Source organism: Scatophagus argus, chromosome 24 (assembly GCF_020382885.2).
Source record: "Scatophagus argus isolate fScaArg1 chromosome 24, fScaArg1.pri, whole genome shotgun sequence".
Classification (NCBI taxonomy): domain Eukaryota; kingdom Metazoa; phylum Chordata; class Actinopteri; family Scatophagidae; genus Scatophagus; species Scatophagus argus.
This window is the reverse complement of record NC_058516.1, coordinates 8,423,922-8,496,010: the sequence shown is the minus strand read 5'-3', so window position 1 is coordinate 8,496,010 and position 72,089 is coordinate 8,423,922. Positions and strand designations below refer to the sequence as shown.

At 40.2% G+C, this 72,089-nt stretch overlaps 1 protein-coding gene across 2 annotated transcripts; it reads left to right on the top strand.

The window, feature by feature from the left end:
* The first annotated feature begins 24,164 nt into the window (after positions 1-24,164).
* On the top strand, positions 24,165-39,890 carry slitrk6 (SLIT and NTRK-like family, member 6). 2 transcript variants are annotated; one of them, XM_046382701.1, is made up of 3 exons: positions 24,165-24,297; positions 24,420-24,727; positions 35,822-39,890. In XM_046382701.1, exon 3 carries the CDS (start codon positions 35,837-35,839, stop codon positions 38,369-38,371), a length of 2,535 nt encoding a protein of 844 aa, XP_046238657.1. In that variant the 5' UTR covers positions 24,165-24,297; positions 24,420-24,727; positions 35,822-35,836; the 3' UTR covers positions 38,372-39,890. The 2 variants fall into 2 exon arrangements, with proteins under 2 accessions (XP_046238657.1, XP_046238656.1); XM_046382700.1 differs by having other exon boundaries at positions 24,218-24,727.
* The last annotated feature ends 32,199 nt before the right edge of the window (positions 39,891-72,089 follow it).

The window sequence follows — 72,089 nt, the reverse complement described above, 5'->3', positions numbered from 1 at the left end:
TCTACAAGCAAATTCAAACAGAGAATCAAATATAATTTGATTTCATAATCTGTCTGGATAATAACTAATACTAATAACAGCCCCAATGATTTCACAGGAATTTGTTGAAGGTCATTGGAGTCTGGCAATTTAGCTGCTTTACTGTCCCATTTCCACCTGTGTCCCACCCCCAACAGTGACTCTGTAGGGAGGTCTCCAATTGGCTGCTATTTATGGAGCTCTATCACCGTAAATATATCTAATCAAATGGGTAAACAACAGCTTATTTATGGCACTTTTGTCAACTTGTCTTTCCAAGTTAAAATATTTTTGTTACAAGGTTGCTTTGGAGTGGAGGGATGTTTGATGGTGCCAACTTGGACAACTCAAGTTCCAGATCAATTCCAAATATGCCAAATGGCTCCTTTAAGTTGTTTATTTATTTATTTTAACCCAGTATTCCCAATTCTATAAATCTGAGATGCACTAAGCTGCTGGCACATGTTCAGGACAAGAGGATATGTATCAAAAGAAGAAAAGACAAAAACCATCAGATGTGAGTCTATTGTTGTTGTCCACTTTGCAAAGCTGTAAAAAAGATCAAGTTTGTATTCTAAAATTTCTATTTGTTGCAACATGAGTGTACTGGAGTGGCCAAATGAAAGTTAATTGCATCAATTTGCTCAACGAAATCTCATAGCAAATTACTTTTATTTCTTTTATGGCACCATTTTAAAAAGTTTGCAAGTTACAAATGCATCTGTTTGCATACAAATCGTGTGTAATGCAACGTTAACATCACGTCACTCGGCAGTAGAATGTGATCTCTTCATGACCTTCATTTGGGGCTCGTATCCCTCTTACATCCTAATCTGGTGACTATACAGAGCTCATTTATGTATAGAGCAATATCTTACCCATTTTATATTTTTATTCTTAAGCTGAGACCCAAGTTTTTAGAAAGTATTTTACATAAGAGCTGATGCACACATTCTGAATTACTTTTCACCACTGTTTTAAACAGTTAAACTCAATTGAGAAAATCCCAAAGAAACTCAGCATAAAGTCAACAACAGGGTAATAGGAAGACTGACCCTATTGTATTGAAATGACCCACACCAAATATATCTGAGCAGAACCTAATACTCTATTTTCACCAATGATGTCATACTGGCGTAAAAGCTCACCCCTGTTGTTAAAGTGAGCAGAGGCTTATGGGAAGAAGCAATGCTAGGCTTCCTTTTTTCTACTCTGTGACTATCACTGCAGTCCGAGTAACAACAGCTCTGTCAGAGGAACTGGATCAGAATGTTTCAGAACATTCGAAACCATTTACATATAAAGAGAAAGTGTGTGTTTCAGCATTAAAAACGTTTTGGTGACAAATGTTGAATATAAATAAAAGTGTTTGTTTACAGTGAAGCCTCCACAGGGTATCTTCTACAGTACTATCTCCTGTTGCCAATGTTTGAGTCTTCAGACGTTTTAATCATCCTTAATTAATCGGTTCTGTTGACAAGTTTTGTACATACCACCATCACACCGAGTCTAATTTATGATGATTTTATTTTGATAAGGTTTCCATCAACACATTAGAGTTGGATTCTGCATGTTTATGTTCTTGTTTATGTACACACATTCAGAAACTGATTGGTGAGACAATCAGAATGAAAAATCTACTACAGTCGGGCTTAGGGCTAAAATTAACAATTATTTCCGTAGTCAATTATTTTCTCAATTGGTTGGGCAAATGAGTGTCAGAGAGTAGTGAAAAAAAGTTAGTTCTAGTCAATTCTTTCAAATCTCTAGTTGACACATTCAGCTTGGTCTGCAGTTAGCAGTCAAAACCCAAAGATATTGAGTTTAATATTACAGTACACCAAGAGATGGAACCAGAGAATATCTGGCATTTCTGCCTGAGAAATTATTTAACCAATCAATGAATTATTGAAATCGTTGCCAACTTTATTTATTTATTTATTTATTTATTTTGCTCATCGACTAACCAGTTACACAACACATTTTCTCAAGCTCCAGAATAATCGCTTCATTTCAGTACAGTGAAAGTTTTGTCATTTCTTTCGTTGGTGCTGTCATTCACTTTGAGTGAATCCATTTCAACATATTGATCCAACACTGTATTTCACATTCACAGAAAATGGGTGATGTCTTCATCAACAAGAACTTTTGCTTGTGAAATACGGTTTTTCTTAAATTAATCCCACGGCAATGAAAAGGCTGAATTTCTTCCTTCCTTGGTATCCTCATGGAGAAAGAAACAAAGAAAGAAAGGTTGTGCACAGGAGCCATGCTGATACTTGCCTGAGGGAGGTTTGTCAAATAACATATTGCTTTTTTAAGAAATCATAAAGTCTTCACAAAAGTCTGTCTCACATTAGGAGGACATCTGCACACCTCCTTAGGGAAGTCCAGTGTTGTAGGGCTGTTGCTCCATCCCTTCCTGGTTTTACTGCCAACATCTGGGACCATTGTCCGGGGGATGTTTTGCCCTTTTAGAGACACTCATCAGGGTCATTGGAGTGTATCTGCTGGGTGTTACTCATCGGAGTTGCCTCTTTGTCAGAATTTGTATTCCATCTCATCAGCTTGTTTCTCTGAAGCTTACTCTTCTGTGCACATTCATCTAATTTGACTAAACTGACTAATATCTTGTCCAAGGGCGCTGGGTGTAAAGACTGACAAATGCATAATCATTTGTGGTATAGTGGTATAGACCAGGACGTTGCCAACCTTTTTATTAATAAAAGTACAAAAAAAAAAAAAAAAAAGAAAGATTCAATCTCAATTGATGAAACTGTTGTTGCTTCTCATTGGAGGGCTGATTCAAATTATGTGGGTAAAATATGATGGTTTCTCATTTTCAGGACAAATCAATGTATATAGAGTAATGCATGTCACACTCAGTTCATCAGGTTATCAACTGATCAGTTCCAGTGCAGTGTTTAATCTAAGCAGCATGTCTCAACATGCAGTGTTCATTCATTTTTCTTTTCTCAGCGTGCGCTTCGTTGTTCAAATACAGTTCAGGAAGTGAATGCAGCACTGTTGTTAGAGCCAATGATTAAAACATCTATATGTTCAGTACAAAAACTAGGTCTATAAAAGCTCTATGATCTATATAATTTTAATACTGTGTTCCTTACATTTATTATGTTATAGAGATCTTACAGGAAAGTTATTTGACAAATGATTGCTAAAATAACCACAGAAAATTATTTTAGCCTTACAAATAAAGGCGCTTCATCTCAATGAAGCAAAAAATGCTAAAAAATATTGCTCTCCAGACTCAAATGTTTCATTTATATTGCCACACTGTATTCCATCACAGTGTTTATTCTTTCTAAGGTGCTTCATACTCTGAATCTCTCTTAGCTACACATGATAATAACAATCATTTCTTTTACAATGTATTTTCACACAGCAAGTACTGCTGTATTTGTGATGAGGGCCGCTGCATTCCAGCTGTGGATAAACATTCAGCGCCTTCTGAGAGAGACGCACAGAAATGGGAGGACGTTAAAACCCAAGGAGGAGATATAAATAACCCTCTTCTTCAAAGGGAGAGTGATTACAATTTCTCTCTTTAAACCCTAACCCTTGGGGGTCTTAATCAAGAGGATGAAAAAACCTTACACCTACAGTGATGTATAGCTGCACTCCTCCGTGCAATCAATAGATTGAGATTCTACAGTTTTGTACTTCTGATTGTGAACAACAACAGTAAAAGGCCTGTCTTGACTTTTCCCAAAACAATAGATACTTTCCCCCCTTGATGCTGCTGCTCCATTTTTTTTATTTTTTATTTTTTCAGGGCAACCAAATTGGATGTTCCCCAAAGCTTCACTTTAATATGCTTTCATTCACTCACTCAAGGTAGGCTCTATGAAAAAAAAGTTTTCTAACAGGAGCAGAGGAGCAGTGACAAATACCAGCTTCTTCTCATTATAAACTAACACCCGTCCTGAGTCATCAAGTTGAAAAGCAGGGATTTTGAAGGCTGTGTAGTCATCAGTGCAGACAAACCAGAGCATCACTTAGACACAGTCAATGTCATGCAGGGAGCTCTTATAACACCATGTTTTCCAACCAACATCAAACTGCCAGCCGTTCCCACCATCAGCACTTCTCACACATTCGCCAGGTGGAAGCTGCCAATTTTAAACCCAGTGTATACTCTACGACAGGCTTTTTTACACGCTGATTTCAATGACAAAGTGTGGTGATACAGTGTGTAGGAGGACTACAAGAGTGGTTAGGCAGAAAATGGGACACCGGCATCAACACCAGAGAGATCAGGCTATTGTTTCTCCCTCTAAATATACAGAATTCAGCTTCCTGTGGCTGAACGCAGACACATAAAGAGAGAGAATGACATAGCCATCCCTTTGAGAGGCAGGTTTTCTTCCTGCTTGTGTCACAAGCTTTTAATGCCCTCTTGCTGTCAGTTGGTAAACTGCATTTTCAAATGGAAGCTACTTCTCAGACTTCAGGGCAGCAATTTAATGGTTATACTGTCACCTCAGAGTCTGGAGGTGCTGGTCATGATACAGTGGTCTCACAAATCCCCTCAACAGAATCAAATAACATGTTTTGCACATAGCATGAGGACAGCCTTTTTTGCTGCCACAAAGTAGTGCTTTAGCCTTTGAGTGACACTGTCAAGGATGCTGCAAAATATTGATTCATGAGATGTGAAATCTCAGTTTACCAACCCAGATACCTACTGATATTGAGTGCCCCATATTAATGGTCTTGCTACTCGTGCCTACCTGTAAAATTTTAAGCTCAGTGCTTGCTGGGAAAGGGTCCAGCTTGCTTGTTTTTTCCTAATAAACAACACTCTAAAGCACTTAAAGCAGCTGTAATCAATACTTTTATGGAACACATGACTTCTTATATGAAAGAGACCTCACTTGACTCTGCAGTTTCCCGTAGCTATGCTGTTTTGTTTCACTCAGGTGAAGCACATTGTAGGTTTTTAAAGTCAAACACATTCTTTCATCTTTTCAACCAGTTTGTCCAATGGTGTACGGGCGCCTCCGTGAAAAAAAAAAAAAAAAGAAAGAAAAGAAATCACACTCCTACAGCCTCAGGTGCACCTTTTACCAGTTAGCAGATGTTAGCATGCATAAATGCATAATTAAAATGGTGAACATACACCTGCAAAACATCAGCAAGCTAAGTGTCCTCATTGTGAGCATATACTGTATTAAATCCGCTGATGTTACGTTAAAGCAATGCTTTGTCTGCTGCCTCACAGTATAGCATGGCTGCAGACTTTAGTCTTTTTCCACACATTAACCGAACTGTGGTTTAGCCTTTGCTATGTTTGTCAAAGCCACTGTCTACAGTCATATGAGTAATAATCTCATACTCAGTTCCTCAAATCATATATTGTGTCCTGTAGACATCTTGTATCTGTGAAAAAATTAGGCTAATGAAAAAAGGCTTTTTGGTTTCCTCAAGGCCCACAACAAGTGACTCATAGCATCACATGGTCTGTTCTGATCTCGAAAGAACTGAGAGTTTGAATCACACGTTATCCCCTGCTGACCATGTACTTAGACCGTGAGATATAATTCGGAGCTATTCCAGAGGGTCAGCGTGGTGAGATAAATGTACACACACTTTAACTGTAGCTGATTTGTGTTTTGCTGGGCACGCTAGCCCTATGGTTGTTCTCTGACAATTAAGTAATGAGGAAAATATCAAAGATTGTCCAAGAAACAGACACTTTGACAGGCATGCTCTATGGTATTACAGACCTACAAATGGAGAAATAATGAGCTATAGAGGCCACTGCAGAACATACAGAAATATATAAGAGATGAAAGGAAGACTTCACTGATGGGTGCTGTACAGTTTGTTACCAAAGGTTTAAAAATAACTTGCTGCCTAAACATATGTTCCTTGAGGCCGAGGGATTTAATGACTCACCCAAGACGAGCAGCAACAGATAAGATATTTTTTTTCTCCTCTATCCAAAGCATAGGATCATTTACTCCACGCTGCAGTGCAGCGCAGATGATTTTTCAATTTCCATGTTCCTCCTGGGTTTCCTGAAACATATAGAGACTTCTTCCCAGAGTAATGGCTTTTTCTGACTGTCGAGGGAGCCTATGGATACAATTTACAACCTCTGCTATCTTCAGAATGCACTATGGAATACACAAGTGTCAATAGCTGTATCAAAATGGCCACAGCACAAAGATGATCACAACAAAGATGGCAGCCACACATATAATGCAGTGGAGGTCCAAAAGCTGAGAAATTCGGCTTATTCTCAGGATCAAAAGAAATATTTTTAGAGGAAATGTGTCTTCTAGATGCAGTAAATCCTGCTGTGTGTTGATCTTTTGGAGATTTCATTCAAAGTACAAAAAGTAACAGGAAAAAATTTCAAATCTCTTCAAACTGAGCCTTTATCCCACCACTTCGCACTTTGATCCTGCACAGTTGCTGGCTTCAATAATATTTTACTGTATAATTTCCTACATAAATGACCTGCGGGCCTCCAGGTGTCATTAGAAACATACTTTCGTGGTATGTATTTTATTGCCACTGTTAATTTTATGAGGGCCGTTAAGTTAAGTGGAGGTGTATGCTGCCAGCAATCACGCTGCTTGAATCAGCTTTATTAAGCCCCCCCCCCACACACACACACAACACCCCCCAACACCCTACCAAAAATAAAAGCAAAAAAGCAGAAAAAAATAGATGAAGTTTGGTTTGCTGTGCTCCCTGATGCTTGAGAACGGCACTTTTGCCTTAGGAGCCTTTTGGAATGATAAATCCTGGGGTACAATTGAAATGCAGTGATCATCACCTGTATCAAAGGGCCAGGGAGTGAGATTTATCCCACCCCATAACAGAAAATGACCATAACATATCACAGGTGGAGTTATCGATCAGTGCCAGTGACCCAAAAAGATACTAGAGCAGGTATTTGGGATGACTGTCCTGTACACCTCTGGCATGTTAAACTGCTCAGTACAGGAGGACACTGACATGACTTATCTGAACATTCCTCAAGCACCGCATCTATATGATAGTAAGATTTCAGGTCTATGTATCACCATATCTCCTTCAATACTGTCACAACTGGCCGCATTCAGTGGACGGTGAAAATGGAGGAATAACTGTAAGATTTCAGGGACAGAAGTTCCCAAAGTGTTGCCTGTGGGTCACCTAGGGACAACTTTAAAGTTCGAGAATACATCTCACCTTCAAAAATTATGGAACTCCAAAAAACAGACAATGCAGCATTTTGTTTTGACCAAGGACATGCAGAGATGTGCAAAAACACAATACACCCAGTACTGCCCCTGATGCTTTCAGTGTGAGTTAGCAGAAACAAAATATCAAAATATGAAAAGCAACTATTTGTATCAAATGAACAGGAAGATATTATTATTGGATACAATGATAGTGATTCACTCAAACTGTCTCTTTGCAATATTTACACAAATAATTGGATGAGTTCTTGCATTTTTTCCCTGTCACTCCCCTCTTTGTGATTCAAATAATCCAGTTAATAACTGCAATAACATACCAAGCTCAAACAAAATGAAACTATATTGCCGGCAAAGTAAATTCCTCATAAAAATGCTGAAATCTTTTGTTGGTGTTACTGTGCACAGCCCATAACAAGGTCATCTAATTTTAAAATGCTAAAAGTTTTTTTCAACATACAATAGTAACAACACATAAAGTGTCACTCATGGAGCCACAAAGCTTGAACAAATCTTTCAAATGTCATGCATTTCTTTAAAAATTCTTCTCCAATCTGTCATTTGGGTAGCATCAAAACCCAAAATCCTTGTCAAATTACAAAGAAATCATTTTTTTCTAATATTATCTAATAAAAACAACAGCAACTTAAATATTAATAATAATAATGTTTTATATAAATTTACTTATATGGCAAAAAATGACCATATAAGTAAGTCTTTATCCAACATTTTCCCCTGCTTGAAACGTCTCTCCAGGCAGACACCAGCAGTCTCCCTCCAAGCACTCTTCGAGTCACTTTCGATGAAGGTGACACGTAACATTTAACCCCTTCTTCTTGATTTAAGGATTAAACACGCAGATCCCTCGCCAAAGGCACTTTTCATGGAGTGACTTTGGCCGCCGTCTGCCCGGAGCACTTGCAAACCCATAGCACAAACCCACGCCCCTGGCATATGATCAATAAAGGCGGGGAGATGCATGTACACACACACACCCACAGGCTTGCACGCGCACACAAACTGGAGTTGTGCCTTCCATCACTGAAACTATTAACACCATGCCAAGATCGATCAGTCACCCTTGGCTCTCCTCCACATCACCCACCCACCCCTCCCACATTCATAGGTGAGTGCATGTGAGAAAGAATGGGATGCATTTGTGTTATGTGCACGTGTGTGATCATATGTGCACAACTGTACAGTTTTTGTGTTCTGCACAAGCCGAAGCCTCATTCCCCTCACTCACCTCGACAGCTGACATCATTTCCTATAAGTAGAAAACATTCACAGCTGAGTGACTGTGCCAAGCAGTTGATAAGATGCATGATAAAAATGTACAGGAATGGAGAAAAAAAAAGTCCCCATATCTTAATAGTTGGCCTTTGCAACACTCTCATGGCAAGAATTCAACTGCAGGTTCTCAGTGTAGCTCTCAGCAACCATGTCCTCCCCCAGCCGTGCCATTAATAATGGGAGGCAATCTGCCTCACTGAGATGTGGGAAATGTAGTCATCTGTAGCACAGTGGTGTGACCAGCTAAATGCTGCTAATTGATATGGACAGCAGGAGCTTCTCAGTGTGCGGGATTATAAGGTGGCGGGGTGGAGAGAGCCGCCTGACGTGTATCCAGGCTGTGAGGAGCAGGCTGAATGTGAGAGAATAAAAGGGAAGGAATTAATTTCTTTTTTCTTTCACTCTTGCCCATCTTTTTATCTCTCTGCGACATCTTGTAAATGCATCCAGAGTTAAGAGACACATCTGTATTCGACCAAGCCTATCTATTTTTACCCCCTGTGCGATGATTGATGTATCCTTTCAGCATGTACACCCCTGCTATCCACAGGGATGAATAAACCACAGATGAACAGCAATCTGCGGGGAGTAAACACACACACACATACACACACAGCACAGCACAAGCACCTACACACAAATGTCCACATACACAGACGTATGAATCCATGTGGATTAATGCACACATGCAATATAAAGACAGAGTTTTATACAAAACAGCACACAGGGATACAAAATACACTCTAGAACACACACACAAATAATGACCTAAAGCTTTGATTGTATACATTTTATCCCTTTCCATCATTCACTGTGTTGCATCTGTGATGCTCACTTGTTTGGCAGCAGTGTGTGTATACAAATACAAGACAGATGTATGACCGCCGAGATGCATGTCTCCTCAAAGAGTTGTCTGTTTGGCACCCTTGACAAGCTAATAGAGCCACTTTGTGAGTGATAGAGGGACATTCGTGGCCATTATGACCCAAGATGAGTTATGAAGTTTATATGCCCTCTCTGTTGTAGGGTAAAGACACAAACAGAAAAAATAAATGCACAGTGGCAAAAGACACAGGGTCACATGCTGGATGCAGCACGTACTGAGTGACATAAGGTCTCAATCTTTTTCAGTCCCAATGACAGACCCAATTGTGATCCCTTTTACTCACGGACAGGCAATTTATGGGATATTCACCTTGGGGGACTATTTATATACAAACAAGTGCCAGAGAATAGGCTGCTTACTCCAGGGGCATTGCAGTATGATTGACTCACTTGGGTGCTTTGCAGTGAGTGATTTGGAGAACCAACAGTGCCCTCTTGTGTCCAAAAATTAATCCCACAGCTGGCTGAATATTGCTTCAAAAAAAAAAAAAAGTATTTATTTGAGGTTTTACTCAAGAGAGGTGAGCAGATTAAGTGGACACTTAATTTTGAGTGAATCCATAAAGTCTTAGGTGATATTAGACAGAAGCAGTGAAATCCCCCTCCAAGTGGTCTGTTGACCCCAGGGAGACAATCTGCAAATCTGTCGCCACTGAACCAAACTCTGCAGATTACTCCTTCAGATTCACAGTATGTGTGACATTATTGCCCAGTTCAAGATGGATTAAAAGGCAAATTATGGAGTGAGGGCTTCTAGGGGACTGAGAAGTCGATGTATTTAATGTGAGTGTGTTTTGTCTTGCTGTCTAATGTCATGCTAGATTTTTTTTCTTTGTGCTTCTTTGCTTTAACATCCTTCCTTTTGACACCTTCTGTTAAGGCAGTTTGATGATATGCAATAGCATTTGTAAGACAATTTCACTCTCTTTAGCAGTTTGCTGGAAACAAGCGTTTGTCTTGAAGAAAAACACATTCAGGCACATCCTTGGAGTAATATCAAGTAAATACAGACAGATTCCACAGGAGGAGTTCTTTTAGAAGAAGTGCAATCATTTCAGCCCAGACTGAGATAAGATCAATTTGCCAGTTTGAAGGAAAATAACTCAATATTAGTTCAACACTTTCAGGTTATGTAAATATCCTAAGTGAAGATATTGAGATCGGAATAAAGAGCGCATCTCATTACCAGCCAGCTTACATGAGCTATGAATGAGTGTAACTTAGAGGATCCCATCCTTTTTTGACACCCCAATTTTAAGATTTGAAATTTTTGCCTCCAGACATATTTAAAATAAAGACATTTAAAGATTCTTTTGAAATGACAGGAAAGGATTTTAATGAAGAGTTATGAAAGAACATTCATCTGTGCTAATTTGTTGACAATGATGCTCATCTGAGCTCGCAGTGTCTAATAAGATGGTTGTGCTTGAACGTCATGCTGCAGCATCTAGAGTGGACCAGTACTTCGATATTATGCAAACAAGAGGGCTAAAAACAGGGCTTCACTCAAGTACATTTTAGGGACAAAACCATAATTAAAGTACTCGATGTCTCTCTTAGATCATTAATCAACCCCCTTTGCTCATTTCCTCTTGTTTGTCCCACATTTTATCCCACTCATAGATCACAAAACCTTATATCCCTAAATCTTACACCCTTAAACTTCTCACAACTACCATTTGTCGCTTAAATAATCCAATTTGTACACACAAAGGTTTTCTGTGAAATGACTGAATGAAGTCACAGACTTACCTCAGTATTACAAGAGATGTAACAAATTGTCATAGTAAGCAAACCAATCAGCATCAATGGTATTCGAAACTATGCGTGACACCTGCAGTATTAGTTCACATAGTATATTATATACATTATACCATATTATGGCAAGAATTTTTTTAATGTCTCATATATCTAATAATTCTGGCTGTTTATGTAAGAAATCATGCAAACTGGCACATCCTTGCCAATTACAACGCATTTGTCCCTCCAGCCCTCCATTACAACAATATCTCCAGTCAAACTGTGCCCAGCGCTACGGTTGACAGTCTAAGACTTCATTGCAGCATAATTAGCTTTGAGGTGGTGGCTGAAAGTAGACAGATAAACTAATACAAAAGATACACAACAGTTATAAAGAGCTCCTCTCTGACTGATGTGGGCCGTGGCGCCTGGGAAAGCTGGTGACTCCAACGCTCTCCTCAAACAGAGGATGTACATTATGACTTGCTTGCTGGGTAATTAGGTGGCAGATTTTTGTGTCTGAAGTCCCCGTGTGTTATTGTGATGAGAGTGTGGATGGCCTCGTCCTTGTGTGGATGTTTGCGCATGTGTTAAACTCCCTTGCTCATCTGTCAGTTTGCATGTACCAGCATGTGCATGTACTTTTTTTTGGCAAATCACCTTCATTATAAATAAGTCTCATTACCGTAATGAGACGATTTCATTATCACTTAAACGACCTTGTCCCTGGTGCTAAACAAGGCCGGCTGTTACAAACCCAGTGGGCTTCTTGAGTTGAATCGCAGCGGGGGGCCCAGGCAGGCTGGCGGGTCGGCAGGTGTTGCCGTCTGAAATTTGAATGAAGACGTCTCATTGAAGTATGTGACTGCATGTACACCTAAATATGTGCACGTTTGATTGTGAATGATAGTTAATGACATGACAGTTTAGCAGTCTGGAGTTGACTCAGACTCACTTGTTACTCTTGCAAACACCAGTCATTCATTTCAATGAGACTGGTACATTAGAACAGCAGAGGCTGGCATGCAGAAGCTAGTCAAAGAAAAAAATACAGAGCCTGGCCCAACTGTTAGGATGACAGAAAAGAAAAAATATCTGTCATCTGCGATCACACTGTGCTGGCCAAATAAACATGACCAAGCACCCGTTTCCGGTAGATCAGCCTGGTTTCAAACTCCCCCAGTCACTGTGTACATCTTCTCTTTGCTCAGTGATTCTCGTTGGCTGGGGTGTGAACCAATCAGAGCTTTGCATATCTGCCCATCTTTCCTACATATCTACATAGCTACATGGATTTTTTGATTTTGAATTCGCGTTCCAGTTCAGAAAAGCTGATGCAATGTAGTTTTGGAGTGAGGCCAACGGTTTAAAGGTGGTGTAGATCAGAGGGTGTGCTGATAGATGAATGTGTCCTCAGCCATTCACATCAGGGGTCTCATCATTTGGAAAACAGCTGAGCCAATAGCATGATGATTGAGAGCTCAGCTTGTCAAAAGAGTTTTCTTCAGGATATCACATTGCTTTCTGGATGGTGCAGAGAGAGACGTGATGTGAAAACACAGCAGCACAAATCTGCAGCCAGATGTTGTGGATTTTTATTTACTTTGTACACAGATGACAAATAATGTTTTAATTCTGCTGTATCTGACATCATAAATGGTTGCATTGTTGTACAGAATGTGACACGACAGCGTTTGCACTGTTGGGCATTTCAATTTGATACCCTATAGAGTAAATACTACTTTAGACACATTTACCATTAGTTATTTTTTAATTCTATTTGTTGCATATAAATGCTTTATTTACAATTTAAGCACTATTCTGTGATTGTTGTGCATTTGCTTCAAGTATTTAGTTGGCTTTTGTTGATAAAATCGATGAAGCAGACTGACATATTGGAGGCGTCAAATGTGACTCTGAGACTATTTTCAACTCAGATTTCCTTCACTTCACTTTGCACCATCTCATTTGAATGAACTTCCCACCTGTTTGCACTTCACCTCCCACATCCACACAGTTCACTCTGGGCTTGGCAGCAAAATGCCACACGGTGGGGATGAAGCGAATTTCAGCTGGAGCAATGCTTGTGCTTGCTGTTGAACAACCATAAAAATAGGGTCCATGATGCTTTCTTAATGAAATTACCAGTTTCATAAAGAAGATGTAACTTCTGGATATGGCTGACGAGTTTTTCAGAATTGGATTTTTCAGACATTTCAAAACCATGTGACTTTGAGTTTTTAAGAGAAAGTGGGAATTTTCCTGCTACACATTCTGAAAAAGAAAAAAAACTAATCTATTTATACAAACTGCATACAGAAAGTAGATAGATGTGCATCCTCACGCACACTTCCTTTTTCCTGAGCACTACCTGGCCACCACTAAGATCTCTCATCCTTGCTAAGCACTCAATCTGTTTGGTGAGTGACCTTTGGTTGTTGGAGGGCTTATCTCTTGTTTTTAAAGCACCCTGCACCCCTGAACTAATCCTTGGAGCCAAACACTGCTGCCCTAATCCCCACTCCCAGAAGTCCTCATTCACTATTTGCTTTCACTCTAATTGTCTTCAAGGCACTTCAAGGCTCTTGCATTCCCTGTGTGGGTCTTTTGTCTGTGAGTGAAGTTACTGATCTGTGGGTGTATGGATGCATCTCCAGCTCATTTGTGTACATCTGGGGCACTAAAAGCTTGATCTCAGTAAAACAGTGTGTTTGTGTGTGCGTTTGCCTTGTGCGTGCATGTGTGTGTGTCTGTGTACATGTCTTTATGAGTCTAACCGGCACGGTCTGGCAGGGACCAGTGACCACGCGGCCATCAGGGTGCATTTAGGAGGATTGCCTCTGTGTAGGAAGGGATCAGGACCAGAGTCAGAACCAAAGCTGCACAGGCAGAAGCCCAGAATCAGCATTCGGCAGGTTAGTGATGTGTGTGAGTGTGTGTGTGTGTGTGTGTGCGCCACCAGCCCCAAGGGTAACAGTTCCTGGTCACAGTATGTGGATGAAAGTAATTGCCAGTGGAGGGCAGCCTGCAGCTGACTCCCAGTGATGGTGTGTCAGTGTGTGCATGTGCATGAAATTCACAGCTGCTGCTTTTGTTGTCCAGTGAGCCAAAGTCCAAACACACTGTGCATTTTCCTTGGTAGACACATGCACAAATATGCAGTGGGCTATGAATAGTTTTTATTATGCCCGCCTGTGCACAGTTTCTCATTACTATTCAGGTAATAATGAATGTAGGTGCATGTCTTGAGTTATTTTAGTATTAAGATAGATTGCTTCCCTCCCATTGTTCACTCCAATATGTGGCTTCCTTGACAGCTGCTAGGTGACAGTTACACTGTTGTTCTCACCTCCAAAAGTCCTCTATTAATGATAGGTTTGCCATCACAGCACAGTAACGAGATGGAGACAGCAGATAGGGACGATGTGGGCAGGGTCAGAGTGGGTGTGGGCGACTGTCTCGCTGCGAGGCAGTTTTCATGGATGACTTCCTCTCGTTCGTGGATGACCTGGAGAGTAAACCCAACTGGAATCATTTTACACATTTTCTGACGCTCTCACCTAAATCTTTTGGAAATAAATTAATAGCACCCTGGTTTTGACTTAAGGCTGTTTAAATGCTGGTTTTCTGTACCCATGTTAAAGTTTGGCCACAATTTAGGCATAAAAAATATTCTGAAAGAGTATTTAGACCACCAGATAAGGACCATCAGGTATTTTCTTCTATGTCTCAGCAGACTTGCTGAGATTGAAAGAAAACTATCACAGATGTTATGTATGTTTATCACAGATAATGACACTACGACAGACCTCTTTAACCCTATTTTGATGTTCTTGTCTTCATGGGGCCACGTTTTCATGGTGGCACAACAACCAGCACAAGAAGCACTCTGATCCTTCTGGTATTTTCCTGACTTTGACATTGACTTTGCCCATCTGTATGCTGTTTATACCCAACATAGATCTTTTATTGAATCTGTCCTTACATTTTCATATCTGTCTGCTTTGTATTACAAATACCTTTTGTTTTCTGTCTTCTGTCTTTGTGACAGCACCCATCCCATATACATCCAGAGTTTGAGATGTTCAGGTTCCTTCCTTCAGGTTCTTTCTTTTAGAGCAAATAGGTGTTTTTTTTCCCCTGTATTTCTGTTTTACTGTTTAATGCATTTCTTGAGACAGTTTATTTTGCCTCCATTCTAGACTTTTACATTAACCAGATACTGATGAGATACTGTTCTCTTGTGTGGGGACAAGTTCAACATTAATGGTGTTTCACAGGCTTCAGAATGCCCCCTCAACAATTTTTAATGTCAATTGTCAATATTTGAAATCGCCAGCAGAGGGCAACCAACACTAACAATTGACACCACACGCTCCCCTCAAGATCTGCAATGGTTTGATGAAATCTCATACTGGGTTTGAGGCAAATAGTGAAAATGACATTTTTTTCCTCTAATCTCTGAGCAATTCTCAAGACAAAAAAGATTCCATTGTTAAATTGGGCGGGCGGCATGGTGGTGCAGTGGTTAGCACTGATAGGTTAAGTGGTTACTCTAAATTTCCCCTGGGTGTGAGTGTGAGAGTGTGTGGTTGTTTGTCTTTGTGTGTTGGCCCTGCGATTGACTGGCGACCAGTCCAGGGTGTACCCCGCCTGTCGCCCGTAGTCAGCTGTGATAGGCTTCGGCTCCCCCGCGACCCTGACGGAAAATGGATGGATGGATGGATGTTAAATTGGGCAAACATATTACATCTACCCCACTAGCTCACCCTCTGAGCCTGAAAAGTTTCAAGTGATAGCAGCTATGGATATCATGAGCACAAATTGTGAATGCACCTGCATGAAAAACCAAATACTATGTCTGTAAAGGTATATACATGTGTGTTTTAGAGATTAATGCAACTCACTTCTGTCCACTGCTGGGTCTACTGAACCAAAATGGCCACCAAATGCACAGTGACCCGTACAGTGTCCATGTGGCTGCAACAAAAATAAACTAGAATGGTGAACAGGAAAGACAGACAGAGCGAGAATGGGGAAAGACATGCAGAGTGACAGGCACAGCAAACGAAATAAAACAGAAATCAGGGAATAATAGACCAACAGACCATGTGGCAGAGGGCTCTCAGCCCTTGGCCCATGCGATCTTTCTCAAAGCTATTCCATCAGCCAAAAAAGCACGGTCACACACTGACACACCATCACACGGTCATCTCTCACCAGAATTCACGTCACCTGCACTCTAAGGTCAGGATGTGTTCATCGTTTGCTGTGTCACCTGGAAGTGGCTCATAGATCACAAGTAAATAAAAGAAGACAAAGAGTAACCCAACACAAAAGCAGAGGTCGCTTCAAGCCTGAACACAATGGTACTGGTTGCTTTGTTGAAAACACAAAAGCAGTGTTAGGTTTTAATTAAAAGTTGTCCCAAGTGAACAATAAGCAGGATATTGCCCAGGTCGTCATCTTTTGTAGCAGTTTGTGGAAAAGGGTGTGGAATGGGATATGGGGTCTAACATGAGGATGACCGGAGTGGTGTCAAATGAACATCTCTCAAGAGCAAACAGGTGTTCACAGGATGGAAAATCACAAGGACGCCATTATCTGGATAATTCATATAGCAATTATGACTCATGCTGCACAGGTAGTGGAGGCACAATGCTGAAGGGAAGGGCAGTGTATGACAAATGGGATTCCTAATAAGATTTTGGCTCAATAATCGATCAGTGGGGTTCAGGCAGCATGAGTAATGCATGTGCAATACAAGTTGGCTTGACTTCAGCTCAAGGGCAGAGGCTTTAATGCACAGTGTTATGCTGATGGTTTACCATCGCTGATGTAATTTAAAATGGTTGATGAGATCTAATGGTCAGCTGTCAAGGTATGTTGGCATTGATCAGAGATTCGAATTTAGCGAATTCTTATGGCATGAAGGTTCAAAGTGATATAAAGTCAGATTTTGAGCCAGTCTGGCTCTGCTTGTATGTGGGGAAATAATTTGTGCCCTGCTGCTTTAAATCAGAAGCTCTATTAAATGTTTCTGCAAATAGATTTTGATTTGCTGTCAGCAGATCCTGGAACAAGAACTTATGTCATGCTAAAGACCTTCAGAAAGTCAATTTCATATTGAAGACCTGCAGCAATGTTAGAGAAGCAAAATCTGTGTATAGGTAATATATTTTGGTATAAACTTCTTGATTAAATGTGTTAATTTAACATCTCAACTTTATCTTCAGCATTTTCTTATGTATTTGCATCAATGTTCATGTTTTGTGGTATTTCTAAGGTTTCCTAAGTGTTTAGAATACATATGTTGAACTGCATTGGTCATGTGCTCTTGCAAGATGCAGCACAGGTGTGCTCAATCATCTCCCATTATAAGGTGCTGGATTCCCACCTGGCAAATGTTTGCCTTGATGAATGTGTGTGGGACTGAGAGCTTGGCTATATGTTTGAAAGCTTGCAGAGGACTGAAGTGTGCAGAGCCTTTGGTGTTTTTGTTCATTTGGTTTTGAGTGTAGTGATTTTCTCAAAGTGGCTATGTTGTGTGAAACTAGAAAGGGAATTGGCCTCAGAGAGATATTTAAGACAAAAAGTGTGCTGCTGAAGAGAAGACTTGCAGCACTTTTCTTTAGCATACAGAACATATAGGCAATAATGCAACACTTGTGTTTTTTGACGTTTCATGTCAAATCTTTGTACTCTGCCATTGGCACCTGTTTTCTAACTCTGTCATGCACAAAAAGTGAAGTGAAGTGAAGTGTGTCACCCTGAGGGGAATGGGATCAAATCTGACACCTGCCATGTTCCCTGTCCTACAGTGCTTTCGCATCTGGCTGCCATGCATTCACCTTTGGCCTGTTGCCACAATAAGGCTATGAAAGTGGAATTAAAAACAATGCACCACTCATACTCAGAAAATAACATGACAGAATGAAAGAAAGAAACTGTCTGAAAGTCGCTGCTGAGCATGCTTGCAATTTCTGGAAGAATTTAAAGAAAGGTTGGAATTAGAACTATGAAGGTCCAGAGGAAACAATGACATTTAGCAGGAGAGGATGCAATGCTGGAAGAATGTGATAAAAGTATGACTGATGATGGTGAAATTAAAGCACTTTGCTCATTCATTTTGTGTTCAAAGAAGTTTATGTCCAATTGCTTTCAGTGTTGATTTATTGTAGATTTGCTATAATAGCTTTGGATATTACGAAACAAACAACTGAAGCATGCAACAAAGAATCTCATTATACAACATAAATCCTCACTAACCACAAGTACAGTAACAAGGTTGACAAGAATCCTAGCTGTCAACAATGGTGAAAAGAAAAGATGTTATAAATGTAGCCTTCCATGCCTTATATGATACACAATTAACAATCAACATGAAATCATCTATAATCACCTCAGACTGTGTTTAAAACCTCAAATTTCCATGAAGCTTTGAATTTAGAATGTTTGGCTTTGAACCTTTGAGCTGTCAAGATGCTCAGTTGTTTTAAATGGCACATATCTCTGTATTTTGCACAGAAACTTGGATCAAAACTTTCATTGCACAACACCAGAAGGACAGGTTCAACTGCCACAGAACAGTGATCAAATACCCTACAAGCCTGGACCCGAGTCAGCGAGGAAAATTAGCATGCTCCTCTTAACCTGCACCATACATGTTTGTCAAAAAGGCAGGGTTTGGAACACAAATACAGGAAGTTATTTGTCATGACACTGCTAAGTCATTGTGCTAACAAAAAGTTGAAGCAGCTGATCCCATGTTGAGGGATGGTATGATGAAAGGGGCTGTCATCCGAAGGTTTAAGAGTTAGCATGTGTAAATATCAACCAAGTTGCACGTGTTTGTGTTCATGTTTTCAGGCTTCCATTTTCACTGACAGCTATTACCGTATATATTGAATGTAAATGTCATCCAAGTTGTTTTCAGCAAAAGTCTAGACTCATCCTACGTAACCTTGTGTTTCTGTCCCATTTTCCTCAACCAGCTTTCACTTTTGAGCTATTATGTGGAAGCAATATTAGGCAGTCACACCAGAATTCTATTTGTGCTAATCCAAAGGCCACCTGGCATGATCCCAATTCCTTGGGAAGTTACAGGGCAACAAAGTCATCTTATTAAGGGGGGGGCATCATAACAACAAAGGCACTTGGGTCAGTCTGAGGAGCACTCTGAAAGCACCAGGTCTGACCAGATTGAAACTCTGGGGCATGTAATTGCTGATGGGGAAGAAGAAATGTGTCTCATAGGACACAGATATTTAGACCTAAGTTAGGTAACCTTTTAAAACAGGACACTTCAGCACACTGCAAATGCAGTCAAACAGCTCAAAGTGTTTTTATCAGCAAGTTTATGATAGGATGGCAATTGTACTGACTGGAATGTAAGGGTATATCCTCTTAAAAAAGATATATGTATAGCTGTGCTTTAAGGAGCCTACAAACATGGCCACCCTAGGCCACTCTGTATCTGATGTGCACCTTCAGGGCTCTGACCATGATGAATGTTGGAAAAACTTTGATTGGTTAACTTTGGATGCTATATTTTTTTCTGTTTCCAGTGAACACTGTTGATAATAAAGAAAAAAAAAACGTTATGCAGACTGAAGAAAGGTGGTTTTCTTCTTCTCAGTAACACGCATTCAGCATGTAAAATGTCTGCTTGACAAACATCCTCGTCTCATGATTGACAGAACAGAGAATACTGTGATTGCACGTCACTCTGCATTTAGTGAAACGACAAGGTGATCTCATTGTTCTTCTCATTGTTATATATCACAAAGTGACCGAGCGCAATCACAACTACTGCTAGGAAATATAATTAAAATGTGATACAGCCTTGTGCACAATATATTCATCTGGTCTTGTGGAGTTGCAATCAGTGGGTGAAATACAATACTGAACTATAGATAAAAACCCATGCCATTGATATGTAGGGACAGACAGTCTCTTTGCATCAAGTAGAAATTCAGCTTTACACTGCTCTGACTCGCTGTGGATCAGTCATTACAAACCTCCTGCTGTGCAGCTAAACACAGGGATCTCCTCTAGAATTTAAACTGAACAAAGTTTACAAAGGTGCCAGGCTGAATTTTCAGGATGTTCACAGCATATAGCTCTGTTTGACAGAATGGTGAAAAAAATGTAATGAAATATTTCAATCAGAGATTCTTTGAAAAACTGGAACAAGATGATACAGAAAATATTTTTCAAAATGGGAAAACTGCATGTTAAGGTTTAATCAGTGCAGAAGAGAGACTATTCCCTTTTTTAGTTAACTTTTAATATGGATATTTCAAGCTCTGACAAAATAAAGTGTTTGCTGACCCTAATCCCACACAGTGTCAGCCTGTGGACTTCACTTACGTGACCAGTTTTTTCACAACTGAGAGCTTGAGGTGGAGCGTAAAAGACCCAATGGGATTCCAAAGTTTGGGTTGGAAGACCTGTTTCTGATGGCTCTCCTTTTGACAGGAAAAGGAGCGAGAAGTGAGACTAAATTTAGTCAGTCTGGGTCCTGGCAGAAGATTTTTTTTTTCCCTAAGAATCCCTGATGCAGAGCATGTGAGACATCTCAGACTGCAGCACACAATTTGTGCATGCGTAGGACTGTGGGTGGGCAAGCTCCTTGGGCCAAGGCAAAAGCACACACAGATGCAAAAGGCTCTTCCATTATTTGGGAAGAGATTCTCATTGCAGAGAAGCAAAAAGTTGCCCTGTCTTCCGAATGTCGTCACGCAGCAGTGCTTTACTCCTTTGGCTTCTTGGGTAACGTGCTACGTCCATGAAGATGACTGATAGTGACATCAGAAGTACTAAAAGCAGGAGCAGAGAGGATGTGGCTCTGAATGGGCGGCAGAATCCTTATGCCTTCAGGTCCAAACAAAGCCAAGAACACATCTACTGCATGATTTTTGTTTCCTGAAATGCAACAGATTATGACCTTGACGGGGAGGGGAGAAATAAACAAACAGCTGCAGAACACACTGATGATAACTGTTCAGAAGACACTCATCTTTCAGAAAATACAGTAGCCTCAGTGGCTCGAGAGCTCTTACATTATGCAGTTGCAATTAATAACAAACAAATTAACAGATTCCCCCTAAACAACAGAATGTGGAAATATCCTTGTTGCAAATTGAATATTTTTCAGTGAAATCATGCATTTGTACTGTTCAGCCACAGATTTTAAACCCAGTTAGATGAAGTCTGAGCTATTGTAGCTGGCTAACACCACTCTGCCTTTAAAAATCTCCAAGCTCTTGTTCTCTTTCAGCTCAAACACTTACATCTGCTGCTTTATCAGATGAGTGGGAGGCATATAATTATGTTGCTAAAGAGTCACTTTGTCCCGTTCTATAGAGGTAACAGAGGGGTAACATTGCATACATTACCAATGTAGGAAGCTCAGACGTGGGATGACACTGTGGATGCAGCTGTGCTTTCCTTTTTTGTCGTTAAGTATATGATGATCAAGATGAAAATAAGACAGATGTGGTTGAACGTTTGCCAAGCGTCAGTTCCTCTGTGAGTGTCACCCTACATTTCGGTTTGATTTTAGCTTTAACGATGACGTGCAAGAGACAAAATGTTAAACTCAGATGCATGCGTCACAGGACACAGCACTTGACTTGGTATCTTAAAGCTTACAAACTGCAAACAGCAGGGAAATCTCAGGGATCCCATAGTTAAAAAACTCTTAAAGATCTTAAATAGAATTAATTGAGCATCAGTGTAGACAGACTCAACTGTTTACCCTTATCTTACCATACCTTAACTATAACAAGTGCACAATTAATTGCTTTCAATATGCTGCTGCTTGAGTTGGTGCTATGCATACACTGCAAGCTCGTGGAACGTGGGAACACTCTCAAAAATCATCCCCAAAACAGACACAGTTGTCACAGCAGAAATTCAACACCACCTCAGAGACATTTACAGCATATTTGCTTGCAACAAACTACAGTTTCATTAAACACCACCAGGTTGAATCAACATCCACACCAGTCTCAGACAAAGTCAAACATTGTGAGCTACACCAGAAGGGTGTTTACAGTGGAGCCATTATAGCAACGCAAGGTGCTTCTCTTACGTTGTCTGTCCACCGTCTGTTCACTTTTCTATTGTGTGTGTGTGTGTGTGTGTGTGTTTGTGTGATAATGTCAAATGTGTAACACAACATGAGGTGACATTAGAATTATAAACAGTATGAACAAAGTTATCTTCACAGCTTCAGCATCCAACTCTAACCAGCCAACAAGGTTTCACAAAAAGCTTAGTGTCTATTGATGTCCCATCTGCACTTAGCTGTTATTTTACTTGATTATGAACAAAGAAAGCACCTCAGTTAAACAACAGATCAATAAAATACATAAATAATAATTAAATATTAACTTCCCCTGTTGAAAGCTATCTACAAGTCCTAGTCTCAGTCCATAAAAAACAAATGCAGAACAGTAGATATGCACCTTATCACTATATTTTATTTGTTTTTAGTTCAGAACCATGTGATAAAGCACCTGGGCTACTTAGGAAAAGCACAAAGAACCTACAGACAAAAGAACTTAATGGCTTTGTGGCTTTCATGAACAGGAAAGCATCTGTAGAAAGTAGTTAAAGAGTGTTTTTTCAACAAGGCGCCACTGAAAGGACACGGTACATTTACTTAAAAAGAGAGTGAGACATGAGGTCTGGAGTTATTTGAAGAGTCACTTGCAAAAGCCATTTCAAACACACAGCTTGCTCTTGCAATATTATCATTATGTGCTTTTAAATATTTACTTCACTTTGTTTAAATGCATGAATCTGCTTTCAAAATCTACTCGTACATGATCTCATGTTGTGTGAATTAGCCAGTGATGTACCAGCCAACTTCATACTGCAGTAACTCTAACTTTATTAATTTTTTATTTTTTTTTGTCCTAAGCGCTCCATTACTAGCTCTTTTCAAGGTTGTAATATTTCACTGTTATTTACTTTTGCTCTCAGTCCTCTGACTGCCTCCTGGGTTGAGTAACTGGTGAGGTCAAGCATAGACTTGCACTCCTGTATGATGTTTCAGGTGGGACCTGTGACAAACCCACCTGGCTTTAAACAGTATTCACATAAAACTTCAGTGTGAGGGAGACATTCATCTGAATCGACCGGGAAGAGAATTACAGCCAAGGAACAGGCAGATGAATCACTTGTCATACCATGTACTGTACTTGTCCTGCACTGACTCATCAAATTTGGCTTTTTAACTCATCACACAGAAACATGTGCTGACATACAGCTCACCAGCTGCAGGGTGGTCAGAGGTCAGTGCTACAACTCAGCTGGAGCTGGTCACACTTCAGTGTCTTGTTCAAGGCCACTGACCAGCTCGAATCTCAGTTCGCTGCATGAGGGAAGGTGTGCAATGTGCCAGTGTGCTCATCCCTGACTCACTGGACTTTCAACAGATAATACATTTCATCTCTTTTTCATAAGGACAGATTTTCTTGCATTATGTTCTTTATGAATGGTTTAAGATTGTTTATTTGCTGACTGGGCTGGTAAGCTGTGTTTTGGCTGCACCTGTATATATATATTGCATCAGTTTCATCATTTGCGCTTGGTGCTGCAGCCAGGCTATTTAAAGCCCATCGTGCAACTTCTTCTTTTTTTTTCTTGGTCTTGTAAGAAGCTCCAAGAGGAGGAGCTTTGTAAAACTATTACAGAGCTATCCCAACTGTATCACATGTAACCAGATGTAGGTGGGGAAAAAGCGGAAGTTGGACGAGTTCCCCCCCTTCTCAATAAAATCCCTTTGGTTGCAAAGAATTATAAATAGGGGATGAATGAGTGCTCCAGTGCTATTTAAATTATATGTGTAGGTGTTTTGCTTCTATAACATTTAGGGCTACTTATTTGGCAAATATTTTTCACATAAACCAAATTAAATCAATAGTCATTTTGGAGCCTTTGTCCGTTTATTCCAAGGGTTTTATTCTCAAAAGCACTGCCGGAACTCGTGCCACGTATTGTGAGTGACTTAACACAGCTTCTCTTCTCTGTAGCCCACCTCTACAGCATGCAAATAACGGAGCAACTCCAACGTATTGCAGATTGGTTAACTACACAGAACGCGCGGTGCGGCGCGGCGCGAGAGCTGGACGTGGTGCGCGCTTTCGTAATTTTGAGTGGACTGTACATGATGAAAGAATATCCTCTTTTTAATCACACTCTTGTGTTTTTTTTCCCCCTGGGCTCAACCTGAAACTTAATCATAATTAATTCTAGGGAGGCTGTGGGAGGAGGGCTATACTCATCATCCCGGGACCGGAGTGAGACCTCATCGCGAGCTCCTCGCGCAGCGGAATAATTAGCAGCCCGTGTGTGACAGCTTTATCAGAGTCAAGAAAGACTGTGGACCCGAGAGGACAAGTGTGGACTGAAGTTTCCTCTCGTGTCAGACTGTTTTTAAGGAGCGCCGTGGAGCGGAGAGAAAGTGTTGTGGAGGTTCAATGCGTCGGTTCCCCGTATGTACTGATGGACTGAGTACGGTGACATTAGGAACAGCCTTCTCCTGGTTTCATCAGTGTTAGTCGGTAAGACACGAAGCAGACTCACTTGTAATATCTGTGAAACCATTATACTTTCTATTGACCACTGACTTTTTTTTTAATTCTGTCTTTTTTTTTCTTTTTTTTTTGCAATTATTATCCAAGTGATTTTATGGTTATATTCTGCTGTATTTTGAAATGCCTTATGTAGCAAAAGGAATCCAGGTGTCCATTAAAGGGCAGGTTTCAACTAGCTAAAGTATTCTATTGAGCAGTTTTCCCTTCCGTTTTTGACCAATAAACTACTGTAAAATGTACAGTATGTGGACGGACGTGTCAACACAAAGCTCAGCTTATAGGCACTGGCACGAATTTACGAGAAGAGAAAGTGCTGTACGCGGACTAAGCTGAGAGAGGAAAGGAGAGAAAGACCAGTGAGTTCTCCTGAGGGGTCCTCCATTACCTCGAACACACCTGGCTGATTGCCACACGCAGTTAACTGTATCCTACGGCGCTGTGCAGCCTTCTGGTCCTAAAGACTGCTTCTGTGCCTTTTTAATTTTTTTTATTATTTTTCTTTTCAGTGCTTTTTCTTAGGCACCGAAAATCCCTCAAAATGTTTTGTGCGAAAATGAAAACGGATTCAATTGCTTAATAGTTCATTCCGGTTTCTATTTTTCTGACATTTAGCTGTATCTGAATGTCTTAGTGGCGTATGAATATTTATGCAGGTAATTATTGTTAGTGGTTGCAGGTGTTTGGAATGGGGACTGCATCAGTACTTCTGTGAGACATCAGCCAATCATCAGTCATGTTCTATCAGAAGCACATTTTGTCTGCCACAGTTAATCTCAATTAAACTCGTTAAGTTGTACGGCACTGTTGACATTTAAAGCGTGCATTAGGCTTATTCAATTAGGCTTGAATGCATTCAAAATCATTTTGCACTTTGTCCCGGAGAACTGCAATTTTTTTTTCTATTTGAGGGAGAGGTTAGTCCTATTTTAAGTGCAGGTTAATGAGAGAATGAAGTGTCTAATTAGCTTTCGGTTGTGATATTACATAATTGAGTTTGGATCCCAATTATTTGCTTGGATGAATCAATGGTCCATAATGTAATAGCTTAGTTATTAATGCTCCACACCATTTATGTATGGACTGCAAAAGCTTAATATGTCTAAATGGCTCCAGACTAATTATTGCTTGATGGTTTGTGCACCAAAATGTGCAAAAGTCAGGATGGTTCACAAGGTGAGTTTTGTATGCTGCTTTGCTGGTGCTCCTGCTTTCCCTCAGTCATCTATTGTCAATAAGAGGTCTGCATGTCATTACCTGAATTTATGAAGACAGGCATCGCTCTCATTTTTTATCTCAAGCTTTAAAGGACTAATCGCTCAATAACAATAATCAACCAGCCATAGAAAAGTCTTGATCCCCTGTTGACCCCAATTGAATAAATTGCTCACAATGAAGTACAGTTGTTAGTTTGAATAGGCGCTGTTCTAATATGTAAAGTAGCCAAAGGAAATTGGTGTGAGCAGGGCCCGTAGTCTGCACTTTTAAGAAGCTCTGAAGCAGAGCAGGGAAGGAGGCATTGTGAAACTTTATTAAAGCACACTACTTTCAGACAGAGAAAGCCTGCAGATATATTGAAGAGGCTCTGCTTCTCCGAGACATGGAGAAAGTAGGCAGCACTAGCCCACAGAATATTGAATCAGAAAAAAAGGGCTGGAACAAGGGGCAAGGGAGTTGAACTATCTCTTGCCTTTTGAGTGGGCGGATGTCATAATTATAATTTCTCCAGGATTGCGGTGGAGGGCCACGGGCGCTGGCAGAATCTCTGCAGATATGTGGGTGTAGTGGTGGTGCCGACCCTGTAGGGCAAGCCACATCACTTCCAATACAGAGGAAAAAGGGACAAGTCCCACCGTAATTGGTGCCCGGGAACACTGCAGGGCACTCCAGGAAGTTGATAGACGGTCAGAGCTTGTACGTGTACATAAACAATCCTGAGGATGTGTGCATGTGTGCACACACACTCGCACAGGAACACACTAGCACACACGCACTCCAAAGCAATAGAGTGCAGGGGGCTCTAATCTGCTATCCCATGTCAGGCTGAAATGAAACAACCCTCTAGCTGGACGCAACAAGTCTCACTATCTCGTATTCTCCGTCTTAGCCTCCATCTCATTCTCTGTTTCAGCCCCCAAGCAAAAAGCAGCCTGACTTTAAGTGTTAGTGGATGCATGAAACTCTTGGCTGGTGACCTCCAAGTGAATAGAGAAAAAAAGGGGAAAAAGATGCCTCTCCCATGCCAGGTCATTTCATACTTTGTCTTGCAGTAAGGTATGGCAGAGTAAAGTAGACAAAATTATCAGCTATGAGTCGTTGTGAGCAACACTCCTTTTTAAAATGTCTTCCGTGTAATTGTCACATGAGGTATTCTGTATTATTAAAACTAGTTCATGTTTGTTTGTGCTAAGTCACTCCATGTTGCATTGCTGTAGTCGAGTGTATTATCTCAAACACCTGAAAGAAAACAGCTTCTTTTACTAAAAGCTGGTTTTGCAGTAAACCTCTCTGTCAAGAGATATAGGAGATGAGAGCTTCAGGCCAGTGGATCACTTATTGGAGTCTGGTTAGTCAATAAAGTCCTTGCAGGGCTCCAGACCCAATGTAGGAACGGCACTTAAAATTATTTTCAACACAAGAGATTCATGATTCTTTTTAAGTTGTGTTACTGATCAATGTTTTAAACAGAAATTTTACAGAAATATCAATGCACACTGCAGCAAAGTTTTGTCGTCTTCTTATTCAGACACTCTCGACAGGTGTTGATCTATCTTGCTGGGTGCGTCATAAATATTGGAAAGCCTGCTGTTTGGAAAGTAGCACATAGAATATGATGGGCTGTGGTTAGTGTTTTGATGAAATGCTCAGTGAGCAGATTATTTAGGACAATAAACACCCCGCTGCCTTTGTTTGAAATGCAACACTCCCTTCTGCTGCATCAATGTCACGTGTGATGTGCACACATTTCTTGTGCCAAATGTGTGGTATGTTGTTTGTTGTCTGTAAATGCATTTAATCTTTGGTTTTTGTTATTATTTTAAGCATTTTAAGATGCCCAGCAGTAATCTATTCCAAACACAAACAGGGAATTACTGCCGTTGAGATGTTTTTTTTTTTTTTTTTTTGACTTTGAAGCCTTTCTTCTTCTAGCAGGTTTTAACAGGAGCTTTAGAATGCTGTCCATCTTCTTTAATTGCCTGCTGTGACATTCCTTCTTAATTGGTCTTGAAAGGTCTTGTTCAGTTGGATGGTGCAGGTCAGCTCAAGTCTCTGTAGTTGTTAAGTCATCAGACACTCAATTAACTCAGCCGCTGTCCCTGATCTTAAAAAAGGAAAACTGTAAGGGAAGAAAAACAAGATGGCTTGAACTAAATCTGCATGAAAGTTGCTGCCTTATTTGTACTTTAATAGAGTTATTTCAAGCCTCTCAAGACTTTTATGTAAAAATATACCTGTTTTTTCTTTTTCTTTTTTTTATCAGCTTAAATCCCACACCCATCCAAACTGAGATTCCCCAGGCTTGCTTAAATCAGAACTTTTGCTCTTTAAAGCATAGGTTTTACTTCTTAAGAGCCACATTTTTGAAGTTCAAGACTGTCATGCAGGTTTTTTTTTTTTTTTTTAATCCCTTGTGTTTTGGCAAAGCATTAGCAAACATCTGAAAGTAAATGAGCGTACCTATGCTGAACTATGTTGATTACACACTGATTTGCATGAGGACCTGTTCAAACTTGATACCTATCTATGTATCTGTTAACCAGCTTATCCTGCTGAGGGCATGAGTGCAGCTATTTCCCAGTAGTCTGCAAAAATGTGTTCTACCCATCAAATCAGATGCCCTCTCTCTGTCTATGGACTGTTTAAGTCTGATCTGTCTGGCACTGGCAGATCCACCTAGGCTTCTTATTTCCATTGGTGGTAGACTAAATTTCCTTCAGGCATGTGCATCAGTCCACTCACAGTGTCAACGGGGTGCAGTTTTGTTGTTCTGGCTTTGCATTATAAAGCAACTTAAACTGAGCCCAGTGCAACAGAGGAATGAATTATGGAAGTGTCTGTTGGATAAACAGGGAGAGGACAGAGCTGAGAGATAATCAGAATAGAGGCTGTACACGATCCAACCAGTGATTTTCTGTCAGATGTAAACTTGCCAGTGCACGTTTCCCAAACAGTAAAAAGAAAAAAGTCGATTGCTAATCTTTGTCCTGTTATTACTTTTTCTTCACCACAGGAGTTGAAGGAACTTTGGATATTTTTCTGCAAGGTTAGCTGAAGGCTAATCCACGGGACTTAGAGTGGACCACCAACGTTTTGTTTATGTATTTAGATTTTTTTTCTTGCATGGGCTCAAGGCACTGAAAGATATGAGCACTGTTGAAATTTAAAAATGTGCAGGTACCTTCCAAAATGTACAGAATAATTTATGAAAATATTAGTCACAACAGGACCGTGGCACTGTAGCCACCAGTGAAATATAAAAAACAAACCCTGTACAATACATAATATAATAATCCATGTACATGTATTTCAAAAGTGTATTTTGAAATAGGCTTCTCCTAATTGTCACTTACATGAATACCATTCAGCTGTTACTGATGACTGCATCCATTAGCCATTTTAATAAGTTAGAAGATTATGAGCTTATAGTAGTTTGCCCAATTAGTAAACTCTTCAAGTTGAGATATAAGCATAAATTATACATAATAATTCAAACCACTTCTACACTTGTCAATTAAGGATGCAGGAAACACAAGAAATCCATGCATGGCACTGAAAGCTGTCATGAAACAGATTGTACTTGAGTCTTAGAGTACGTGTGAGTGTAATTTCAGGCACATATGCGTGCATGTTATGTATTTTTAGTTGCATTTGAGGATTATAATATGTAGATTTTAACTTGCCTCAACAGCATGAGGAGGGTCTGTCTACAAAATGACATGCGCATTATGTGGACGATATAAATCGCGCTGGCCTCTCAGTCCTGTTGTGCCGACACTACAGAATGTTGTAGGTGGTGTCCATTTCTGTTGATCATCCTCAATAAACAGGTCTGTCTACCTGGCTCCCTTGAGACTGCAGTTTGTGTATTAGAGCATATTCCCACCTATTTATGCAGTGAATCACAAGACTGTCATTACTGGTAGCCTGTGGCCTTTTCACTGAGGGTGGGTGCTCATTTAAATGGGGAAATCAGATGAGAACAGATAAAGATGGAGAGGATGATTATGCAGAGCATCCAAACTTAAATTGGAATATGAAATCCTTGCTGAAAATGTCTTTACAACTAATAAAATCAGTTTCAGACATTTAATCATGAGTACCAGAATGCTCTTACTGTCTATCATGAGGGGAAAAAAAAATCACATTTTCTTTTCTTATGGTGTGCTAGGCTTTTCAGATACAACTGCCTCTAGATTGAATATGCTGAATATCCACAATTTACCAATCTGGCTGGGCACTGTGACAATAATGTACACAGGAAATGTACATCTGCTTGGTGCAGATGTGTTTCCTTAGAAAATGCACCTTGATGCCACAATACACTGGTGTAATCTGCCTGCTCATTTCTGGAGAACTAATTACTGCGCATTAGTTAAACAGACCATTTGAAATGCAAGCCTACTAAATCGCACTTACCAAGGGAGCCGAGCCACCCCCTCCCCTCCACATGCAGTCTTTGTGCTTCTATTATTAGTTCTATCATGCATATGTTTGCTATCAGAAATTAAGGCCCACCAGCTGAAAACAGTAAAAGAGAAGGCTATGCAATACACAAGGTAGCAAGCTTGTGAAAATATGCTTTTTGTGCCTGTATCAGTTCATGTTTACGTATTTGTGAGTGTTCTAGCGCAGCGTATCAGCCCCCACTGCTGACATTTTGCCATATGATCACCTCCCAGCTGTTGGAAATGCTGCATGATAGGAGAAAAAGCACAGCTGATCTAGCTTTTTCACGGGCCACTGATGATGTTTCTGAAGATGCAACCTTTGTAGCAGATAGCAGAGCATGGTGCATGATCCTTGCCTCCCTGGTCACCAATACTGTGTACCTACAGCACTGCCAGAAGGGTCTTTGTTTCTGCATGGCAGAGTAGTTGGTGGAGGAATTATGGGTTGCTACAGCATAACTCCCATCAAGGCAGAGAATGTGAGGTTTATCAGGCTTGATGGTTTAAAGACACACAAGGTTAGTCAACTTGGTATTCTTGATTTTATACTGAGTTTCCTTGAGCTGCAAATAATGCTCTGTGTGGGGATAAATTGAAAATGTGGGGCACTTCGGGAACTTGGGAAAGTATGCATTATTCTCTGCACGTTTCCTCTGACATCAAAGCTATATATCATGGATCAGAAGCCTGCAACCATGCATTCTTGCAACCTGAAACATAATTTGGCTTAACCTTACATTGTTTCACACACAAATTACACAAACAATAACAATGCTAAGAAGAATAATAAGATTCAGTCTATTTTTACCTGGTTGGAATTTATACGTGGTTGGAATTCACCATAATTGTGTTTGATCCTTGTTATGGAATGCAGATTATATTTACATTTTAGCTTGTGGATATGTAGATGATACAGCAATGCATTAAAAACTATTTATATGAATCTGACAGGGAACCTCAGACTTTGAATTAAAATGTATTCCCTCAACCTTCCTGTTGTCAAGATCCATAAATCATTGTGACTGCCGATAGCTTAGCAATGAAGACTGAAATTCTGAAACTAAAGAAGGAACTGAAGTGACTATGAAGCCTTCTGAAACAAGTTGAAAACTGAAAAAAATTCTGTCCACAAGATATCCACCCGATATGTTTTAAAACCCAAATGTGGAGTGACTTTTATCAGTCTTGACGGAGTTGGGAGAATGGTTCTGTCTGTCGGGTGCCACTTGGGATAACAAGCCTTTCATAGTTGTACATCAAGTTGCCTCACGCTACAGAAAAAGGAATTAGGTTTCTGCCTTATGGGCTATTTGTGGCTCCAGCATGCTTTACTTACTCTGACAGTGATGAGGACAGAACATGACTACAACTATGTTCATATTATCTAAAAATAATGTCCTAAACCGTCATGCGGATAATGTGCATGCAACTCGGTACTAGGTTCATGTTGTGTTGTCACATACCTGTCCTGCCTGTGTCACTTCCCTGAAATCTATGCTGCAGTACCACTCAGTTTTGGCTTCTGCACATTTGTTTGGTGCATGGAGTGTGCAAAATCAATGGAAAAGCAAGGCATGTGCTCGGCAACCATGTGGATTCACGCTCAGCTGTATAGCAAATACTGCTGTCTCCCAGAAGTTTTGTCAAAGTCAAACTGTGTCGTCTGCTCACATTAAAAACAGGATAGGCTGGATAGGAAAAGATACAAGAAGGAAGACGTGTTTACCAGTTCCAACAGAATTGTCATTTATAATAACTTTAATGTTAGATGCTGTGAGTTGGGCTCATCAGCAAAAGTTGTTCATATTTAGCATGTATATTGCTTATTCACTTGACCTAGACCTGCCATGCTCATGGCTTTTGGTATCTTCTCAATAATCTGATCAACATGGAAAGACTGCAGTTCTCAGAGCAGTGTTCTGCACTGTTAAAGAAGAATACATATGTGTGTTCATGATTTATCTGTGTGTCACTAGAAATGCACAGAGGAGACTTTGTCACTGTGACATGATATTATACTCATGAGGGCACATTATACTTCCATGATATTATGGAGCATTTCACTGCACTGGAACAATGCAGTGTAATGCTGGCATAAATAAAGTGTGAACTTGCTATTTAGGGATCTGTAAGTGGCCAAAGCCTATTGTGTACATTACAGCACCTGTAGATAGGCTCAGTGTGTGATAAATATTCTACCAACAGATTCTTTCTCTCCATTTTCCCTCTGCTGTCTGTCCCTCTTCAGCTCTGTACGAGTTTTTATTCAAACTCATCTTATTTGATGTTGGACGACGAGTTGGCTTCACATGCATGCATGAGCGGAGATCTCGCAGGGCTTCAGTAGATCTCTAATTGAATTGTCTGAACAGCCAGAGATGCACATTTGAATTCGAAGAAGGCTCAAGACTTACACCGGAAGAGCGTTTCATCTGTCGTGGCCATCACGCTGGGTTCCATGCAACATTGATTACCTGAAAAATGGATCAGTTGGAAAAGCCTGTTCTGAAATACAGGAGAGAGTGCACAACACTAATGCCTTTCCATATGTGCACTCAGCAGTGTTATCACGCAGCATATGATAACATCTGTCAATAGTCTGTTTCATTTCAGACTGTCTTACGAGCCATCAGGGTCACAGAGGTGAGTGTTTTCAGTACCGTGACCACCACCAGACTTTTGACCAAGCAAGAACAGATGAGTAATGAAAAGGAAATGGCCAAAGATATTCCTGGGTGCCAGGTTTTCGAGCCATTTTCTGAATGTTATCACTGTCCAAACAATACCAAATTAGATTTCTGTGTTTCATTATATTTCACCATATTATCTTCCAATGATAACATGAGTAATTGGAGCTTACAGACAATCATATCTTCCCATTTTCTGCCTATTATTATTTAAAGAAGGTCAATTCTAAGCTTGCCCTGATGTACAAGATCCTTTACAAATGTGGGAGATTTGTTCTGGCAAACATATGATGACCTGATATTTTTTTTTGTCCTCACAAATTCCGAGATACTTACCTGAAAATTATTGTTTACAATTTGAGAAATACTTGGTACACCAGCATTTTATATGCACAATTAAAGATTTTTACGTGTTTCAGCAGTGGCTCTCCCTGTTGTGTTTGAACTGCTGTGCAGGCTGACTCAGAGCCCTGGATGTCCCTGGAGGCGAGAGCATTCAGCTGATTATTTTGGTGTATTTTGTTTGATGTTGTGGTGATTCCCTGTTGAAATCAGTAAATGGGCTAATTAATTAATTTAGGAACTTTGATTTCATTCTGTTGGCAGATTTTTGGTGGTGGTTTTTATAGAGATTTATTTATTTATTTTGTTTGTCAAGAGGTGTGTGTGATTAGTGTTTCATATTCTCTGGTATACACCATATTATCTCAATTTTTCGTGGGTCTGTGGAGTGAGGAGTTTGTCTAGATCCATAGTGACTAACAAGTTTAGACTGACCTTGAGCTATATGTCTGAATACATCAAAAATGTTTGACAATGATGATGACTCCTTATCAATGATTTTAATTAACAGCACAAAATGTGGTGAGACACAGAAGGGTAAAAAGAAAATAAGCAAGTGAAGTGTAATTTTTTAGAGACTTTCAACACAACTTTCATCTGGACTAACGACTGTAATCTGGTCTTTTTTTATGTTAAGCTTCTCTCCAATATGTAGTCAGACTGCAGCAAGTATTTATATTAATATAAATTGAGGCTACACAAAATAGATGTACATTTTGTTCATCATCGGAGTACTCTAATCGACATTCAAAACCACATTTTATGCTACGCTACCTTCTTTAGGGCACAGACAACTGCAGACACGCCATGAAAATGTGCCCTTCGTCTCACTGACTTTCAATAGGGAGGGAGTATTTCTGGTTGAAAGAGGTCGAGTACCATTTATAGATGGATCATGAGTCAGAGGTTTCAGCCTTTGACAAACACTGTGCTTCATAGCCGCATCAGCTGAACTTGCCTATTCTTGTTAGAAAAAAGCTGGCCAGATGCTAATCACATTCGTTAAGAAGAAATGCTGTGCCTTCCCGTCATCTTTCCATGTTTTATCTCTTTGAAGAATTCTGTTAGTTAACAGTGGATATCTAGTTATCCTTGATCATAGGGAGATGTCCATACTCATTCCCCAGTTCCCTGAGAGTGATCTTGCCTTTGATCCATTGTGATTTTAGTCAAATTAATGTAATGGACTGAGATGTGGTGCTGAGATGCTCTCATCATTAAAATCTCATTTCAGCGTTTCCCTGCCACTCAGTGTAAATCCTGCTCACAGTGATGTTTGAATTCTCTTCATAAGAGCTTGGTTGAAGTTGTTTTCAGTGGATATTGTTATCTGTGTTCTCCACCAGATGCTTTTGTTCCCTGCTTGGAGTTTGAAACAGCAGAAAAATGCTACCAGATGGATATATAAAAAAAAAAATCTGATTGATGAATTCAAGTTTGGTTAGTTAGGTAGTTAGTTGGTTTACTTTCAGCCCAGTAGTTGAACGATAACAACACAAACTTTAATTTTTAGCTCCTGTTTATAGATGCTTCTCTAATGTGGATTCTGAGTGAACTGAAATAACTTCTGTATTTGTGTGACTCACACAGAATAAGTCTTTGTTCAGATGAGTCTGCATAAAGTGCAGAAAGATCAGTCAAATGAGAGTCATTTCTATAAATGTACCATTATGCTACTGTGAATCACGGAAAAGAAATGCTGTCTTATTGTCATTGCTCACCCTGTGAAATGTATGTACTCTTCAGTAAAACGCAATGTCCTGTCAGATGCTATGGATTCTGACAAGCAACTGCTATGCTTGATTTAACTTGCAATTCTCCATTTCCACCTAAGATACAGCTGTGCTAACTAGTGTAAAGGCCATATAGGGATAAAACATTCAGAAAAAAAAAGAATGCACGAGAAACTACATTTAAAATTGATTTGACAATGTTTTGTGCTTATTTAAAGAAGTGTTTAATAGTGGGCATATGAGCACTGCTTTTCCCTGTTATATATTTTTTTTATGCATTTTTCCTATATGCGCCACTGCTTACTATAATTATACACAACGGAAACTCTTTCATTTGAGAGTAGTGTGACTTCCCCCATGCATATGATGTACCCATGCATGTAATTTTACGCTATTGCACTTTTACACCCAGCAACCAAAGTTCATGTATTGTAACACATGAAACTTGTATGACATTTGGATTACTGTGACTGAGTATCATTTACAGTCTTAGACATTTAAATAGAATGTTTCAGAACAATGCAATTCATTTGTTTCAAACTTTACACGATCTATGAATCAGTGTATGCTTAATTTTCTTTTTTTTTTCTCTCCCCATCTCCCTTCTGCCTGTATTCCTGTCCTTTTTCACAGATATCCCAGACCGAAATGCTGCCCTGTATCATTTTCATCGCTTTGTTTCTCACTGCGGCCCAATCCCAAGATATCCATCCCTCACAGGCATCATCCTCTATTAGTGAGTCTTGTGACTCCTTGTGCTCCTGTGAGAGTAAAGATGGCATCCTTCATCTTAACTGTGAGCAGAGAAACATCAGCAAAATCTCCCAAATCAAAATCCCGTCAGGTGTGCCCTTCCACCTGAACCTTTACAAAAATGACTTGGTTGAGCTTCGCGTTGAGGAAATGGAGGGGCTTAAGAATGCCCTTTCACTGCACATCGGGGCTAACAGCATACAAGAGCTGGAACCAGGGGTCTTTAGCAATCTTGGCTCACTGAAAAAACTCCACATAAATAGCAATTTCCTTGTCACTCTGAAAGAGGACACTTTTCAAGGCCTGGTGAATTTGGAGTTTCTCCAAGCTGACACAAATTTCATTCGGGTCATTGAGCCAGGGGCCTTCAACAAACTGATCCGCCTCAAGGTCCTTATCCTAAATGATAATTCCATCGAGTTTTTACCCAGCAACATTTTCCGGTTTGTGCCCCTCACCCACCTGGACTTGCGTGGAAACAAACTACAGACACTGCCTTATGTTGGGTTTTTGGAGCACATCGGGCGGATAATGGAACTCCTCCTGGAGGACAATGACTGGGTCTGTGACTGTGATATCTTACATTTAAAAATCTGGATGGAGAACATGAGGGCCCAGTCAGCAATCGGTGATGTGGTCTGCAGCACACCACATCACCTTAAAGGCACCATTTTGGCTAAAGTCAAGCGAGATGTTCTCTGCCCATCTCATGCGGATATTAACCTGGAGGAGCCGTCAAAGTCGCTGGATATGGTTGTTACTCCCTCATCCAAAGTGTCTCAGATTCCCAAGTTGTTCAATGCCAAAGACGACGCCAAGGTACCAACTCCGTCTCACATTCCTGGCAGCCCCTGTGTGGAGTACTGTTCTTGTCACAATCACCCTGTGGCTGGGTTTTTGATGCATTGTCAGGACAGAGGAATTCAAAAGGTATCAGATATCGGAATACTTCAACAAAGCCCCACTAAACTGGTCATGACAGGAAATATGATTCAGAAACTACTGAAGTATGATTTTGTCACATATGACAGCTTAGAATTGCTCAATTTGGCAAACAACAGAATTGATTACATTGATAATGAAACTTTCCTGAGCTTGAGCAGTTTGAAAAAACTGTATCTGAATGGCAACAGAATAGAAAAACTGTTCTCCACAATGTTTGTGGGGCTCCACAACCTTGAATACCTGTATCTAGAATACAATCTTATCAAAGAGATTGCTCCAGGCACATTTAATCCCCTGCCAAACCTGAAACTGTTGTCATTAAATAACAACCTGCTCAGCTCTCTTCCAGCACAGATATTTCGCAATGTACCCCTCACCAAATTAAACCTGAGGAAAAATCTACTTATGCACCTGCCAGTGAGCAATGTGCTTGATCAACTCGACTCACTAGAGCAGATTTATTTAGAGGACAACCCCTGGGACTGCAGCTGTGACTTGCTGAGCCTTAAACAATGGGTGGAGAAACTCCGAAAGGACACAGTGGAGGGCTCAATATTGTGTCACACCCCAAAGAAAGTGGTGCAGGCTGAACTAAGGAGTCTTCGTCATGAGATCCTATGTCCCGGTTTAGGGACCTACTACCCTATATCCCCAGGTGGGGAGGAAAGCATGACAGTTACACTGGGACCTGACAGTGCTGGCAAGGGTTTATTCAGCTCACTCACGGACACTGTCCCACTCTCTGTGCTAATCTTGAGCCTTCTTATGTTTGTCCTAATGATTATATTCTGCTCAGCTGGATTGGTGGTGTTTGTTGTGCACCGGCGGCGACGGGCAAAGAAAAAAGCAGCAGAAGAGCAGCCCAGAGAAAACACCAGCAGTAGTCCCATTCACTTGCATTACAGCATGTACGGGCAGAAAACAACACACCACACTCTGACACAAAGAACAGGGTCTGCCACACTGTATGAAGAGAGATCACACAGTCCAATCGTGCAGATCTGTCGCAACCCCACCTACTGCTCTCAGCACAAGGAACACGACACAGATATGGATTATGGCCTTGACGACGCCAGCGCCAAGCATCACCTCTGCCGAAGTATCATGGAAAAGGAGAACACTTCTCCGCTCACGGGAAATCCCAGCTCAAAGTTTCGACCCATGACTGGAGAGTGCCCCGCAGAGTTTGTCTCGCTCGGAAATCCTAACTCATTGTACAGAAACATTCTGGAGAAGGAGAAGGAGCTGCAGCAGCTTGGGATAACGGAGTATCTTAGGAAAAACATGCCCCAGCTTCAGTCTGCTGTAGACATGCAGGTCCCGGGGCACCAGGAGGAGTTAAAGCTAATGGAGACAATTATGTACACAAGACCACGCAAGGTCACACTTGAGCAAACTAAGAACGAGTACTTTGAACTTAAGGCTAACTTGCATACTGAGCCAGACTACTTGGAGGTTCTGGAGCATCAAACTGCATTTAACTGAGCTTAAGCAGACAAAAACACGACTACAAATATATATATATATACATACATACATATATATATGTTTTGAACCAAGTGCCTTGTCCTGTTTGCCCTCTTGTACTTTCCACAGTGTGAAATATATATCATGGGCACATCACTTTAAGTTAAACTGTAGCACAGAATGTAACTGGTTTATTTTTGTTACTTTTTATCTGTTGACAGCCATGTTACGTAGCTGGTGAAAGGTGAAGTGAATTTGGCCAAATGTAACTTACAGAAGCTATCACAGTCTGTTGAGCAGGACTGGGTTGAAAGCATCATTGAAATCCACTCAGCTTTTTATGATTGATTAAATTTCCGTGGTGCACTGCCGCCAAATGAATTGAGCGGCACAGCGTATTCCTCCCCATGCCCTCACCCCCCAATTCCCTCCTCCTTTTCCTCCTCCTCCCCCATCTGACATCCTGATAGGATAAAGCAGATGTTGAGAAAGAAGTGAGTGAATTTCAATCACCACTTGACCCAGAATTGCTGTTTAATCAGTCTATCCTGACTCTGGTATGACCTGATTACACCCTCTGTCAACATAAGTCAGTTGGAATGCTGTAACCAGAATGCTCATTGTGCCGTAGAGTTAGCAAAATGCCAACTGTACATCAGAAAACAGTAACAGGAGTGTGGTTCTACTGCTAGTTTCCTGTAATTTCCTTTGATCGATCCAATACGCTGCACATTTGCAGTCATAGGACCTTTATTTATTTTTATATAAAACTGGTGATATTCACAGAAAATATGTTTGTTCTTCTCTCAGTCGGTAAATACAGCACTTAAAGAACAGTATATTATACACAGTTGTAATATTGTATAGATGCATTGCACTAATCAAATGCCATAAGATGGTGCATGACAATCAACAGAGTCCTGCTGAAACTTTTTTTTCTTCTTTTTTGTCTGTCAGAAAAAAAATGAGCCACAAATGTGTATGATCCTTCAGTGTGTGTGTGAGAGAGAGAGAGAGAGAGAGATTGTATTTCATGTCACTAATTTAAGTCTGACAATATTCAAACAGCAAACAGGAACATCCCTCCTTCCTCATGCTGACATTGGTTGATGTGGGACTATTTTGAACTATATATTAACCCGTTAGCACACAAATGGTCAACGGAGCAACCAGAACTTCCCAAAAACTCCAGTTTTTCCCTGCAGAGGACGTGCCGATTGACTTCAGCCAACTTCTGTTTTTTCTCAGCTTTTATTGAAAGCAATGAACTACTGGTGACTGATGTTTGCAATGCGGACACTGTCAGATTTGACACTATACACTCCAGTCATGCTCTTGGAAACTTTCAACTTTGAAAACGGTTCATGTAAGCACACACTCTGTAGCTTTTCTACTTAACTAGATTAATTATTTATTCTGTATATTTTGTATATACCTATGTTCCATTATATCTTTGGTTTTTGTGTGCCTTCAGTGCTGTACAGAATATAAACAGAAGTTGTAACTGATAAACAGGAAATAAAGAGCTGCAATAGTATCTAAATCTGGAAATTAATTTATGAGGAACTGCATTATAACGTGTATCCTATTCAGACAGTGTCTGTAATGGACTTAGCTACTGTAGCCTCTCTGCAGTGCACCTTCTGTTGGCCAATTGACACTCCAGCCACACTGAGCAGCGTCTACAACCCAAGCACAATGTCATTCTCTCTTAATATGTTATCAGTCCTCCACACTGCATTCATGTTCTTGTGTAAACACTATTTGGTTGTTTCCCTGCTGTGTGAATAATTTAACCCCCCATGATGGCTCAAACCTGGTCCTTAATCACACAACAATGGCTGCAGGGTTTTTCACCAGCCGCGTTTTTCTGCATGACTTTCATTTCCTCCCTCTCTCTGAGGAAACAGTGGACCCTCTCTAATTCCTCCATTTTCTATCATAATTGATGTATCTGAAGTTCCTTTGCAAGAACACATGCATAACCTCGCAGTTTGAAACGTTCATGCACACATTCCCACAAATGCAGTACTCGCATACAAATATGGATACCCCACCAGCATGAATAAATAAATAAATGTTGGTAAATTTGTATGCAGACACGCATCATTTAAGGTATGCAAACCCACCAAGGCAAACAAGACCGGTGTACACACTCACACAGAACAAAGAAGACGAATTACCGTCTGCAACTTGATCCTTTGGGACTCTTAAGCAATATACTCCTGCAGAGGTGAGACATTAGCAGAGTGCCTAACTGAGTTCAGAGATTTTTTTTTTTACTATGGGGGCTGACTTTAAATAAATGGAGTCACTTACGAACTAAAGCTCACTAAGGCTCCCACCTTGCAGGAAATCAATACAATCGAACACATTTAATAAAATAAGCAAACAAACACAACTCAAAGGAGAAGCAAAACACATGGAATTTGTCAGAAACTTTGTGTGTTTTAGCACTGGTAAAACCTTCAATCTTTTAACAAGGATTTGGAAACTGAGAAGACTTAAGTGACAGGATGATCCAGTCAAAAACTTCTTTTACATTTTCAAAAGATCTTACAGGGTTTGTTTTGTCACCAGTGTACTGTGTATCACACAGCACCTTTAGACACTTGCTCTTGAACAATGCAGGTGATGTGATGAGGTTTTTGATACTGAATACATTTGCACAATAATAATGAAAAATGGTCGTGTATTAACTCTAATGACTATGGATATTCATGTTTAGAGGCAACTACTGCAAAATAACACACTGGTTTGTTTTACTGCAACCAGTGTAATGCAATTATGTGGAAGCCTGAACAATGGTGCTAACTGTAGCACTCACATTGCACAAGTGTAAAGGTAACCCATGGTGAAAGATACACATAAGATACATTGTTTATCCACACACACACGTGCAATGCACATAGGCTTGATGTACAGTCAAACAAGCTCCAGACTAGTAAAGAACTGGAGATATTTACAGTTCATTTTAAACACTGCGTGACATGGATCATGTCTTGTGACCTGACATGTTATTGTGTAGACTCCACAGTCTTTTTACACATGAGCACTCAACAGCAGCAGATGCACGAGTAATGTCTTTGATACACCAAAATAACACAGCATATTATCGCAATTATGGTGTTTGTGTTCCCTCCACTATTACAGGGAATAAAGTGGACTTGCTAGAGTGTCCACTGTCTCACTTGTAGTGCAGATGATATATTAGCTTTATTAGTGAAATGCTTTCGAAGAGCAGCCTGAAAAATCTATGTCGCTTCACTTGGTTATTATTTTATAAAATGGTCCATCTTTGATCCCCCCACCCCAAACCACAAGTCATTAATATTCATTTTTGAGAGCACCACAACAGAACATCTCCTCTGGGCAACGTTATCGATCCTTCCTTGGCATCCAAGAGTTCCAGGTTCTTTGCAGTAAGCTGCAGTCAATTAATGCCTCAAAGATTATGTTATTCAGGCTGTACCTCTTTCCTTGCCTTTAATTCTTCATAACAGTTAATGAACAGTGAGAAAATACAAATACAAATACAAATTAAAATACAATTGCCGGAGGACAAAAGGGCGGGGTTCAGTGCACGCATTAGGTGAAAAGAGGTAGGTCTTGTGTTGAAATTAGCCACCATTCCTATGGGTGTAAGACATGTTGAGTATATGTACTCAGGCAAGAGTAACAATACCACAAGTATTCTGGCGACATTCAGAAAATGTTAAAATACTAACTATAGAGAAGGGTAATGTACCATAATGCATCGTATTGAAGAGGATGATAATTTATTAAGTGTTTTAAAATCACTTTATTCTTAGTAGGTAGAAAAAATCCAGCTTGAATTTTTCACCAACTTACTTGTGCAGGTTGAGTAGTAGTTTTTGGTGCTTTCGAATTATGTTGGGTGGAAAGCTGCTTCTAAAAACCATTTCACTCATCTGTGATTTGGATCTTCCAAGCCAACAAACTGGGGGTTTTCAACATGATGTTGGCCTGAGCTTGGTTCTAAACCCGGTTCTTTTTATCTCATTACCAACCTTGCATCCTTGGCTCGTCAGTCACTCTGTGAGGTTTACTATGTCATCCGGCCCTTCTGCCAGTGACTCTACAAGTTGGCTTGAGGTGCATTAAAATTCTCTCCCTGACATCTCCACACTTGAGTCCATCCTGTGGTCACTTTAATTGATGGAGCTAGACTTAGAATGAAATGCAGATCCATCAATCCTGCCAACTATCAACTATCCATTTTCTATACCCACTTTTTACTATTCAGGGTCATAAAGGGGGTGGGGCTGGAATGTATCCCAGCATGCACCGGGGTGATTCAAGGTAGACGTGCGTGAAATGCGAACATTTGTATAAAGTGGTAAGAAAGATTGAGCCTGTCTATTAAAATGTCAATTGACATCATAATGGCTGCCAAAGGTGTTTTCTAATGTATTTGGCAGACACACTGGCATGAAGTGCACATTTGAATTCCTCACTTTGACAAAAATATGACTATCAAGAAGAAACCAAATGAGTAAAATAATAAAAAAAAAAAATCAAAGGACATGTATTCAAGGCACTGAAGAGACATTAGTCCATAACAAGTGTCCTCATGCTACACAGTGTAAGTTTGAAGTCCCAACCATAAACGGAGTGCCATTAAGCAGGGTGACTGACTGTCATTACACCCCCACTTACTGACTGAATTGTAGTCGGTTACTGAGCTTTTACCCTAGAGGCAGTCTTATGATGCTGGCTGCTAAGCAGAGCAGCTTGCTATGAAGCCATGGACACTGAACCGCTATCCTGTTGTTCGCTTGCCACACAGTTTAAACAGCAAGCCGGTGACCCAATTTAGTATCTGAACATCAGAGGTATTTAGTGATGGGATGTACTGTATTGAATCTTTTGTTCTGAGAGTAGTCTCTCAGGTATGGGGGATAAAAACTGTTGTATGAAAAGAAAAAGAAAAAATCCTCCCTCAAATGAAATGTTAAAACCATCCTCTGGCAATATATGAAGGTCTAGGTCTGCTTTGTGTGCTGTACTGGTGTACTGCTGAGGAATTTGCAGTCACACTTCAGATACACAAACACGAGTTTAACTACACAGACATGCTGTACAGTATTGGGACACATGACCATTACACCAACACCACTATCACATTCTAAACACATAGACAGCTTTGCAGCTATTGGGAAGGCTTTCCAAAAGATTTTTTAGTGTTTCTGTGGCAATTTTTGCCCATTCATGCAGTAGAGCATTTGTGAGGTCAAACACTGATGTTGGACCAAAAGGCCTGGCTCCCAATCTCTGTTCCAGTTCATCCCAAAGGTGTTCAGTAGGGTTGAGGTCCATATGGTATATTTCACCTGCTTTAGGCTAACTAGACCAGAGTGCAGCCTTGGAAGACGCTGAGTTTTTGTATGTTTGGATTCTTCTGAATATGAAAAAAAAGTCCTTACAAATTTGTGAAAGTATTATTGCAATATGTCATAGCTGGAAATTCTTTAGGAAGTCAGGAGCTGGGCTACAATTCAAAAAGGTATAGTGACAGAAAGTGGGTGCCAAAAAAAGTAAATTACAGTTCTTCATCACCAAATACCTTGTGGAATGCGTTTGACTGATGATAGATAACACTAAAATTATCTCGGGGAGGATTTTTTCCTTTCATGCAGCTTTTTATTGGGTGTCGCATACAGCCTAGGACAGTGGAAATGGATGGGGAGCAATATAAGAAAAGGTGTGTGTGAGATCATAACTGATTGATGGGTTTAATTGCAGATCACACTGAAGCAACTACAGAAACAAAATGTGTTTAATGAGTAGTATTGATTTGTTCTGTTCTGCTGAAAAGACCTTTAAAAAAATCTTCCATCAGTTGGGGAATGGTTTCATGAATTACAATGCATTCAAAGAAAAGCAATTATCTCATCCTTTAATTGACTAACCTCATTAAATCTTCACTGATCACAAATAGGAAGTACTATATATTTTTTAAAGTTTTGAGACAACTTTATTAAAAAAAGAAACTCCAACTCAATCAAGCTTAATGCTTTGACATGATTTCTTTCACATGACAATCATAACCACCAGCGAGGCATTAGATGTACCTGATCTGGTTGATATCAATGTGCAGAGGTGGGACATTGAGTGTAAAATGAACACATCAAAAACGTAAAGGAAGTGGACATGAGCTGTATGATAGCCAGAGACTGAATTTCTTGGCACACAGGAGTTAAGTATGGCTTAACATTAGGATAGTAGTAACATACTGAAGACATACTAGATGCCAAATCCTCCATTAAAGCAGGATTTGTCTGTTTAATGAAAATCACGAGGACTTCAAAGGAATGTCTTTGCATGATTCTGTTTTCTTTTGATTCTATTACATGTTCCATTTAGAAACCTATGTGCTTAATTTGTAAAAAAAAAAAAAAAGAGCTGTTATTGCAACCAGCATGTGTCTCGCCATTTGGCTTTTAATTTGAACCAGCAGTCGGAAATGGTGGGTAACAAGAACAAGGGACTAAAAACGTGTATGTTTCTTGTGAAGGCAACTCAAATTCTGTGAGTGATGGTCATGAGTGAATATTAATATATACGTTATACTCTCCCTTCTTTATACAACATAACAAGAAATGACTGAATTATTTCTGAGTTTATTTGTGTAGTCGATTGCCCAACATCTTTTCACTATTTTAGCACATCTACGTTGTTTTTTTATTCCCTTGGCAGAACATCAATGGCAGATGTCGAATGTTGCCCACTCAGTGGTGCATGACTGTGGCAACTTCCATGTGCACCGACGCACGTGGAGCATTTAAATCAAGAATGGCATCTATTTTGCACATGCTTGTTGTTTAGATGTTCAGCTGAGTGGATACGTAAACTTTGCTCAACATTACATTTCTGCAGAACTTTAACTGCTCATTCTACCCTGTTGACAAATCGCCTCAAGCAGAGCATGAACCGAGCATGGTTGACATAAAAGGCAACAAGTGAAACAGACATAACACATGTGTGAGTCCACATATGACCCTACCCTTGTTCATATATAAGTATTTCCTATACAGTACAATGAAATATATAAATACATAAATAACCCAGGCTCAATGAACCTCATTCCAGCAGTGCCTTATTCTCTCTATGGATTGTTGAACTGAACCTTGCAGGCGAGAAACCGCCTGTTCATGCAAATGTAATATGTATGCAGCATGTATCCTCCCATAAGAGGATACTCTTCGTTATGTCTTGAAAACACAGTGTGAGCTTGTCGAACATGAAACGAGGTCGGCTGTGACGTGACTGTCTGCGGTGGGTGGGTGGGGGGGTCATCACCATCCCAGACAGAGAGAGTCACAAGTCACATTTGTGCTCCCCATATCTGAACAGATCTTCTCATGTGATCACACTGCAGAAATATGAGATGGTAGCCCAAAGTGTTTCTAATAATATTGCAAGCTAATGACCCATTTCGAAAAAGTGCCTGGCCCGGCCCACTTGGAACACTGAACGGGATCACTGATGGGCTTTCAAGGCTCGAGCAGACGTGCAGACGGAGCAGCACAAGCCATTCGTTCCTTTCTCCACTGAATGATGGTGCAATTAAATGTTTCATAGTGTGCCAACATCAGTACTACCACTGCAGCAGATCCCAGCTATCTTGTTCCTCTCTCTCAAAGAGCTGTCATACAAAGCACCAAAAAAAAGCCTTTTTTTTTCTTATTTCATTCTGTGTTCTTTTGTTTGCCTCATCCCTTTCTCTGCTTCTCTGTCTCTGCATGCCAGAAGTACATCTAAGTCATATCAATTAGACAAGTAAACTTTAAACCTTTGCTCTCCAAGTGATTACCGCACGCATTGCACAGTTCTCGTAAACTTTTACCTCCTTCACTCTGGTGTGGATGCAGAGACTAACAGTAGGGAGGGAAAGAGGACCCATCATGAAAACAAATTCAATCGCAACACTTCTTTTAATTACAATGTATCCAGTGGATTGCAAGACATCCTAAGTTCACAAATGACTTTTTTTTTTTTTTTTTTTTAATAAAATTGCAAATGCAAGGCATCTGCAGGGAACAGATTGAAATTTTTCTCCTTTGTCCTACTGCATACCTCTGATCTCAGAATTCTTCAAAGGAGCAGTCAGTGGCAAGGGAATATGGCAAGGAAAAAAAAGGGTAAAAGAAAAGGTATAAATACAGAACACAACACACAAGAAGATCAAGCTTTGTGCTATAGTTCCCTTGCACATTCTGCTACATATATGATTAAACAGGCTGCCTTGAGGTGTTGGTGCCTTTCTTTAAAACACAGCCTTCATAATAAATTCATGTCCATAAGTTACATATAAGTCATGAACTCTGGATTACTTCAAGATACTTTCTACAAATTTCTTCAAATTCAAAACTTGGGATCTTAAATGAAGTGATGACTTTGAGCTCCAAAGGGTAAGTGGATGGTGACCTAAATGTGACATATGCAAGATATTCTTCATGAAGGCCATGAATGACAACCAAAAGACCTTGATGTAGTGCTTGTTGAAGCTTATTTGAGGAAAAGGTTAAGCCAAATGTGTTTAAATGTAATGAATGCTAACTTACAAAGGATAAGCAGTTCGACCATCCAGCAGAATCTGAGGCTTTCCAATGTTTGGTGGCCTTAAAAAGCAGGATTGTGCATTTGCCTGACTGATTTTTTTTGTATGAAGTGTGGCCTAAAGCATTGGCAGACTAAGTGGCTGCTCTGGGCCACTAAAAGAATCTCAAATTAATAAATCTGAATGTCTGCTGGAGTTTCCTCTGTTCACGCAATGTGTTTTTTTTTTTTTTTTAACCTTCTTTGCATCCCTGTCCACACTTCTATGCCAACAGTTCAACAAAAACAAGGATTGCAGGTCACATCCCCCATTGTCTCTGCTGTCTAAGTCTTTGAGACCCACTTCCACTCTGTATTTGGGGATTGGGACCATCCCATGCTGAGATCACTAAGTCTTCGAAGCCTCTTCTGTGGATTTTTGAAGCTTCTTATTTGGAATTATTGCCAGTCCTTAATCTTGTGGATTTAAGAGAAAATGATTGCTCTCAAAAAAAAGGAAAATAATGCACTTAACAGAAAAAAAACAAACAAACAAAAAAAAACATCAATTACACTTTAAGGGAATGCTCAATCAACACGATTACTTTAAGTGTGACACATCTTGAAGCTGGAAACATCTTGCAGTGAGGTTAATGTTTCAGTCAGTTCCAATTCTTTGTATTGTGGTCCTCACTTCACAGAGAGAGAACAAATTTCTCATGCATTTGCAGCTGATTGCAATTTTTTTTTTTTTTTTCAAAGCAAACTTCAAATTCAAACAAGAACATCTGAGCATCCTTGGCTCTGGGCCTCGTGTGTTCCTGTTGTTGTAATCTTGACGTTAGAAGTCAGAACAATTAAGTCATTATTCACCCATAGGCTTGTGCTGTGTATAGGCTGCAAGAGTTTAGAGAGGAGGCAAATATAAACACATATTCCTCCACACGCAAAAGGCACATTGGGAGCATGTTTTGGGTTTTTTTTTTGCCAACTTTTTTTTTCTTTTTTTCTTCTCTTTTTCTCAAAGATCTGGGACATATTAAATATTTATTCCTACTGTGGTTTTAAAATCCACATTACAATTGGTTAAAAAAATCCCTAATTAGCAGTAGTTTTAAGCAGAAATACATGTAAGATGACTACACAAGTTGTTCCATTTGGGTAGTTTGTTTGACAAGAAAACACACTCACACATACACACACTCTGTGCTGTGTTTTTCTTTTTCATTTTTAAATCCCCCCAGGGACTTCAGCGGGTAATCAAGGACAGTTTTATACAGCAGTGATTGTTGTAGGTACACCTGTAATAAATGTCAGCTTTTTCAGGAGAGCGCAGTAAATGATGGTTGCTTAGTGTACACACACATGCACACACACACATACTTGCAATCAAGAACGCAAGGGAGGCCATTGGTCTGGTTTATGTTCCTGTTGCTCAGCTGAGACTGAGACTCAAATGCATACAGTGGATTTGCATAATGCACATATGAACCCCCCCCCCCCCACACACACACACACACACAAGTGCCCCAGCCGTTTCAGGATGATTGCGAGGACTTGACGCTACATGGTCCAGTACACATGGCTGCGTATTCTGGGAGCAGGGATGTAATCTTGTGTTTGTTTGTGTGTGTGTGTAGCCCCCACCCCACCCCACCCACCCACCATGATTAGAGTTTGCCGTTTCCATTCCTATCGAAGCCTGCATGTGCTTTAATACCACCCACCGCAAATCTCACAGCCCAGGCTAATTGTTCCTGATGGCAACATCACACACTCCTACATACCCACATTCAAAAACACACACACACTTTGCAGGGCCCATGTGAATCAGCGTATCTCATCACAACAATGCATTTTCAGTTAAACTTGACTAACTCAGCTGCAGTGAATCAATATTCGGTGTAAATGCTGAGCTCCTGCCTCCACAAATAACCTGTCCGACATGTGTGAACTTTGCAAACGTTGCATGCGGACCCCCGTCCCTCCTCCTATCGCTGTACACAGACAAATGTGAGTCGAACCGACATGGTGAATCATGCCCAAATCCCTTGGAGCATTTTTTGTTTTTTGTTTCAGTGGGATGTACAGTATGATGTGTTCAAGGGGTGAACATGACATTGTTCAGGCTTTTGACTCTGCGTTGTCATCCACCCTGGTGGCAGCGAGCTCCAGCTCCAGTTGTATCTGTTCTGAGCTAGGTCACACTCTTTGGCACTCACGCACAGACACATACATATCAAAAAGTGCACAGGCATAAAGGGATTTGTGTAACTGGATCGACACACACACTTCTTCTCAGCAGGAGCTCGAGCCTGCTGTCAGTTTGGTGAAAAGAGGTAGCGAGCCCCTGGAGTTTGGCCTCTTCTTCCTGCATCCTGTGCTGAATTCTCCCTAATACTCCCCACCTCCCTCTGTCCATCATTTACTCTCGCACACTCTCAATCCTGCTCTCTCCTTCCCAATTTCCCATCTCTTTTTCCACACCCACACAACCTCTCCTTTGCTCATTCACATTCTCCTCTACTCGCACAAAATTAAATGCAGTGACATGCCACTATATGTCCCATGTTCTTCAAGCTTCTTTTGCTCCATCACCCTCTAGGCTATTTTTAGCTGCCTTGCTGCAACGACACAAATGAGCCACAGGCTCCTCCAAGTTAGCCAGAATCTGATTATGCGGCATGCATCACCCTCAGAAAGTTAGAGAGGAGTAAATCTCTCCCAGATCGAAATTCTTTGATACACTGGTCTTGTCTAGCAGAACAGGTTCCCAAATCCTCAAGGAGATAATATGGATGTGACTTCAGCTCTTCTGTGTTCTCGAGGTCTCTCCAGTCCCTCTTATTTGGTTTAAGCTTGTCTTCCTTTGTGCATTAAGACACTGAAATCACTCAGGCATTTAAACTATGTCCTCTTAGCTCTTTTCTGTCAATCACTGTTAGAGTGTGTACTTCTAAACCCAGAGCAGAGCACTTTGGGATTTTCACAGAATCCTGCTTTCTTTAACACTTGCTGTTTTAGTAACACACCCAGGCATCTGGCTGTTTTGTAACACAGGGGTGCCAGTGCCTGAGGATGACCTTTTGTTCCTGTCTCACTTTTATTTAATGTTGCTCTAACTCTTTAGCATTATGCATTTTTGGAATATGCTCATGTTATTCACATCAAAAAATTACATTAAGATTCAGTGAAGAGGCTTTCTTGCATGGGTTGACTTCACTAGTGGACTTTAGTGAATGAATCTAATGATCTACTATCACACACAGCAAGCAGGAGGAGGCACATCGCAACTTAAATATTTCTGAGATCCTTTGTTGAGGTATTGCACCTTTTAAACATCATTCAAAACAAAACTCACGTAAAGCACTTAACTACTAGTTGTTTACCATTACAAACAGAATATCTATAATGCATACATAGTGCTTGCATATCCAAGAATGTTGTTTATCTCAACATGTGGTTGAATTAACGGTCTTACAACAAAAAAGTTCATGCGCAATCTAAAACCAAGCCAGATGAGACAATCAGAGGTTTTAAAAGAGTCTTCAGCTTGCAAGCACAATGCTTCTTCAGCAGTTTGATTGTGGACAAAGGTGATGGATGAGCTCATAAAAATGGAAAGCAATGCATCCCAATGACCAAGATATTGCCTGTTTAAAAAAACAAAAAAAGGTAATGTCTGTCTGAGGTAACGGCCTTGAGGAAAGAGTTTCACCCTGTGAACGGCTGTAGTCAAGTGCAGTTCCGAACGTGCCAAAACAAGCTGGTTCCTGCTCATCTTATTGCTCTCAAGGACAGTTCAGCACAAAGGCATGCAGAAGCTTGCTTACATTTAAAGTTCATTATACATAACATGAAAAATGAGTGTTAGATCAGCCACTTTGACTTCAGGGCAAAATCAGGGGCTAAAATGCAGAATACAGGCCTCATTCCCTTTTGTGTCGGTATAATGAGGCAGTGCAAGGTTATGCATAGGATTACTTTAATAACACTGAAGGAGTTTTTGTATTTGGGCTCTACAGAAAGCTGAGATCCTTTTTTTTTTTTTATGGCGACACTCAGTTTGTCTTTCAAGGGCTGCAAAACTTCGTGCCAATGCATGAAAATGTCAAGTGTCAATTACAGGTAAATGAATGAAATATTGAAATATTTTGGGTTTCCTCACTGCGCATGCAATACACAGTCAGGAACTGAGATGAGGAGAGAAGGATGCCAGCTGCAATGTAATATACAATTAAGAGCTTCCCCATTCAGTTGCCAAAATATGAAATGAAAGATTTAATGTGACTGCTCAGTGTGTGAGCCGTGGTGTCCTGAGCGGGGACTGTAATAATCAGCCTCCGAGTCGGTGGTTATTTCACGACTCAGCCACCCCTTATAGCTGTCACCTGTTTGAACAGAAGAGCTGTTATTTTAATCAACAAATGTCCCTTAAATGGTTTCATCAAGGCTTTTGCAGCAGCTCAGTCACTGACATCACTATTTTTATTTTTCAAGTTTTTTAATAGTGTGCATAGATGGGCCCACATGCGTATTCTAAACACTTTCAACACAGGGATTTTGCTTTACTTACTTGTGAAGAGACTGTGAACTCAAACATGAAAAAGGAAACTGTTTCTAGAAGAAGACAAGCCCATGTTGAGGCAACAACTTGCATAACTTGTCTGAAATAAACTCTCAGCCAGTGAGACACTTAACTTTACTTTTGCAAAGACATGGATTTTTATGATTAATTGCAAACAGTATTACATGGGTTGGAAGGGTTCCATCTCAATAACTGGTTAAAACAAAGTGCAACTGCATCAACATGAAATGTACATTTTTAATATTTGAGATCTGATTTGCGCTACAGCAGTTCAAAAGTGTCACTGGAAATGCCAGCTCAGCGGTACCTCAAACAATTTCAAAACGTTAACTTCCTAACTGTCACGTTGTGCCAGATGCAATCATTCCCGCCACAGCGTGAGCATTCATATTTAAAATGAATAGTTGCACAGTTTGAGTCTACTTGTCCACAAATAACTGTGCAACACATGCCACATTTAATTAGCTTTTTAAAAAAACATTTATGGCTAACATTATTAAAGATTACATTCTGCGCTTCTCCCCTGTTTCAGGGAAACTCTGAAACTCTCAAATGTGACAAAGTTTGATTGTCAAGTTTGAAAGTTTGATTTGAAGGATTTTTCACCGACATAGACATATAAACCTTCCCATGAGTGTCGGCAAACAGAGTGTAAAGTAATGCGGCGCTGATATGAAGACACTCAACTGTTGCACAATGAAATAATGATTAAACAAATTCTGGCAAAAGCAAATTAAGGCTTGGTGTTCACTATGATGGATTACCTAGCTGCAGCTGTGGCAAATGTTCAAGTTGTTTCAAGTATAAAGTTGAGTGGCAGCAAATAGCTTCTTCTGAAGGGATGAAAACAAACCTTGTTATCTGAAAACGAAAAAAAAAAATCCTTCAAGCCTGCAATCTCAGTGATTGATTTTTTTTTTCTTAATCCCTTGCTTTGTGCAGTGTCCCACAGTCACAGGCTAACGATTTTGAGTCAGAAGAGCCTCAATTTATAAAAGAAGAACAGGGCAATATATATTGATGGAGCCCTTAACTGCCAGATGAAGTGCTCAAAAAGTCCACCAAAGTATGGAGAGAGAGAGGAAAACAAACCCGAAGAGGGTGTGAGCAGGGGATAACCATTTAAATCAAGAGCTCACGTAGCTGCTTAAGAACCACTCTTGGATAAGAAGGCTTGCTGTCCAAGACGTGTGACACACCTTCTGCCACAAGAGATTAGTCTCATTCTCCAGATTTATCTAAAAGGCCTGTGAAGAACCCAGCAGTATTTCCACGAGGACACCCTGCCCCTCCCCAGTCCTGTCAGATGACAGATAATCTGGCACAAGGCCAAGGTGATCTCAGTGACTCCTGGAGGAGGTTCTTGACTTGAACAAGATCTGCTGATATGGAGGCTCAACATGGATCTGTTCTCCTCATTCCTCCCGTTTGGTCAGATTACCACTCAGGAGCTCAGGGGAGCATCCTGGCAGAAAATGGTTGAAATACCCTTACTGTGCATAAGCGACTTAGCCTTCATGTGTGACTGTTACAGGTCATGAAGTTCTGATGTTTATCTTTGTTATCTTTCTATTTGCTTTCCAGATATTTTGCTGTATTCATTTTGTATCCAACAAAATAGAGGCAGATGTCATAGTTGGTTAGAAGATGAACAAACCTGAATTTATGACAATATAAAAGAAAAAAAATGTGAAAATATAACTGAAAAATTTCATAAATAAAGTTTGTTTGTTTCTTTATGAGCATAATTGTAACTAAAAAAAGATATTCTGAGGGAAATCCATATACATAAATTTTGCTGTGATATTTTATTGCAAAAAAATAAAAGCTGTACTTTTACTAGAAAAAAAAAATGTTAGTACAGTCAAATTGCAATGAAAACAGTATGTTGAACAAAATCTATTTATCTTACAAGATTTTGACTTTAATCTTTTAATCTTTTTTAATTTTTCCTTCCTTTAGTTTTTTCTTTTGTCTGTGTATGTGTTTGTGTGTGTATACACATTTCTGCAGTACTTCCCTTTCCATTACGTTCCTTGTTGACAATAAATTCTGGCAACACAGTCTGTAATGGTTCCAAGTAAGTTTCCAAAAACAGTGATGAGTGAACTTGCAAGATAATTTTGTTTTGTCTCAAAACTGCAAAATGAAATGAGATGCACAACTTAGTTGTGGGAGCGTGAAAAACTCAGCACCGGCTGAAGTAAACATTTAGTTGTAAGTATTGATCAGCCCTCAAGGATAACATTGTTCAGTGCTTTCCCATCTGTTATAATGGCTAGAGGCCACTTTCCAGCTGCCTTAACAGGTTTCCAGGTTCTGGCTCAGTGTTAAATAAAGTTGTGTTTACCAGGAAGAAATTGTGATCACATATAAACATTAACTTTATTTACTCACGAGTATGTTCTGTGTTAAAACAATATTTTTGTTAAGCAATTTGGATTGATTGAATTTGGCAGCTGTTTACAAGGTTATTTCTTCCCCTCTTTTCAGCTGAGCATTAAGTTCTACGTCAAATCACAAACAATATGATGGTTATTTTATTTTATGAGGCAGAACAACTGGACTTAAGAGCCCTTAACAAAATGTTACATATGAGGTGTAAAAAGTCCAGAGGTAGACGAATGTGCAGCTTTAGAATGTGTCTCCTCATTGCTGGGTAATAACTGTGAGTCAACAGTTCATACTGAGTGACGTTGGAAGAGTGTGTGTGTGTGTGTGTGTGTGATCAGTCAGCGTGCCATGCACTGGCAGAAGAGTATAGCGATGATGTGTCACTTCCCAACAGAGATTTTGAAACACGTTCATTATCAGCAGGAGAAATAAATTGTGTGGACTCTTTCTGTGAACCATTAACATGTGATTCACACAATCTGCTGTACAGTGCAGGGCTGAGAGTGATACACCCTCAGGCGGGAAAAGGGGAAGGCATGTGGGTGATCAGGGCTGACACATACAGTTCATCGCATTTTGTTTCAAAAAGCAGCTTTCATTAGACCCACTGTTCAAATACGAAATCCACTGTTCAAAAAAAAAAAGCATGCTAATGGCATACCTATGATCTTGGATGTGTGAATTATGTTTTGTGAATACTGTTTGAACAAAGCGATGGCCTAAATTCTTAATGCAATCTTGAATAAGAATTTGTAGGATATCTTACATCCTGAGTAGAATCGCTAGCTGGCCACTTACTGAAGTCTTGCATGAAAGTGTTAACATGCACAGCTCTTGGGGCTCAAGTTTACAGTGTATTTCCTTTGCGGACAGCTGCTAACATCTACCATATGGAGTGGGGAAATTCCTGGTTGTTTAGCAAAACCCAAACACTGATGATGCGATGTATACCACCAAAACTTCATTTTGGAAATGAACTGGCCTCTGCTCATTTCTTTCATAAATAAATAAATATACAATTTTTTAAATAATTCTTTAATAAATAAATATTATATATTTATTTATATATTATATATTTAAATAATATTATAAATAAATATTATATATTTATTTATTATGGGACAGTGGAGGTGGCTTTTGGGGATTCATTTCTTTTTCTTCTTTTTCCTTTTTGAGCACAGAGAAGAAAAAAAAGCCTTCTGTCTGTATGCCGCTTTCATCTAAATCAAAATGATCAGACTGAACTGCACTGAACTATGATTGGAGCTGGGCAGCTAATGACTCAGGATCTCTGGCTTTCGAAAAGGATGTGGGGGGAGAGAAAAATAACACTTTAAAAAGAGCTCATTACTATAAGGCAATCCTCTCTCCTTATACTGTACATCCAGCTACCATTAAGTCTGTATTTTGAATATAATGACCTTGTGTTGTTACATGGCTGCCATGAGTTATATCGCTAATGGTCCTCAAGCCACTGTCTCTCACTGTTGCTAAAAAGTGACACAAGTTAAGGACATGCATGCACGCATACACACACACACACAAAGTCAGTGACAGTATTTTCCCTGGCCATCCCCGAAGGACCCGTGAGCCCGTGGCCAAGTAACGCTGTCTCGACACCTTGTCACAACCCTTGGTCTGAGTGGTCAGAATGGTATGTGTGTGTGTGTGTGCATGTGTGTGTCATCTCCTCAGACATGTTCACATAGCGAGCCATATCGATGTGACATGGCAAAGTGCAAGGCTGGTTGCTAACAGGATGTTTGACGGCAGTGAGTGTGCTGCAAAGAAGGTCATTTACATCGAGCTGATGTAAATTGGACTCATTTTCAATCGGCTATTAGATAACTAAGTTACATCACTGTTTCTGTGGGATCTATTTCCTGCTCCACTGATCAAGAGTGAAGAGAGGAATGAAGAGGAGCACGAAGTAAAAAGCAAGATGTAAAAAAAGGAGGGGGTGGTGAACCAATGTCTTCACTTTCTTTTCACTTTTCAAACTATTTTGTCACAGATCACTTCATATAACCTCAAGTGGTGTGATGCTAACGGTTAATTTACGGCCTTCAAGGGTTAAAATTAGGATGATATCCACTGTTCAAGCTCTGGACCATAAAATTGCAACCAACAGAAGAAAGAATTTCAGTAGCCCTCTGTGTTTCCTTTGATGTGGCTGCTTGATCATGCAAGCGAGCAGCAACCAACTGTAATGTAAAAATACATTTTGGGCGACACATTCGTTTTTCCTGCTAAATGTGCCTCAGATCAAAGAAAGTACATAATTTTGTTTTTCCACTCAAACTTTAACCGCTCCCAGGTCCACTGTGTATAATCCATTTTAAGACTTATTCACACTGTGTACCTTTCGGCTGAACAGCGGGTTACAGAGGTGGGAGGGAGCATTTGTCTTCCTCCACTGTTTCTTCCAGTTTAGTCACGACTTCTCGGGAAGTCCAACTAAAGCTCCTTGTCCTTTCCTATAACTCTGACACAGGAACAAAAGGAGGGATACATTAAATATTTCAGGGTGGTGTCTTCCTCTGTAATATGTCTGTGCCTCAGGTGGAAGTGCAGGCGTTGTCTTAATGGTTTTTGATTCACGTGTGCACACATCAGCTCAGAGCATCTGACAAGTTCTAGGAATCTGAATTATTAATGTCGAACATGAAAGTAAATAGAATAGCTTGTATGTGTTGTTCGGGAAATCGTTTCATTCCCCAAGGACTTGCTTTTTGAATATTCTGAGGGAAGGATTGGTGTCGAATCAGCGGAATGGGCATTTAAAAATGCAAAACCACCCTTTAATTCAGAATATTACAGTTAATTCTAATGTTTATGCCTAACTGGGCTTCAATGTCCTTTTCCCCGCCTTGAATTGACCGAGACAAGGATTCTATCAGAAACAAGATACCGCATGTTTTCCCGTTCCTGACAATACAACTGATATCATCTCAGCAGCTTAATACATATGTACAAAGATAAGATGGAAAGTAATTAATTTTTAAATCCTCTTTCTTTCCACTGTGTGTGTTTGTGTAAAGTTCTTTCATATGACTTTCCAGGGCAGGCCATTACTTTCCTCAGGGACAAGCTGCCCTGCTACACCAGCGTCACAACAGCTCTTCCTCAGGGATCTTACATTATTTTTTTCTTTTTTTGCACGTGTCCTTATACGTGTGCACAGATGCAAAAAGGAACCAAACAACGGCACAGAGTGAACGAATACCACAGGAAGGGTTGGTGAAAACCTGGAAACCACAAAGGGTACTGATGCAAATACTGTACCTCGATCCAGAGCAATAAGCATATTAGGATGATCATTACCATCACAAGCTGCAGTTGTGGCAGTCATCTCCAAGTGATCTGTCTGGTCGGACAAGTGCAATCTAAATACTCTGTGACATGCATTTACAGAAAGACTCGTTTGGCAGTGCTGGAAGGAAGGCACTTTGCTCACCAAGCCTTGATGGGTCCTCCAGCTCTGAATCATGGGAGCCTGGAGACTGTCTCTCTGATGTCCAGTCTTTCAAAGATGCTTTAAAACAGTGCTCAGCAGGAAAAAAAAGCAAGCGAGAAGAGAAAAAATTGTCAGGAGAGTGACGGAGAGTCAGCTAAAAATGATGTGGCCATCAAGTGAGAATTTCAACATTTTTCTGAGAAGTTTCTGCAGAGAAAGAAAGGTGGTCATTAAATTGTGAATCAGAAAAGGGCCAAAAGCCCCTTTACTTTTTTCAATCATCTTTTCCTGCATCACTGCCCAAGACACAAGAAAAAGACAAAGTGAGGGGAACAATCGCCCTGAGTGTCACCATTAACCAGTGGATGCAATCAGCACCAGTAGAGGAAGTGCTGGGGGATGGAATGTAAGGAAGCAAATCAATTTAGTGGCTGAACATATAGTGACTGCAGCTGTTATTAAAGAGACAATATTTTCATGTACTGCGCCGACCTACAATTCATGGTGCCTTTTTTTCACCCTTAATTTCCCATAGTGTGTCGCTGTCACAGTTTTTGCAGGTGCTTGAAGTGTTCAGGGTCAGACAATGAGTACCAAAGTAGCAACACCTGAGCTCATCAGCAGCACTGCCACACCTGTGTTGCAGTGTTCCTTCAAAAACCCTTCTGGAGCTCAGTTTCTGTTTGTCCCTCCTCTCTGAGACATCAGTTTGGTTCTAGTTGTTGTTTGGTTTTGGTTGCTGCACCATACAACATTGGAGCCACACAGTTCTTCACTCATGTACTCTCTGTACTCACTGCTGAGTTCACTGATTACACATGCCATTGGTAATTTAAGTGCTTTTTTAGATTCTTTCCTGTTTTCTTTTAAGAACAAGCAATAATTAAATTGGCCTGGTTGTTTATTTGGCCATGTTTGTCCAAATAAACATTCAGGTGTTTACCAAGAAAAATCCTTGTGCACAGGAAATCCAAGGACAGAGCAATCTACGTCATAGATACAGTCATCTACAAGCCACACTGAAGTGCAGCACAGACACAGCATCTCTGGCCACTTAACAGAGAAAGAAAGCCAGGATAAACTAGATAACTCAATAACCTGTCCCTACAGTATTTTTACTTTCTGTCAGGCATATGGCACTCTAAAGGCAATCTGGTATTCCTGACTGCCTGCGAGGCTAAATTCATATCTAATCGCCTGACAGACTGCCCCTTTATAGCTTTACTTCCTGTCAGGCATCTGGTATTGTCTGGCAGCTACCTACTCTAGCCTGGCTTCCTGGGAGGCGTAACATGGCATTCTGCTGCCTAACAGACTGCTTGTATGTTTAGCAGCCTGCCGCTAGTATCACTTTGTACCTACTGCCTTGAAGGCATTGGTTTTAAAATGCCGCCCTCGAGGCCAATTCTACTTCTAATATGTCTCCGCCAAAATGCTTTGGCAGAATATCTTTAAAGTGTGTGTTCTCAGTACTGAAGCTACTGATTCCATGATGAAAAAAAAAATCTCTGCTTGTATCAAATATTCAAAAAGAGCTATTTTAGGGCTAGTAAAAAAAAAGTATTATGACTAACATCAGTTTTCTTGGATGCCATTTTAGTTTTCAATATGAAGAGGTCTAAGGTTCAGATGAAAGCACATAGAGGTAGGCTGGAGAATAAAATTACCACATTTTCATCTACCCAAATCTTCCTTCATGGAACAAATGGCCGAGGTGGATTTTCCTCCACTGTGACCTGCGCACTCTCCGTTAGAAACCGTGGTGGTAATTGGCCTACCCTTGATTAAAACTGTAATTAAAATTACAGGTAGCGGTCCAGCTAATGGGGCTCATCACTTAGGACCGGTTAATTGCAGAAGGAGTTGAACCAAAAGTGGTGTGTAGACCAGAATGTGCTCATTAGACGCCTGAAATACAGCTGCTGCCAAACCAGAATGAATGAATCAGTTGCAGTAGTGTTGCTTCAATAACCAAAATTGAATAACACATAATTCAAACCTTTCAGATAGTTTCAAAGGTGTTCTGCTGGTCGAATTTCTACATCACTTCCCAAAGGCACGCATAGACTGGCAGACTTGAAAGAAGGCGGATTGGAATAGAGAGAGCTGCGGTCTGGTTCCTCAAGGTGGACTGCAGGCACCAGTGTAAATTTTCAAGTGAGTCACAAACTGAAAACATGGCAACAGCATCAAACAGTCCACCATGTCTTGAGCTGAATCCCAGTCCACCTGAGCCAGCAGACAAAAGGGATGCCAGTAGGAAACGAGTGGAACTTTTTCGTTCACAGAGCTGACAGAGACAGGTTCAACCAACCAACATATCAAAGCCTAAAGTGCAATGCAGTATGGCGCAATCGCAGCTTACTTTTTTCCTTTTTTTATCTGTAGTATTAAACAGTAGGATATCACTTCCACTTAGAGTAGGAATTTCAATTAAGAAAGTTGAACATTTAAAAGAAAGTTCTTTTAAACTTTGCAAGTCAGAGGTCAATTTTAAGGGAGATTCTGGCAAACTCTCAAAAGAATCCCCTTCATTTGATGAATTCCATTAGAGGGGAAACCTGAAGCGATTTAAATTTACCCGAGGTTCCATGCTTTAAGCAATGCATCCAATGGGATTATGGGAGGCTCTTCAGATGGATTTGTTTGAGCGTGTGTGTCTGTGTGAAAGAATACTGAGCTCTCAGCAGCCAGATGTCTGTAGAGCAATCCCTCTGCACAATTACCTCCGGACATCTGGGACCTATAAACAGACTGAGCAAGCCAGCTCTGTCTCTTTTTCTTTGTTCCTTATTGCCTCTTCATCATTGTCCCCTCTCTTAAGTCTATTTCTTCCTACTTCCTCCCTCCTTGTCCGTATGGCTTTTTATTCCTCATCTCACAGTCTTGCTTTTGCTTTTCTCTTTCTCACCACCCCCCGCATGCATACATTCTTTATTCCTCCCTCTCTTGCTGTACAGTTTCCAATGCCCAAACACATGCATTTGACTGTCTTCCTCCCTGTTCTGCCACCCCTGCATCTGCACATACATATCCATGTCTCTCTTTTTCATTCCCAGCTGGCGGCCACCTTACTCTCTCTCTCTCTCTCTCTTTCTCCCTCCCTCCCTCCCTTGTCTCTTTCATTTTGTGCTGCTCTCACTTGTCACTCCTTTTGACTCTTGTCAAAACATTACCTTCTCCCTGGGCAGCGACAACAGCGGAGCCTATTTGCTATTCAAATAGTTTTTTTCATAAGATTGTCACCTGGTGCGTGCATGTGTTGCATATTCGTCGCATAAATAATCATGCAAATTAGGTAAACAGTGTTGGGAGGTTGCTTGAAAAATGACATGTTATTTATTGGCCACTAGAAAAAAAACCCAAGAAAAAACAACAATAATGTGATTATTTACATTATTCATTGATGGGAAAGGTATTCAGATCCTTTACTGAAGTACAGGTACCAGCACAACAATGCAAAAATATTACAAATCCTGCATTTTAAGTAAAAGCACAAAAGTAGCGAAAGCAATTGTAAAAGTACATGTTCTACAGTAACAAAGCAGCATTTTGTTATTGTAGCGAGTCTAGGTAAAGCTAGTTTTAGTCCGTTTGTTTCAAGACTACAACTCAGGGCCCTCCAACGGGTCACAAGATAAATTTAAGGGGTCATATGCAAAGTGTGACCCCTAAACTTTCAGCTGTTCCTCATAGGGTTTGCCACTATTTGATTTGATGGAGGCTTATTGCTCAGGGTGCCCTTCCTGACATGCTGTATTCAATCAGTGGACAGCCGCCACAGCGCCTCCTCAAAATTAACTGACTACAGCCATCAAACAACAACAACATAGTGGCATGAGAAGTATAATATTTCCCTAAAGTAGCTCAAATTTGTGCCGTAAAGTACAGTACTTGAGCAAACCACCACGGCTAATGACAATACTTCTGTGACTCAAAGATGCCTAATCTTCCAACTTTGAGGTTGCTCCAGCATGCCTGTCATTTTTGCATTTAACATGTGCTGACATGAGCAGGCAGCCCATGTTTGGAAGGTATTTAGTGACCATCAGCAGTCAGCTTAACCTCTATTCACTGTGTTTTTGTGAGTTCACACACCCCTCCAAACTGAAAGACACAAACTGTTTCGAAGACAACAGCCATGTCAGGGTTCTAATCAGAATTCTGCTGAGATCAAGAGTCATAATTCGCTGGTACAACCCCATCCTGCTTAAAGTTTTTATATATATTTAATAAACTGTTAACACCATTATTTCTATCTAGACTATTGCAAAGCCTTCTCCACAATACTAAGATGAGATACAATTCTGGTGGACAGAAAACACTATTCATGTATTTTATTTTGGAGGTGCATATGAACAAAACAAGTAAAACCAGGATTTACACGAGAAAGGTTTACAGGTAGTTCACAGAGTGAATTCTGCAAAAATTGTCGACATTACAAATTTTGACTGCTTTTGGACTGTTGAGAATATTATTTCTGTGTAAAGTGCACAATGATTGCCTTTGTATAAATAACATTTATCTCAGTAATAAAAACAAGCAGGAAGGAACATTGTGTCCTGGACTGGAGGCAAATCACACTGATTTTGTCTCAACAAAATACAAATTTAGCCTCAGGAAATGGGCTTACCTGAAAAACCTGCTTCCAAATGCTTATCATAATTTGGTTAGTGCAAGTGTTATCAAGCAGTCATGCAACAAACGGCATAATAAGATGAAAACAAGCATGTGTGCAATACTGTAGAATCCAAATGTGCTTTGTTTGCAAAGCCTTAAATGTAAGAGAGGCTCCAAGCGAGCATGTCCTGTTTTGTACGCCAGCTGAGGCAAGGATAAATTAATTTCTCCATAGCAGGAGGCTAAAGCTTCTTGTGATGATTATTGGAGCCAGAGGAGTAAACGGGGGCCCACAAAAGTTTACCGTGGCCCAGATAGCTCAGGTAGGGCTGTCAAGGCAATCTAAATAGGACCGGCAAGGAAAAAGTCAGTGTGAGGTAACTGTTTTTGTCCAGGGGATAAACAGTGGTGCTGATTTAAGAGGAAGGAAGATGGGTGGCTGCAAATGGTCAGGACAACAATCCTTCCCTCCCTCTAATGTGGGGAACAATGAGTCTTGTAGCTTATTATTCCACTGTTTTTAAATGCAGGCTGCAATGTTTGTATTTTAAAAGAAGGATACTGTAAGTTAATGTTTATTGTATTAATATTACTCATACCCAAATCTCTCAAGGTGCAATTGCACCTTGAGAGAATTAAAATGGGGTTTGCATAGTTTGTAGAGATGTGCACTAAGGAGATCGCTTCTGACTGACTCTTCTTCTGTCTTGTCGTCCAGCCTGTTTTGTAGAGAGATAACTGCTCCCCATATGTGTGCCCTTCCTCCCAGTGTTTATGTTTATAGCTCACTTGGAGTATAACACACTGAGGTGCAAAGGGAATCCAAGGACCAGGAGATGACAAACAAAGTCATAACATGAGTGAGAGAAACATAAAAAGGTTTGGTGGGAGTCACTGACTCTCTTCATTTTTCTGAGAAATATAAAACTCCACATTCCCTCCACTGCCCACCCCAATATTATTGACCCAGCTGGTCCCTGATGGCTTTCTGAATATGGGACGAGGCTTTTCATTTATTCCCGGACACCGTCAAGAGTCCTTGAACTACTTGTCCCTGTCATCTGCAGTTTCAGGTGAGACTGTTGACCTTGTGAAACAACTCAAGCGAGGCTCTAAGTACATGCGGATCCCCACTTGGATGCCTCTTGTCACAAAGCATCTCACAGGTACACTAATCCAGGATATCTGGTTCTATTACAGCAATAAACTTGAAGTGACTTCAAGTTAACTCTGCTGACCACACAAAGTTTTCCTAAAGGTTCAAATACAACACTTCGTAATTACCGTGATAACAGCAGTTAGAAGTACAGAAAACACAAGCAAATTTGTCAGAAACGCAGCATAAGGGTAACGGGTGTGTCATTTAAAAGTGATGCTAGAGGGCTCAGTGTTGTATATTTTCCCACACAGCAGCAGCACAACATGTACATTGGGTTTCCTGTGGCTGCTTTACAATAAAAGCAGCAGCAGGAAATGGAGTTCAGTTTGCATTAGCTGAAGATTAATACAACTCTTCTGTATTGTAAATGTAGATAAACAAAATTAAAACAGATTACATGCTGCACTGTGTAATCCAAAGTAGGCAGTCTGAATCCAGAGAAGGAATGGCGGACCCTGCCACTACCAATAAATACCACTATACCGAGAGATAAATACTGAATGTAAATACATTCAGTGAAAGAAACGCCTGCAGTAAATGGGATTGAGAATGACTTTTCATTGTGAAATTTCACAAATTGTAAATTTAAAAGAAATGTATTGTTTGACATTTAAAAATTCAAATGTAGCTTTACCGAACTGACAGTTTATCTTTGAGCAAATTAAATATTGGCTCATCTAATTCATGCTGTTGCAGTCTATGACATGAATCCTATAAATAATGACTCCAGTGTAAAGCAGTGATGAATAATTCTGACAAACAGTGTTTTTATTACAAATGAAACATTTGGCACACAGCCCATAACCGCCACTTTCTCATCAATATTTAAACAAGTGTTTCCTTCACTGAATTCACACCCTTTGGAGTTCTTCACGTACAGCTGGTCATGTTGGATCTTCTTCTTTAATGACTGGCAAGCGGCCACAGTGATGAACTTCAGCTCTTGACAAGCTGATTGACTTAAAAGTGTGGGGCCTACGGGAGCGTATAGATGAGGATGACCACAGGGACGTGACCCAGGTATCTCATTGCTGAAACAGGAGAGTGAAGCTGTCAAGGTGTGATATATGAGCTAATAACCTTTGGTCTTGGCAGTGCATTAGAGTGGGGGAATGGAAACGTAAAGCTCCATTCAAATAGGAGAATGTGTTCCTAAACATTTAATTTTGAGTTCCTTCTGATATGCCACATTCTGCCTTGGCATTGAAGAAATGTCACATTACTTGATTTACATGGAGCTCCATCTTGATCATTGCTAATTTCTTTTTTCTGTGTGTGTTTGCATTTTTCACTCATGTTTTTATGTGTGCTTCTTTCCTTCATATAATCCTGCAGGGCAGTTGAGATCTGAGGCATTAAGAAGACAATTGTTTGTGAAATACTTTCACATAATCCTATGACCCACTTTTGCTCTTTGCAGAAAAACCTCATTGAATTCCTTTATAGTGCTTTATCACAGGCCTCTCAAGAATAAATTTCCATCGTTAATGTAAATGTGAACTGTAAAACTTTTTTTTTTTTTTTTTCCAAAGGCTGATTCTTATAGAGCCACTCAGCATAAAGAGGACTCGGTGGGTGGGTGAGCAAAGCATAAAGCGGGCCCAACCCTGTTTACTTTCACAAATGTAAATGCAGGCATCATTTTAACACCAAAGATTGTTTATGGATTTCATTTCCAGGTCTTCTGTATACTTAACAAACAATAAAGTGATGATATTGCAGGTGTTTAGGGAGACTTTGGATGTTACCTTGTGAACAGTCATGTTTATCAGGCAATGTGGGCAGGGGCTGGACACAGACACCTTTCTTTTTGATGTGACATTAGTGTGATAGTGACCATGTTTGGACACAACACATGAATCTGGCTTACTTATAATGCTTTGTGAAAAGAGACCAGAATATGAGGATGAGACACTTAAAGTCGCCTCCGTTCTTACCACTCTTCACTGGGTTTTCATTAAGTGATGGTTAGTCGGAAAAAATGTAGTTGTTTAGCTTGGCCCAGAGAGTTTAAACCAAGCCAAAGAGTTTATTTCCTCCTCAAGAGCAGATATATTGCACAACTTAAACTGTCTGCAAATAAAAGGGAGACGCGTTTCCCAATTTTTGGGAAACGGCACAAAAATAGTACTCATTTCTTCACAACCTCCAGGACGGACAAGATAGAAAACAGGCAACTGGCAAAGATTGAACTTCCTGGTCATGTAAACCTCTTCCAGTTTCAGCCATTTGTCATGATTCAGGAGATAAATGAAAGCAGTCTAATTGTTGGTCAGAATGTTTATGCCGTGACGCACGAGGAGGCAGAGCAGAGCTGGTTAAACACCTGTCCTCAGCATATGACATTTGCATCAAAACAAACTGCCTGTTTCTGCTCTTACTCTGAGATCACGGTTACTTGGCCCGGGACATGTGTGACATGACCTGCATTTTAACAAGCTGAGGAAACACTTTGATTGTCATATTATTGTAGTCCACTTGTCCTCATCTGAGGTAAAAATCCAATGACTCTGAGAAGAGGATTCTTTAAATACAACATCAATATATACAAACAAGTGTAAGCATAAGCAGGTATGCCATTTATCTGGCAATCAATAGGTTTATTAAAGCTATACCTGTTGTCAAATTAACAAACTAGTAAATATTAGGTAGGTTTATCTCTCGAATATGAAAGTGTAAGTATGAAATACATATGGTTCATTTTATCTCCTGAAAAATAAAAAAGACACATAGAGGTGGGAAATCTACAAGATCTGCAAGACTACAATGCTTCAAGTATGGATGTTGCTGCAAAGATACAAATACAAATTCTAAAACATGGATGCTTGACACATCTTGAACCCAGCAGCACAGAATACACTAAGCATGCTTTCAAGGTGGGCACCCAAAATGAGTGTCATCAATTCAGCATTTGAGCAAATGTGAAGTATAATCACCATCTGTCCTTCTCTTCCTGAGTTATACTGTTGAATAATGGACCAAAAAACATTATGATGTCACAGCGAAGTTGACCCTTTTTGGATAGAAAATGTTGTCACTTCATCATTTGTGTGAAATTTTCTTATAATTAGTGCATGACTTCTTCAGCTATGGCCTAAAAGCGTTTTCTTAGTGACCTTTGACCTACAGACTGCAAAAGTCTGATCTACACTGCCTCTAGTCACAGCTATCACCAACATGGAGGCATGCAGAGGTTAAATGGTGGGGAAATCAAAAACAAGACTTTTCAGGGATATCTTTGATTTGAATGTTTTGTCATTTGTTGCATTTAAAAGCATTTATATGTCCCATAGGAATGTTTACAAGTTTGTTGTGCCCTACAAGTTGTTCCAATATTGCTTTTAAAAAAGCCACACATACTCTACATGAACACAAAAAATGCAATGAAAGTCAATGATTTTTTAATCACTTACAGCACCTGAGTTTCATTTTCCCCCCATCACCAAGAACTACAGCTGGTAAATGGACACCATGTGGCAGGTTGAAAAGCGCCCTCCTGGCGATACCACTGAAACTTCCTTGATCTGAAATGACTGCCAACAGGGACCATCCGTCATGTCGGAGGAGAAAAGTGAAAGCAGATAAATCTCGTAAGAGTGTGACTGGAAACAGACCCTGATCAGCTCATATAGGCTCATAAAGAACATGGCCGAGCTCTGTAAACACTTCCCATTTTTAGAACGCTTAAGAGTTGACGCTAACCAGACGGTGGCCTCTGTGCCACAGAGATGCTTGGACTAGAACAGACGTCAGCATGCCACAAAGGAATCTCTCTTCTATTTGGTTCTGCCTCTGTGACTTCAACACTTCAGCAGAGAAGAGGGAGACTCTTATGTGTTCACATATCACCTCTGTGTCACTTTTGGAAGAATATATGAGGATGATCCCTGACATGCTGACAAATGTATTTCTCTCAAAGCGTGTGATGTTTATGGTTCAAGAAAAATGCAGGAAAGTTCGTGGGCCTCATTTCTTTGTTAATAGTGCACACTTGAAGATAGTAAAAAGTTTCTGCAGTTCTAAAGAACAGCCTCCCTACAAATTACAATTATTGGTGCACAAACAACTAGCAATTTGTATGAAACTCCTGTCATTTTTGCAAAACCACATTTCACACTTTCAACTCTTCATTACCCATTACACGATGCAATAAAAATGCTGTGATCAAATCTCCTGAATCCTTCGTGGGACAAATGACCGAAATCAAACTCAGTGACATCAGTAGCATTTTAGAATCACCATATTTCTTTTCTTTTTTTTTTAATAGATCATTTAGAAAAATGATTTCAGTCCAGTTTGGTATTTCCTGCAAAGACTGTGCTCCCATTCATAACCCATTCACTTTGATAGCAGCCATCCTCTGTAGTCTTGATGACCTCACTTGAGAGTTCCCCCAAATCACTCCAGATCAAAGAATGTGATGTTTGATCCTCTGATAATAGTGCAAAGCCCCCCCAGAACCTCGGATCAGACCCAGGCTTTGTGTCTCACTTGCTTCAACCTCCCCTTTATTACACAGTTCTACAATTTGCCATCTTGAATAAAAAGCAGTTTGAAAAGTAACAGAAATGCACAAAAAGTCAAAAGAGGGGGAGCACTTAGAGGAGTAATGATGCCATTTAGCATCGCCAGTCTCCCAGTTTGTGTGACCTAGATAGAGAATGACACGAGCAGACTGTGGTGACTGGAATTGCTTCCATTTGCTACCACACTGCAACACTGCTGATACATTTCTGCTGAGAGACAGGATGACTCTGTCAAGCACAATATGCAAATTTCTCTCTTTTCACAAAAACCATCTGACGTTGCGCATCAAATTTAAGGATGTGCTTCAGCGGCGAGGAAAAGTTTGGGGAGTAAAAATAAAAGTAGTCTTATAGTTTTCTTGTTGCTGCATATTTTCTGCAGGATTCCCTTTTTTTTTCTTTTGTTTGTCACTTCTGTATATCTCACCTTTTTGAGCATCACATTTTGTGTGTTTGTCTATTATTAGATGCGAAATCCTCAAGTCAGAAGAGAACTGTATGATGCTGTGTAAAGATGTTCCGGCAAGGACAAATTCTTCAAACTCCTCCGAGTGGCCGTCCTCGTCTGGCTGTTTACATATTCATGAGGAGCGACTGATATTTTGGTCTGTGAGACCTTCATCAGCATGAAGACATATTGAGATGATGACAAATTGGCACGCGTCCACAAGCACACATGCATAAACACACACACACGCACACAGTCACTCTCCTGTGACAATGCTGGAGTCCACTAAAGGGACGGTCCAAGGGCATCTTCAGGTCCCAGACGCTCTCTAGTCTGACAAATCTGTATCACTCTGCACTTTCTGCATAATTCCCCCTACTACAGCTCTAAATGACCTGCCTGATTACCATGAATATCAATGTCATGTGTGTCGGGCTTCGTCAGTTCAGTTGAGTTTGATTCATGTCGCTGACTTGGATGTCAAAAGCCTGCAGTGGGCCAGAGGAGAAAGATGCACAGGCCCAGATATTGCTGGCTGCGGCATTTCTGTGTTTGAATGTGATAAAAATTCTCTTCATACTGCCAGAGAGCTCCTTCACGATCTAAAGTGACTCTATCATTGTCTCTTGCCAAAAAAAAAATAATTGTTAGTTTGACCTCCTACGCAGCCATAACAGAAATCGTGTTTTTAGCTGCGTTTACCTCTGACTTTCACAAACAAGCCAAAGTGGAAAAATGATATTTTGAAAGCTGAGCTGAATGCTATTCAAGGCTCCAGTCTCCCAAGAGGCTTTGCATCATCACCACCATTGGAGTTGTAAACAATAAAAGTAATCAAAACTTCCTCATTCAGGTGCATTATATAGACTGCAGTGTGTAGGATTTTTCGTGTTTTTCTCCAAAACATCATTAATGTTTTTGTCATGTGCATGTAGTACAAAAGAAGCTAAAATGAAAGGTGAAAGAAAAAATTTAATCAAACAAAACTTGATGAATTAATTTTCTCAATTTTAGAGGAAAGTAGGCATCAGGTTCACATTCAAGATTTCATTCAGTTCCTTCAAGTTTTACCATTTTAGACCAAAGGGATTAAGAGGGACTAAGAAGTAGTCAGTGACTAATTACAATTACTCTTTCTTTTAGTGATGAAAGAAATACTGAGATCCTTTACATCTGGGAAAAAAAACCCAAAGTAAAAGTAGTTAATGGAGCTTATTTTCTTTCTATCTTTCTTCAATCAAACACTAAAGTAGTCATAATGCAGGGAGAAAAATCTTTTTAGTGTTATTGTTCTTACATGCATCTATGTGTGAACAGCACTTTAATGCAGCATATAGTTGACATGCTGTTTGTTTGGTTATTATAAAGTATCCCTGATGATGTTACTTCATGCAGAATATTAAGCACTATAATTGAAAGGTACATGTTGTGCACCATTTCTTGGTGAAATGTAGTAAAGAAGAAGACCAATGACATGGAAGTACTCAAGTGGAGAAAAATATTTTGACGTAGTAGCTGAGTAAATGAGTGCTTGCCATAACAACATCACTGGACATGAAATTCTCTTAGAGCTCACTGCTTCTTGAGGCAAAAACACTCGAAGGAAGTGAGAGGGAAATTCTTACTGCACATTTAACAGTCTAAAAATACCTCCCTGATCTTTATCTCTCTGCTTTAACACCTGCCATCAGTGTAGTTTATCGAAAGGAATGTTCCTATATGATCAGATGACATTAGATTATGTCACAGCGGACTTCTGCTGTCATTCTGTGTCAGAATCTCTAATACAACACAGGCCACCACTGGTACTCGGCCAGGATGAGTGCCCTTCATAATAAAATGTCCTTCTGCCAGATTTCAACATGCAGAGCCATCAGGCTCAGCTGCTGTTTCTGACCCCTCACACTGGCTGCTCTCCACCACACATTACAGTTGTATAATGAGGACAGGAAAAAAAATAATACAGACTCAAGTTTTAAAGGTTACATTCCTAACCAATCAGTTCACAATGAAACTGATCTCATGGCTGTCTTATCTTTTCTTTTTCTAAGCCCGAGTGTTTTCTTTTCTCAAATGCTTGCGCAGAGCTTCGCTTATCGATCGCTTTGTTGTGTGGAGGAAATCGATGGAACATCCTCCAAACATCTCCATCTGACGTTTGAGGCACACAAAAGCAAACACGTAATTGTCTGACGCAAATGGGCAAAATAAATAAATAAATAAAAATAGCTGAAAAATACAGAAATATCCACACGCTGAAGATAGAAGATGAATTCTCCAGTGACTTGAAATGAACCCCTGAGCTATTTTCTGTCCGCTCTATCTCACCTCTGAATATCAGCCCAGACATTCACATGATATCTCGCTGTTTTCATTTACTTTACCTTTAAAAGAAGAGTCCTGATATCACAAAGAAAAGGCCTGTTATTTTTTTCCAAGTGCTAGTTGAATGTGAACACTTTAAACCAGACCAGTGTAGGCTGTTGCATGTGTAGTGCTGCTGCACTATAAAAATAAATGCTTGGACAATGTGCCCAGAGTAAATTTGGACCTGTGCCTTTAGAATTTCTTTTATTTTTTTTAATCCAAGCCCACTCTTATGTCACTTTCAGGACATCACATTTGGTGGAGGAACTTTATTTTAGTGATGCCCTGCTGTTTGGCACAAATAGTCTCCTTTGTGCTAATAATCAAGCAGACAACTAAATGAAGCTGATGCTTCCTGATGCATAGCTCACAGTGGGCAAACTTATATTTGTAGTAGAACAGAAATGCCTACTGTGAGCTAAACTGCAAAGCTTTTGAAGTTGGAGGCACAGAAAAAAAACTGCTGCACTAGTAGTTGTTTCAGGTCTTACCTTGTGCTGCAAGTTTCTTAACTTAAGCTTTTCTGGCACACCTTCATCATACAGTTCTCCAGCACTGGTAAGATAGAGCTATCAATAATAGATTCCCCAGAATAAAAATGTGTGTGTTCTTCAAGAGGTGGCTGGTGTCTGCAGTCATTGTTTTATTAGGCGTGTGAAGACCCCCAAAAACATAGTTTCAGTCTCCAGCACTTCTTGCCACTTTCTTTTCATTTGAAGTGAACAAAAAGATCCTTTGAATGGAACTGACAAGTCCAAGCACAGCAGTTTAACTTTTTTATTTTAACTTTTTTTCTTTTCTTTTTTTTTTAAAGCATCCTTTTGCAAAACACTGAATAGAAAATCACTAAATAACCTCAAATATTTCCAAGGACTTTTTTATTTTTTTTCTTAGTGGTAGATGTGAACTGTCTGAAAAACAGGTTGACCAAGCTAAATGGAAGGTCAAGCACTTTCTTTTAAAACACTGACATGGAGACTTATCAAAGTGCAAAGAGGCCTAAGAGTTCAAAGACATCCATTTGCAATAAATGTTCATGGGAGTCCTGTGCTCTATAAGATGTGAAGCAATGTTCAGGGTCGGGCCGGCTTTTCCTGAGGGGAACACACGCATGCATTTTACATGATTCATGTACTTAAAGTGGGCACAAAGTCGAGGAACAACTGCGCTCTGTTACAGACATATGGGAAATGAGACATGACACATGCTGCAGCTTATAGCCACTGTTCAGTGGATCATATATCGAGAACAAAGAAACCATCGTAGGAAGAGATGCAAACACATATTAGCTATAAAGGCAGGGAGGTGTGCAAACAGGAAATAGGTGGTCTCAAAAGTAGAGAGAAACCAAGAGAAGCGGGGAGAAACCCATCTGGAATCTCCTCTATTATTAGATGTGATTTTGCCTCAAAGGGGGATGAAGAAAGAACGTCCCCGCTCATTACTGTAAAAGCGGGACAGTGGGGGGTGTGCGCGCAATGACAGCACAACTGCTGCCACATACTTGATCCTGTTTTATTAACTCAGCATGGTGAGACGCTCCTCCTTTTCGAGGATGGACGACTTGTTGTGCTGCAGATGAAATGAAGCATACTTGAAAAGATCTGAGATCAGA

What these genes read in the sequence shown, in the direction of transcription:
- slitrk6 (XM_046382701.1), top strand. Translation starts at nt 35,837, where the DNA reads ATGCTGCCCTGTATCATTTTCATCGCTTTGTTTCTCACTGCGGCCCAA.